This window comes from Nelumbo nucifera, chromosome 3 (assembly GCF_055504915.1).
Source record: "Nelumbo nucifera cultivar China Antique chromosome 3, China Antique-T2T, whole genome shotgun sequence".
NCBI classification, from domain to species: Eukaryota; Viridiplantae; Streptophyta; class Magnoliopsida; order Proteales; family Nelumbonaceae; genus Nelumbo; species Nelumbo nucifera.
Window position 1 is genome coordinate 64,693,169 of NC_142651.1, and position 72,089 is coordinate 64,765,257.

Consider the following 72,089-nt stretch of genomic DNA (forward strand, 5'->3'; position numbering starts at 1 on the left):
TTTTCACAGCGGTCCAATGTTCTTGTCTCGTGTTAGATTGGTATCTACTTACCACACTCACGGCCTGAGCAATATCTAGCCGAGTGCACATCATGACATACATGATGCTCCCTACAGTAGAGGCATAGGGAACTTCCTTCTTGCCCTCAATCTCCTCAGGTGTCTAGGGAGGCATTCCCTTGGAGAGAGTGACTCCATGCCTAAAAGGAACGTTTCCTTTCTTGGAATTCTCTATATTGTATCTCTTAACTATTTTGTCAATGTAAGTAGATTGGGATAATCCTATTATCCTCTTTGATCTATCTCTATAGAGTCGAAGTCCCAAGATATAAGAGGCTTCTCCAAGATCTTTCATGGAGAATTGCTGTGAAAGTCATACTTTCACCGTAGTCAACATTCCTACATCATTCCCAATGAGTAGAATATCATTTACATACAGAACCAAGAACATAACCTTATCCCCACTAGTCTTCCCGTACACACAGGGCTTATCCGGATTCTACTCAAAGTCAGACTGTTTGACAGTAGAGTCAAACCAGATGTTTTAGCTCCTAGACGCTTGCTTAAGTCCATATATGGATCGATTAAATTTACATACCATGTGTTCATGACTTACAGCTATGAAACCTTGTGGTTGCTACATATAGATATCTTTAGTAAGATCTCCATTCAGGAAAGCGGTTTTGACAACCATTTGCCAAATGTCGTAGTCATGGTATGCTGCTACAGCTAGTAGGATCCTAATGGATTAAAGCATGGCCACGGGCGAAAAGTTTTCCTCATAGTTGACTCCCTCTTTCTGAGTATACCCTTTTGCCATAAGACGAGCCTTGTAGTTCTCAACCTTACCATCGGGGTCCTTCTTCCTCTTATAGATCCATTTGCAACCAATTGCTTTTACCCCGGGGGGCGGATCTACTAGAGTCCAAACTCCATTGGTCTCCATTGAGTCCATCCCAGTTCTCATGGCATCTACCCACTTCAAGGAATCTATGTCCAACATAGCTTCTGTGTAAGTCACGGGATCCTCCTCACTGGTCATAGCTTCCAACAGGTAACTCTCCTGGTCATAGCCAAAACGAACTGGAGGCCTAGAAACCCGGGTAGATATTCTAGGTTGGTCACTACCTGGAACTTGTGGGACACCTCCCACTACTCCTGAGCTCTCCTCATCAAGAACAACTTCCTGACGGTGATTGTTCAGGATGTAATTATTTTCAAAGAAATGGGCATTTCGGCTACAGAACACCTTCTTCTCACTTGGGTCATAGAATAAGTAACCCATAGAGCCTTTTGGGTAGCCTACGAATAGGCAACGACTGGTCTTGGATTCCAATTTGTCCGCACTAGTTCTTTTAACGTGCGCTGGACAACCCCAAATCTTCAAGTGTCTCACACTTGGTTTTTTTCCTGTCCAAAGCTTGTAGGGAGTCTTCGAAACTGATATGGTTGGAACCTGGTTCAACACGTATGTCGCAGTCTCCAATGCGAAACCCCAAAAGTATGTGGGTAACTCTGAGTGCACGAGAAGTGACCGGACCATATCCAATAAGGTCCTATTCCTCCTCTCTAAAACACCGTTAAGTTGTGGTGTAGCAGGAGGAGCTAAATGTGATATTATCCTGTTGACCATTAAGTAGTCCCTGAATTCGTTAGAGAGATACTCGCCACCTCAATCCGATCGAAGGGTCTTAATTTCTCTCCCTAACTATTTCTTGACCTCTTGTCTGAACTCCTTGAACTTTTCAAAGGATTCAGACTTATGTCTCATTAGGTACATGTAACCATACCGAGAATAATCATCAGTGAATGTAATAAAATACATGTGGTGGTTACGAGTCCTAACACTCAGGGGATCACATACATCAGTATGTATAAGGTCAAGCGTGCCTGTACATCTTTCAGGCTTACCGTTAAATGGACGTTTCATTATCTTACCCTGAAGGCAAGGTTCACAAGTGGGAAGATCTTCTAAAGTTAGAAAATCCAAAGGACCATCCTTTACCAGCCTTGTGATACGATCAATACTGATATGGCCAAGTCGGTAATGCCACAGGCATGTGGGATTAACTGTATCACGAACTCTTTTCTTGGGGATATCATCCGACGTAGTTTTGGCTATATTAGTTTCCAAAGAAGGATGGAGAACATAAAGACCATTCTCAAGTTCTCTGTACATGATGAATTTGTTATTTCTTTTATTAGTAATCGTATTACCAAAAAGAATAGAATATCCATCCGCACACAATTTTGAAACAGAAATTAGATTTCTTCTCAAATTTTGTACATAAAGACACTCTTTCAGTACAACTATTCCTTCTCTGAAAATTAACTCTACAGTTCCTATAACCATAGCTACAACACTTGCAGAAGTCTCCAAGTAAAGCGTTTGATGAGACTAAAAGGTACCATATTTTTATCCCAAAATATTCATTTTTTTCCATTAATTTAGCACTTAATTGGACTCATTACTCTTGTATTTCGATTCAGGGCAAGTAAGAAGACAATTGGAAGAAAGCAAGGCAATTCGGATGATTTTGCACAGTTTCGGCACCATTCAGTAATCTGGGCATAACTCTCAATTCTGGACTCAGATTTGGATAATTCAAGAGGTATCAGAAAGCTAAAAGAGAGGCCCACAAATTTTATGTTTTGAGTTTTGACAGATTCGGTCCACATCGAAGACGAAACCGGGCCCTAAGTCGGAGCAAGTTTGCAGCAAGCCCATTTCACAGTTGAAGCCCAATTCACAGAAGAGCCTTATAGCAGCACAAGATATTAAAGCAGCCCAACTCGAATTCAAGAGTCTGGAGTCCCAATTTCGAATGTAACCTCTAGGAAGAGAGTCTTATTAGATTTAAATTTTGAATGTAATCCTATAAAGATAAGAAGATTGGATTAGATCACTAGATAAGAGATAGGATAGGATTAGTTCAAAATAGATCAGAACTTGAAGTTAATCTCCTAGAAGGAGTTGGAGAGAGCCCTCCTCCTAAAGCTATATAAAAGGGGGGGGGGACCAGCTTTAGGCATCACCCAATCAGTCCAGCAATCAAGCATCAAGCAATTCAAGTTACCAAGAAGATCAGTTCGGTCTACTAAGAAGCAAAGCCTGGAGGGTTCAAAAATCATGAGCAACTAAGCCTTTTCTTTTCTGGTTCAAGGGGGAGGTTCGATTGTGTCATCGTGAGGTTCTGTATTTAACTCAAGTCTTTGCTTTTTAATTCAAATATTCATTGGTTCTTGTGCATATTCTCATTGGATGTTAATGTTAATTAGTCTGACAAATTAATTAATGTTGATTTTCCTACTGCTATCCATGGTTTGGTGATCCATAATTGTCACAAATAGTGGTACAAGTAGCAATTAGGTTAATATCTTTCTGGGTCAATTGTTCATGACAGCCTTTGACCAATGTATTGACATGTTTTAACCTAAAGGGAATCAATGGAACAAGATGCGATAATTGCAGCTATCTCAATTGTTGTTATTTTGGTTTAACTGTTTTCACAAAGCTTAATGCTATCACTAATTGATATGGAACGCTATCGTACCCAGTCGATTAGTGATAAGTGTTGATCGAATGCTGGGTTTGGTCAGCTGATTTAGGAAAACACAAGGTTTATTATGGCTATCCTAATAAATCTAAGGTTAAATGCTTGAATTGCAAGACTGCCGAAGTCTACCTATGATCGATGGCCAATTGACAAACCCGAACCCTTGAATCAGAATTCGGTAAGACTGATTTCTCTTGTTTGATATTGCTATTGCTTTCTTGTTCTTTTAGAATTTTTAATTATTTAATTTTCCCACTCTATTATATTGCGCATTCGGCTAAGAAATTATTCCCTAGCTCCCTGTGGGATTCGACCTAGTACCACTATTACTACAAAAATTTTATTGTGGGACTAGCATTAATTTTGAGGGCTTCGACAACCCATCAGCGTTTGATAGCTATAATTATATAACCCTAGCAAGTGCACTAGTTATCAAGTAGTATAAAAATACCGTTCCCACAAGGATTTAACAAAATAAGTATTAGAACTATAGCCTTTCTCAATTATTTGGACAACCGAATTTCAAATCTAAGAATAAGAACTACTGAAAATTAAGAATAGAATAAAAATAAGGGCAATTAATGACAAAACTTGCAATGATCTAATTAGAAGCACTAGGATTGTTGGTCCACCTAACCATTCTAATGGATATCAATTTATTAGATTAACCAAGATAATTTATTATTTTCATTAGTTGATGTTTTTCCAAAATTATTTAATATTCCCTCTCAGGATATATCAAATCTACCTCTATCAAGTAACCCTTCGATCTCTCGACTAGAGTTCTCATGATAGAAATGCATTACGTTCTATGAAAAACTTATATCATCAGATGAATCATGTATATATATCTCTATATACCATTCAATTCACACTATGAATTATTCAGTCGATTATGTGAATTTCTCTCTTGATTCATTCACATAAACCAAATCAATTAAGGGGTGGCCAAGCTCTTAATCGCATTATGCATAATAACTCTTAGACAATATGAAAATAACAATCTTGGATAAATCAGAATAAAAATCAATTCATTGTCATGGTTAGGCTTCCCATAGTCCTAGCTACAAATAAATTAATTCATGATAAAGGAAATAAAACAAACAAGGGGTAAGAAAGAACTCATGATGTCGCCCTTGAAGCTGAGATCTTGTCTTCTCCTTGCCGCCACCTCCTTCTTGAAGCCTTCTTGCCTTGCTGATCTCCTTCTTGAAACTTTCTTGATTGTCTTTTTTTATTGCTTCAGAGAGAGAGCTTGAATGCTTGATGCCAAAAGCTAATCCCCCCCCTTTATATAGCTTTAGGAGGAGGGGTTGTGTCCAACTCCTCTCAGGAGTTCTTTCTAAAAAATAGAAAGTCCTAATTAGATCTAATCCTATCCTATCCTATCTAGTAATCTCAATCTTTTATCTTTCTAGAATTACAATTGAATTTTAAATTTGATAGGACTCTTTATTCTCGAATTCGAGTTGGGCTTCTTTAATAAATTGGGCTGCTACAAGGCTTTTATGCGAATTGGGCTTTAGTAGTGAACTGGGCTTTACTACGAATTTTCTTCAACTTCGTGCCCAATTTTAAACTCGATGAAAACCGAATCTGTCAAAATCCAAAACATGAAAGTTGTAGAGTTCTCCCTTATCTTTCCAATACATCTTGAATCATCCCAATCGGAGTCCAGATGGGAGAGTTATGCCCAAATCATCTCGCAGTGCTGAAACTATGCAAAATCATCCGATTAGCCTTGTTTCCCTCCTGTCACCTTATTGCTTGCCTTGAATCGAAATACAAGAATAATGAGTCCAATTAAGTACTAATTAAGTATAAAAGACTGAATATTTGGGGATAAAAATATGATAATTTTTATTCTCATCAGCGTTACTTCTCCTCAGTCTTCTGCTTATCCTGAACCCCTACAGTGAGTTACACGCATGAGTTGATGCCCCAGAGTCAATACACTAGGAAGCAGAAGTTATCAACAAATTGGTTTCTATGACCCAGAATTCGAAATTACCTTTTTTGGATTCCAGCTACTAAGGACAGTTCCTCTTCCAGTGGTCGATCTGTTTACAGAAGTGACAAGCACCCGATGCTCTGTCCATCTTCTACTTCTTGGGCTTGGTGGCTTTCTTCTAGGGCTTCTTCTTTGCCTTCCTATTTTTCTTGCCCGACTTGCTAGCTTCAACAAGCATAGCAATACGCTCATCCTTCTTAATCAGTTCCTTGGCCCTCTGCAACATATTGCTGAGTTCCTAATCACTAACATTCAGCTTATTCATGTTGTAATTCATGATGAACGGATTGAAGGAAGGAGGCAAAGAATTCAGGATGGCATCTATCTGGGTCGCATGATCCAGCCCGGATCGAAGATTCTTAAGCCCATTGATATAACCCATCATCTGAAGACAATGGTCATGAATTTGCTGCCCCTTGGACATCTGTGCGGTCATGAACTGCTTCAAGACCTTGTGCCGAGTAGAACGATTCTGCTCTTCATTGTCTTTAAATTATCCAATATGTCCTTGGAAAGTTGAATCTGATCAAACTGCCTCTGTATCGGATTGTCTAGGGAGGCAATGATATAGCACTAGGCCAGGGTGTTTTTCTCCTCCCAATCCTAATAGTCCCTCCTACGGGCCTCAGAAGCCCTATCACCTGGACGCTCCGGGGCAAGGTTTTTAGCCACCTTGTCCAACTTTTCAGAAGTTAGGACCAACATAAGGTTTCAGTACCAGTCAACATAGTTTGGTCCTTTAAGTTTGTTGTCGTCCAACAGCTTTGCAAATTGTCCATTTGCCATTTCTGGTAAAAGGCAAACATCAGTCCACAACCTAATTTGATTCATGTTATCTACATAGATATGGCTTTTAATTTATGTTCCATTTCCATTTATTCATCTACGAGATTTCCCTACCATCTCAGTGACGAAGACAATGACTTATGTCTCTGGAAATGTGGGAAATCACATAAGGTGCATGGAGACAACTATTTCAACTACATAACCCCACCACCTTTCTGTGAATGATCATATCCACTCATCATATGAGTTTTCCCTTTGGCCTCTGTCAGACAAGGTTCATTGTCATTTTAGGTTAAACCTTTTTGTCCAGTGAATGCTCACCCATCATATTTGTGAACACCAAGGTACCGTGAGAGAGTCTTCCATTTTAGGATAGGCCCCTCCCACATCGGTCTATGACGCCCCTATCATCTTATGAAACATTCCAACAGATCCAACAGCAAATGGATAGCCCAATTTTATACGCATTTCCTCATTACTGAAGGATCCATCTTCATGCTAATGATGAAAGGCCTTTAGAGAGTTCATCATATGAATCTCCCTATCACATGCACTCATATTTCAGGAGGGAACAAAAGTTACGCCCTAGTTTACTTTAGGTCAAACCAGAGTGGCTCCCACTGACTTTCATAAAGCCAGATTTAGGTGGGCCCTAAACGGCTAGGGTTCCACACGGATCCTCTTCCGGGAGGTGTGGGGCCCACCACAAAGGAAGATCATCCAATGATCTTTAGGGACACCATGACAATGATGTGAATTCAGCCATGGTGTGCGCAAGAGCCACTATCATATCTGCATGGGCCAAGTTCTTATGGCCCATGTACGTTGCACATCACACATCCATACATCACATGCAAGGATAGAATTGATCCAATCAATTAATTATCTATAAAGCCCATTATTAAAGCCCATTTTAATCCATAATATTATTGATTAATATTATCTAGGTATATGGGCTGAATGGCATTAAGCTGATCGGCCCATATAGCTTTTCTGTAGTAAGTGGGCTTTAGTAGTTTTAACTCTTTAAAACTGGGCCTTACAGGTGTGGGCCGAATTAAATCTCATAATTAAACATCAATCCCTTGAAACAAAAGTGGGAAACTAGGGCTGACATCAGCCCCCATCGAACCACAGATTTGGTCCAACCAATTTGGTCCAATCTGGTTCGAATGGGTCTAGGGTTTGATTTTCAATTCAAGAATTAATTCAAGAAAATGATCTGAAATTAACTACCGATCAAAGACAAACAAAAATCAGTAACATGGCTGTTTGCACATCTCAAACCTGCAAAACAAATGTTAGATCATAGTTTGCAGTTTCATAAACTACAAATCGCAAATAGTGATTTCTCCATTTGCGAAATCTCCTTCCTCTACTTATCCAACTTCGATCTTGAAATAAAATAAATAGAAAAACCCTAATTTTCTATTAATATTACATCTGATCGAATTCCTATACATTCAGTCTAAAAAATTAAAAAAAATAATAATTACAAACCAGAATGTATGAAACTGCAAAATTGCAGATTTTCTGTGCCATTAAAGATTTCGATCTCCTTTGTACGAACAACCCATAAATCAAGAAAATAATAAAGAGAAGTTCTAAATTTATTTCAGATTTATAAAGAATTAATTTCAAATCATTCGCCCTTGATCTGGGAAACAATTTCCCAGAAAAACCATAATTTGTGCAAATCGGGTAGAACGTCTTCTGCCCATTTGCGTAGGTTCAGATCTAATTTATTTTGGTTCAAGACTTGAACCTGGCTTTGATACCACTGAAGGGTTGAGAGATCCATCATATGGATCGCCGAACCCTGTAGGTAGGTAGGGCAAAATTTCAAAATTTCTCTCTCCCTATGGGAATCACATTCCCTGTTTTAGAAAATCTGCATTTTCAAGGGTCAATCTTGAACCAAGAACTGAACCAAATCTGAAACCAAAAGGTAGGAGAGGGATATACCTGATACGAAGAAACAATATCCTCCAATGAAGGTGTTCACGCCCAAAGAAATCTCCAAAGACTGCTACCACTGAAGATGACACAGTGTAGGTTGGAGCAGAATCAGCAATGTTCTTCCCAAGAATCGAATCATTCAGCAAGAATTCGATGGAGGTTATGAGCACGACTTCAGATCAGTCTTTCTCCAAAGACTAATATCAAGAACCTTTCTTGATCATTCCTATGGTGGAGATCGAACTGGCAATTGTGGTAGTAGGAGGAGAAGACTAGAGCAGAAGAAGGCGTAATCTTATTGCTGCTTTCTTTCTCTCTTGTATCTGAGATCAGATGAGTTGTTGTATAGAATGGTTCGCTCTCCTCCTTCTTTTATAGACTTAAAGAGAACTCCTAATCTCATTAGGAGTTTCTTGATCCAAATCTGTATTTGGATCAAGACTCTCCTAAAGAGATAAGGAAAACCCTTATCTTATCTGCAGATTAGATCAGCTCTCCTAATCTCATTAGGAGGTTTCCATATCCAAATCGCTATTTGGATCTAGACTCTCTGAGTGCATAGGGATAACTCTCTATCCTATCTGCTGATCCAAATCCTAGATCCGCCCCTTCTTTAACTAATCAAATTAGACTAGTTCGAAATGGGCTTTAGGCCCAATAAGTCCATGTGCGCATTAATCTTCCAAACTGCTGCCCAGTTGGGCATCTTTGTATGGCATGGGACCCAAACATTGATCTACACATCAGCCACATGGGTTCAGCCCAGCCTCTATTACAAGGCCTGGCCGAATACATTGTTATGAACAGTGAACCCCTGAGCCCATCACCATGGGCTCTTAATAGGCCCAACACTTACACTAAGTGGTCCTTGGGCCAATCCACCTTATAAAAACCCAAGGACTGTGAGCAGATGCAAGATTAGCCCATCAGGTATTACCCTCAATGGTCTTACACTTAACCTCTCAGCCGATAATGATCAAACACTGCCCGACAAGAGAGGACCTCTCCCTCGGCTACAAGGAACAGTGCTGCACTCTCTACTCACATGGATCCCAGGTTTTGACCCCCTCTAAGGATCTCACTGATTGGCATATCGAAGATAGTCAATCCGAAACCTAGTGCAGTATCATAATTTAGGGGTCAAGTGTAACATTCCAGTTTTTCCCATCTATCTCCAAGGTCCAGGGCAATACTGGAATTCTGGTCCGGTTCAGGGTTTGAAGTAAACCTACACTGCATGTACCTCGGGTCTCACCTTGACAGCTGAGACAAGCCACCCCAACCAACTTGGCGGCACATCAATGTCAGCCTTGGCAGGATAAATCTCCCCAAACTTATCCAACGGCTGTGAATATTCTAAACTAACACGAGTCTCATATGTGTTCAGTTTAAGGGTATTACACAGAAACACACCACAGTAACATGAATCAAATATGTACTTAAATGTCATAATGTACATAATCTGATTGGAGCTAAGCGCATACACTATCTAACACTACCCACTTCAATGAATCTATGTCCAACATAGCTTCCGTATAAGTCACAGGATCCACCTCACTGGTTATGGCTTCCACCAAGTAACTTTCTTGGTCATAGCCGTAACGAACTGGAGAATTGGATACCCAAGTAGATCTCCTAGGTTGGTCATTATCTAGAGCTTGTGGGACATCTCCTACTACCCCTAAGCTCTCCTCATCAAGAACAACTTCTTAACAATGATTGTTCAGGATGTAATCTTCCTCCAAGAAATGAGCATTTCAAATACAGAACACCTTCTACTCTCCTAGGACCTAGAATAAATACCCTATAGAGCCCTTAAGGTAACCTACAAAGTGGAAACGACTGATCTTAGATTCAAATTTGTCAGCACTTGTTCTTTTCACATGTGTTGGACAACCCCAAATCTTCAAGTGTCTTACACTTGGTTTCTTACTGGTTCAAAGCTTATAGGGAATCTTCGGAACGGATTTTGTTGGAACCAATTTCAGCACGTATATTGTAGTCTCTAATGCATAACCCCAAAAGGATGTAGGTAATTCCGAGTGTACAAGAAGTGATCAGACCATATCCAATAAAGTCTGGTTCATCCTCTCTGACACACTTTTTCACTGTGATGTAGTAGGAGGAGCTAGTTGTGATACTATCCCATTTTCCTTTTAGTCCCTGAATTTGTTAGAGAGATATTCGCCTCCTCGATCTGATTAAAGGGCCTTAATGTGTCTCCCAAACTGTTTCTCAACTTCTTGTTTGAACTCTTTGAACTTTTCAAAGGATTCAAACTTGTCTCATTATGTACATGCGATCATACCATGAATGATCATTGGTAAATGTTATGAAATAAACATGTTGGTTACGTGTCCTAACATTCATGGGACCACATATATCAGTATGTATAAGGTCAAGTGTGCCTGTTGACCTTTTAGGCTTACTGGTAAATGGTCGTTTCGTCATCTTACCCCAAAGGCAAGGTTCGTCATCTTACCCCAAAGGCAAGGTTCATAAGTTGGAAGATCTTCTACAGTTAGAAAATCCAAAGTTCCATCCTTTACCAACCTTGTGATATGATCTATGTTAATGTGGCCAAGTCGGTAATGCCACAGGCACGTGGGATTAACTGTATCATGAGTTCTTTGCTTAGAGATATTATCCGACATAGTTTCAGTTATATTTGTTTCCAGAGAAGGATGGAGAACATAGAGACCATTCTCAAGTTCTCTATATGTGAGGAATTTGTTATTCCTTTTGATAGTAATCACATTACTAAAAAGAACAAAATAACCATCCACACATAGTTTTGACACAAAAATCAATTTTTTTCTCAAATTGGGTACATAAAGATAATCTATTAATGTAATAATTCCTTCTCTGAAATACAACTCTACAGTTCCTATGGCTATAGCTGCAACACTCGCAGAAGTTCCCGAGTAAAGAATTACTTCTTCGTCACTCAGTCTTCTGCTTGTCCTGAACCCCTGCAATGTATTATATGCATGAGTAGAAGCCCCGAAGTCAATACACCAGGAAGCAGAAGTCCAACATATTGGTATCTATGACAAAGGATTTGAAATTACCTTGTTTCTTGGTCTCCAGGTACTGAGGACAATTCCTCTTGCAGTGGCCGGTTTGCTTGCAAAAGTGATAGGCATCTGATGCCTTGTCCTTCTGCTTTTTAGGCTTGCTAGTTTTCTTCTGAGGTTTCTTCTTTGTCTTCCTCTTCTTCTTGCCCGATTTACCACATTCAACAAGCATGGCTATGGGCTCATCCTTCTTTATCAGTTCTTTGGTCCTCTGCAACATATTGCTTAGTCACTGAAGGCTAACATTTAGCTTGTTCATATTATAGTTCATTATGAACTGATTGAAGGAAGGAGGCAAAGAGTTCAGGATGGCATCAATTTTGGTGACATGATCTAGCCCAGATCCAAGAGCCTCCAGTTCATTAATGTATCACATCATCTTAAGACAATGGTCATGAACTAGCTGGTTCTTGGACTTTTGTGCGGTCATAAATTGCTTTAGGACCATTTGATGAGTAGAACGATTCTCTACTTTTCATACATGGTCCTTAAACTATCCAAGATATCCCTGGACACTTCAATCTGATTAAACTGTCATTGTATCTGATTGTTTAAGGAGGCTATGATGTAGCATCGGGCAAGAGAGTTTTTCTCTTCCCATTCTTGATATTCCCTCTCGCGGGCCTCAGAAGCCCTATAACCCGGACGATCCGGAGTAGTGTTCTTAGAAACTTTGTCCAATTTCTCGAACGTCAGAACCAACATAAGGTTACAAAACCAATCAACGTAATTTGGGCCCTTAAGCTTATTATTGTCCAACAGTTTGGCAAATTGTCCATTTTCCATTTTTGATAAAAGGCAAAGTAAATATTAGTCCACAACCTGATTTGATTCATGTTATTTACATAGATATGGCTTTTAATCTATGTTCAATTTTCATTTGTTCATCTCTGAGATTTCCCTCCTAATGATGGAAGGGCTTTAGAGAGTTCATCATATGAATCTCCCTATCACATGCACTCATATTTACTGGAGGGAACAAGAATTACGCCCTAGTTTATTTTAGGTCAAACCAGAGTGGCTCTCACTGACTTTCATAAAGCCAGATTTCGGTGGGCCTAAATCAGCTAGGGTTCCACACGTAACCTCTTCAGGAGGTGTGGGGCCCACCATTGAGGGAGGTCATCAAATGACCAGTAGGGACACCATGGCAATGATGTGCATTCAGCCATGGTGTGCGCAAGAGCCACTATCGAATCTGCATGGGCCAAGCACTTATGGCCCATGGACGTAGCACATCACACACATCCATACATCACATGCAGGGAGGAATTGATCCAATCAATTAAATATCTGTAATAGCCCATTTGAAGCCCATTTTAATTCATAATATTAACAATTAATATCATCTAGGTATATGGGCTGAATCAGGGTTACCCAGTTCGGCCCATATAGCTTGTTCCTTTGAAGTGGGCTTTTGGCAGTTTTAACAGTTTAAAACTGGGCCTTACAGGTTGGGCCAAATTCACCATTTAATTAAACATCAATCCTTAGGCCCATTTGTGGGAAAATTAGGGCTGACTTTCAGCCTTGAATAAACCCTAGATTCGGTCCAAACAATTTGAACCAATCTTGGTTTGAATGGGTCTAGGGTTTGATCTTTAATTAAATCTTTAATTCAAGAAAATAATCTGAAATTAAAGAACTGATAAAAGATAACAAGAATCAGTTAATCCAGGGCTGTTCGTACAAACCATCCTGCAAAACAGAGGTTAGATCACAGAATGCAGTTTCATAAACTGCAAATTGCAGGTAGCGAATGTCCCATCTGCAAAATCTCCTTCCTTGCGCCGCCATCTTCGATCCAAAATAAATTAAATAGAAAACCTAATTTCTATTAAAATTACATCAGATCGAATACCTAATACATTGAGTCTAAAAAATAAAAAAAAAATTATTTACAGACCAAATGTAATGAATAAATCAAGAAACTGCAAATCGCAGGTTCCCTGCGCAAACCAATAATTTTGGGAACAAATTTCCCAAAACCCATATCTGCGCAAATCGGGTAGAACGCCTTCTACCCATTTACGCAGGTTCAGATCTGAATTAAATTGATTCAAGATTTGAACCTGGGCTCTGATACCACTGAAGGGATGGGATATCCATCTCATGGATGCCCAAATCTTGTAGAATGGATAGGGCGAATTTCAAAAATTTCTCCCATCTTTGCAGGGAATCGAATTCCCTATTTCAAAACATATTTTCAATGATCAATCTTGAATCAAGAACCAAATTAGATCTGAACCAAAAGAAGTAGGAGGGAGGATATACCTGATACAGAGAATCAATATCTCCCAATGGAGGTGTTCACGCCCAACGAAGGATCCAAAATCTGCTCCCACTGAAGATGGCGCAGTGCAGGATGGAGCAAAATCAGCAATGTTTTTCCAAAAGAACTTGACCCTTCGCAAGAATCAACTGGATGGCTTGTGAGTACAGCTCCAACCAATCTTTTCCCCAAAAGGTTAGAATCAAGATCAGATCTTGATTTCTCCCAAGAACTGGAGATCGAACCAAAGGCAATGGCGGCGGTAGGAAGGAGGCGACACGAGAGAAATTTCTCTTTCTGTGATTTTTCTTAGCTTTGAAGAGAATCAAATCTGTGTGTCTTTCTTAGGCTGCCGCCCCCTTCTTTTTTTAACCTAAAAGATCAACTCCTAATCCAATTAGGAGCTGCTTATCCAAATCATATTTGGATAAGATCTCTCTTTAGGTGATAGGGATAAACCCTTATCTTATCTGCAGATTAGATTAGCTTTCTCCTAATCTCATTAGGAGGTTTCTAAATCTGAATCACATTCAGATCTGGACTCTCTAAGTGGATAGGGTTAAGACCCTATCCTATCTGCTAATCTATCTCAGAATTCGCCCCATATAATTGACTGATCAAATCAGCCCAGTTCGAAATGGGCTGAAGGACCATTTAAGGTTATGTACTTAATTAGCCTTCCAAACTGCTGCCCAGTTGGGCTTCCTTGTATGGTGTGGGACCCAAACATTGATCTACACATCAGCCACATGGGTTCGGCCCAGCCTTTGTTACAAGGCCTAGCCGAATACACTGTTATGGACAGTGCACCCCCTGAATCCCATCTTATGGGCTCTATGGGCCCAACACTTACCCTAAGTGGTCCCTGGGCCAAGCCACCTTGTAACACCCAGGGACTGTGGGCAGATGCCAGATTAACCCATCAGGTATTATCTTCAATGGTCTTACACTTAACCTCTTAGCCCATAATGATCATACACTACCCGACAAGAGAGGACCTCTCCCTCGGCTGCAAAGAACTGTGTTGCACTCTCTACTTATATGGATCCCGGGAATTAAAACCTTTTGCAAACATTTTAGAAACCATAATATATACTTTTATATCTCATATAAAATATACTTTGCAAAAACAAATCTCAACGGTTGAAATTGGCTACCAGCAGTCTTGGTTTCCATCAGAGAGAGTACATCCCCGATCATTACCTTTGTATGACAAAGGGGCTGATCCTTTCACTATGATCACCCACTCAGATGAATTCTCGGATTGTCCCAACATATCCAGGTTTTGACCCTCGCTAAGGATCTCACTGATTGGTACATCAAAGACAGCCAATCCGACATTTAGTGTAGTATCATAATCGAGTCTAGGGGTTAGGTGTAACTTTCTAGTTTTGCCCATCTATCTCCAAGGTCCAGGGCAATACTGAAAATCTGGTCCGGTTCAAAGGTTCTATTAATCCTACACTGTGTGTGCCTAGGGTCTCACCCTGGTAGCTGAGACAGGCCACCCCAACCGACTTGGTGGCACGACAGTGTCTGCCTAGACCGATCCACTGGCTGTGAACATTCTAAACTAACACGAGTCTCATTGAGTGTCCAGTTTAAGGGTATTACACAGAAATATACCAAGGGAACATGAATCAAATATGTACATTTATTTATTTACAATAAATTCATAAAGTACATCATTCTTGATTGAAGCTAAGGGCATACAAAACTGTCTAACACATCTCCTCATTACTGAATGACCCATCTTCATGCTAATGATGAAAGGCCTTTAGAGAGTTCATCATATGAATCTCCTTATCACATGCACTTATATTTTAGTGGAGGGAACGAAATATTATGCCCTAGTTTTATTTAGGTCAAACCAAAGTGGCTCCCACTGACTTTCTCAAAGCCAGATTTAAATGGGCCCTAAACGAATAGGGTTCCGCACGGTTCCTCTTGGGGAGGAAGCTGATGTGGGGCCCATCAATCATGGAGATCATCCAATGATCTTGTGGACACCATGGCAATGATCTGCATTCAGCCATGGTGTGCAAAAGAGACATTATCGAATTAGCATGGTCCAAGTGTGTATGGCCCATATACATGCATGAAATAAATTGATCCAATCAGTTAAAGTGTCTGTAAAACCCTTAATTAATTAGATTAAATCAGTATCAGCCCAATAGAGCCCATAAAATTATCATATAACATTATCTAGGTATATGGGTTGTAGTACAAAAAGCAGTTCGACCCATATAGCTAAAATAGGGCTAATGCAATTTTAACATATTAAAACTAGGTTTTTATAGAGGTGGGCCGAATTAAAACTTGAAGTGGGCCATCAACCCTCTGGTCGAAATCAAATTTGGGTCAGAAACACCAACCCCATCGAACCAAAAATTTGGTCCAACTAGTTTGGACCAAATTTGGTACAAATCGGCCCAAGATTTGGTGTCTAGTTCAAGATTTTATTCAAGAATAGCGATTTTCTTGGACATCCTGCAAACTTGCAAAGAACAATTAATCGCATATTGCAGAATCGATATCTGCAAAATCATAGATCACAAAACCTCTTTCTGTGAAATCTTCTTCTCCTCTGTTGTGTACTTTGACAATCTCCAAATGGAAATAAAATAGAAAAACCTAAATTTTCAATTATTACATCACATCCAATTCTTATACAATTTGTCTAAAAAAAATTATTTACAAACCAAATTGAATAGAAAAGAAATAGCAAGGTGTGCCAATCTTGGCACTAGAAAGATTCAATCTCCATCACATGTGCAGCCCAAATATTCAAGAAACATTCACAGAACAGTTCTATAAATATAACAAAATAATAAAGATTTATTTTCCAGATCATTCGCCCATAATCTGGGAACCAATTCCTAAAAAAACGTTAACTGCGCAAATCGGGTAGAACGCCTTCTGCCCATTTGCGCAAATTCAGATCTGATCTAATTTGGTTCAAGACTTGAACCAGGCTCTGATACCACTGAAGGGACGGGAGATCCATCATATGGATGGCCAAATCCTGTAGGAAGGTTGGGCGGAATTTCAAAAATTTCTTTACTCCCATCTGAGAATCGTATTCCCAATTTAGAAAACTGCAATTTGAAGGTTCGTTCTTGTAACCAAATCGAACCAAATCTGAGACCAAGAGTAGGGAGGGATATACCTGATACGGAATCCATGCAAAAAGCTCCTCCTAATGTAGGTGTTCATTCCCAAAGAGTGTACCAAATCCTCCCTCCACTATAGATGAAATAGCTTAGGATGAGGCGGGATCAGCAGGTAGTTCTTCACCAAGAACCACTGATTCTTCAACAAGAATCGAATGGGGTAGTGAGCACAGCTTCAGAATTGTTTTTCCTAGCAAGAAACAATATCAAGATCAAATCTTGATCAGTTCCAAGAATTGGAGATCGAACAGGGTAGGGCGGCAATAGTAGGGAGAAAAAAAACTGAAGGTAGAAACAATCAAACTGAATTGTCTTTTGTGTTGTTTTTTTTTGTGTGTCTTTTTTCGATCGCCTTGCTCTCTTTTTATAGCCTCCCTTGATCCAAATCTTTATTTGGATCTGAACTTTTTAAGTAATAAGGATAATCCCTTATCTTATCTGTAGATAAAGATCAGCTATTTCTAGTCAAATTAGGAAGGGATATACCTGATACAGAATCCACACAAAAAGCCCCTCCCAACACAGGTGTTCACGCCCAAAGAGTGTACCAAATCCTCCCTCCATTGAAGATGACATAACTTAGGATGAGGTAGGATCAACAAGTATATCTTTAGCAAGAACCTCTGATTCTTCAGCAAGAATCGAATGGGGTAGTGAGCAAAGCTTCAGAATTGTTTCTTCTAGCAAGAAACAATATCAAGATCAAATCTTAATTAGTTCAAAGAATTGGAGATCAAACAGGGTAGGGCGGCAATAGCAGGGAGAAAAAGAACTGAAGGCAGAAACAATTAAATTGAGTTGTCTTCTGTGCTGTTTTTTTTTTGTGTCTTTTTCAGATCCGCCTTGCTCTCTATTTATAGCCTTAAAGAGATGACCTCCTAATCTGATTAGGAGTCTCTTGATCCAAATCTTTATTTGGATCTGAACTCTTTAAGTAATAAGGATAATCCCTTATCTTATATGTAGATAAAGATTAGCTATTCCTAATCAAATTAGGTGTTCCTTGATCCAAATCTCTATTTGGATCTAGACTCTTTAAGTGGATAAGAGTTAACCTCTTATCCTTATCTGCTGATCCATACCCAGATTTGCCCCTATTTAATTAATCCAATTAACCTAGTTTGACATGGGCTTTAGGCCCATTAAGCTTTCAGGCTCACTTCCTTTTAATGATGGCTAGCTTGGCTCTCTTTGTATGGTGTGGAACTCTATCATTGATCTCCACATCAGCCACATGCGTTCAGCCTAGCCTTTGTTACAAGGCCTGGCCGAATTCACTACTGAATACAGTGAACCCCTGAGTCCATCACTATGGGCTTTTAATGGGCCCAACATTTACAGAAAATGGTCCTTGGGTCCAACCATCTTAGGAAGGCCTAAGAACTGTGGGCAGATGCAAGATTAGCCTATCAGGTATAACCCTTAATGTTCTTATACTTAACCTCTCAGCCCTTTATGATCAAACACTGCCCAACAAGAGATGACCTCTCCCTCGACTACAAGGTACAGTTCTGCACTCTCTACCCACATGGATCCCAGGAATTAAAACCTTTTGCAAACAATTTGTGAAAAGATAATATATAAGTATATCTCTATATAAATACACTTTGCAAAACCAAATTTCAAACACATTTGAAATCCACTACCAGCAGTTTAGGTTTTCATCAGAGAGAATGCATTTCCTCGATCATTCACTTTGTCCGACAAAGGGGTTGATCCTATCACTATGATCACCCACTCAGATGAATTCTTGAAATGTCCCAATATACCTAGGTTTTGACCCCCTCTAAGGATCTCACTGATTGGCACATCAAAGACAGCCCAATCCGACACCTAGTGCAGTATCATAATCGAGTCTAGGGGTCAGGTGTAACATTCCAGTTTTGCCCATCTGTCTCCAAGGTCCAGGGCAATACTGGAATTTGGTCCGGCCCAGGGATTCAAGAAAACCGACACTGCATGTACCTTAGGTCTTACCTTGGCAGCTGAGACAAGCCACTCCAACCAACTTGGCGGCACATCAGTGGTAGCCTTGGCAGGATAAATCTCCCCAGATCTATCCAGCGGCTGTGAAGATTCTAAACTAACACTAGTCTCATATGTGTCTAGTTTAATGGTATTACTCAGAAACATACCACAATAACATCAATCGAATATGTATTTTATTCATTTACAATAAATGTTATAATGTACATCATGCTGATTGGAGCTAAGGGCATACACTGTCTAACACTAGACAGCCACACAAACGTTGTGGGTGAGATATTTCATTTCAAAAAGCCTTTTCAGAAGATCCAGGGATGCCTGCATACGACAATTCTTTTATCTACAGTTGAAGCGAGAAGAATCCATTTGGCACCCCTCCTTCATCTCTGGAATGCGTTAACAAGTTAGTATATGACATCTTAATTCTCATGCTGAAGCCTCGAAGTAGAAATGGTTTATTGTGTAACGTTCAGCTCACTTTTACAGTTCTATGTCTATGAAATCTTCCATTGCACTTATGACTGAAAGTTTTTAGATTTTATTATCATGAGCATGAAAATCTTTGGACTCAATTAAGTCGGTTTGTATCCTCTAGATTAATTCATCATTAATTGCATTAAAGAACCTCCATTACAATGATTTTGATTATCTCTCTCCTTGTGTCTACTTTAGAATTTCCTTTAGGTGCTTCATCTTAATTTGGTATTTGTCATAACTAATTTATTATAGGTAGATCTCCATACTCAAGTTTTTTTAGCATTCTTAAGTACCAATATCTTTCTTAGGGTCCGTTTGGTTCATAGTTGCCTCCAGAATCGAAATCAAAATCCTCTAGAATCGGAATGGAATGGTCCATTTCCATCGTCTCTGACATCCCCTCGCCAAGAAGAGAATGCAGAGGTGGACACAATGTCAGAAACTATGACGTTCGAAGAAGAACTTGTTTATGTGCGTGGAGAGCTTGAGTGGTATTGTGTTCTTCGCAAGGTGCATACGTTGGGTTATTCGACTGTCGACCCTATCGTCATTCAGGGCGCCTCTAAAGGAGACAAGTACGTTGTGTCTGACTCCGTGGCCAAGGCAGCCTCATACATCATGCAACAAGGCTAGCTACCCGACACAGAACTTCCACCAGTCATAATGTGGGCGCTGCCCTGAACACCATCGCGGGTATGATGAACTGCACCGTAAGTCAGCCTTTGGAGGAGTTCTCATGGTCGGTGTTCACTCGCTGGTTGAAGACGTGTGCATCGTTTTCGTCGATGGGTTTCTGACTGGAAAAAATCGAGCAGAAGGTAATTCGGATTGCCCACATTTTCTGAAAGGCAGGGTACAAGGAGTCCCGCCCGTTAACTGCAGATGCTACAAAGGAGATTATCCTCCACAAAAGGGTTATTGAGGCCAATTTCGAGAAGTCTCAGAACAAATTAAATGTCATGATTGGTGAGTGAACGCTGCAGCAGAAATTGGTCTGGCAATACGAGACGGAGGTCAAGGAGATCACAGAGATTGCAGCGGATCAGGCAAAATTGGACGAGATCACCCGTATGAGGGACGAGTGGTTTAGTGGGTAGTATAATTGTAAGACGCATCAATACTCAGATGAAAAGGAAGTGCTATTTTGTGTAATTTGAATATTTGTACTCTTCTTGTCTTTGCCTCAGTAACCTCCTTACATGATCTTATTAATCCCTTGGTGTAGCTCTAAAAAATATCGTACCAAGTGGTTAAAGTTTTATCCATGGTTTTCAAAACCGGACCGGACCAAACCGGACCGGAAAAACCAGTAATCGGTCAGACCCCTGGTCCGGTTACACTAAAAATCAAAAATCTTTAAAAAACGTTGAAAAAGTCAAAAAACCGTTAATTCGGGCGGTCGGACCGTTTGACCTGGGTAGCGGTTCGTGGGTTCTCTTTTTTATTTTTAATGTTTTAAATAAAATAAAAAACAAAAAATAAAATTCCTTTAATATCCCCATCCCAAATCAATTAATTGAATGTAGGGTTAGAACCCCATTTTTGTTCTTCCCTCCTCTCAGCCCTCACACCCAACCGGCCACCTGCGGCGGCCAGCACCTCTGGCGTTCGATGGCGATACACACCAATCGATGGTGATTAACAGCGATCGGCGACGGCGAATTTGCAGCGGTGGCCAATGTTTATTGCGATTTGCAGCACTTCCAAGCTTTGCGATGGGCGAGTTTGCAGCGGTGGCCATCCCTCACACCCAACCGACCACCTGTGGCAGCTAGCACCTCTGGCATTCGACGGTGACACACACTGACTGACTGCGACTAATGGCGATTGGCGACGACGAGTTTGCAGTGGCAACCAGTGTTTTTTGCGATTTGCATCACTTCCAAGTTTTGCGGCAGGCAAGTTTGCAGCGGTGGCCATCCCTCACACCTAACCGACCACCTGCGGTGGCCAGCACCTCCGCCATTTGACGGCAACACACACCGACCGACCACGATTAACGACGACCGGCGACGGCTAGCGTTTTTTGCAATTTGCAGCACTTCTAGGCTTTATGGCAAGCGAATTTGCAGCACTTCTAGGTAAAAATTAGTGTAATTTTTTTGATCAATTAGGTAAAATTAATGTGTATTCTTTTACAGATCAATCTTGGTTGCATAGCAATCTAACATTCTAGAGTGAATGCTCATATTTCTCCCCTTTTATTTTGGTGCCACTAAATCTATCTCTGTGAATCTTGATTTTAGGTTAAGGATTTTTGCATTTTAGGACTTAACATTGTAGAGTTTTTTTCGTATTTTTTGCAATTTTTCTGTTTTTTTCTGAATTTTTTTGAATTTTTTTTGTGTTTTTTCTGTATTTTATTTTTATATTTTTTATGTATTTTGTACTATATTATTTTTTATTTAGATAGTTTTATTTTCTGTATGTTTTTTGTTTTTATTTAAGTTTATACGATTTTTTATTATTTATAAATATTTTTTTTATTTTTAATTTATTTATGACATCACGGGTCGAACCATTCAAACCGAATGGTTGAACCGTTTAATCGGAAACCGGTCCCCTGACTGGTTCTGTTTCCGGTTCGTTTTTAAAAACAATGGTTTTATCGCATTCCAAAAAAAGTCTTATACGTAGATACCCCATGGTTTGTCGCGAAATCGATTATATTATAAGTACTCTAACCTTGCACGAAAAAGAGCAAAACACCGGAAATGTATCACAAATTGTATCCGGATCGTTCGAACGGTGCCGCTTATGCCAAAATGAAGTTTGCTAAAGTTTCAACATAAAAACACTTACAATCTAGGTGGCAAGATAAAGGTTATCCAAAACTTTGTGTTGGCCCAATGGGGTATATGGTGCGTGCGTACTCCTTAGTTCCGATATCATAGATTTTCCCCTTCTATTTTGGCGTTTTTGTATACAAAAGTCCCTTGCTATTGGAAATAGTGTACCTTAATCGCTGTTCCTGAATTTATATGAAAAAAAGTTTTGACCTTCATCGCATCCAATAGTGTAAGACCTCTTGGTGGTATGTATAAATTCTTTTATGTGAGAAGAACTTATACAAGTGAATAATATTGGAAGTGATCAGATTCAGCGCAAATACTTAAGGTCGGGTATCTTTTGAGGTAAGGCAGACTTCATCGCAAACGAGTATCGGTACAGATTGTGTTAATCAACGAAGGACAATCTTATTGCGAATAGCATATTAGCCGTGGGGTGGGTATTAAGGTTTGCCATCATATGAGAAGTGAGTTAAGTATCTTTTGAAAAATAAGGCTATGTCATTTATGCGAGACCGGCCCGAATGTCGTCGTGCCATGTGAAAACATGGTTCTTTGTGGGCAAGACAGTTAAGCCCCCAATCGTAGTGGGAGAGTTAGTGTAAGTTTCATCGCACACCCTTGTGTTTTGCCAGCCACATAGCTTATTCCGGAACAATAAAATTTCACCATTGGGAGGTCTTTTAGTGTGAACGAAACTTTTCTGTGCATCCATAAAGACAAAACATTCATGATCTTGTACCTGAATTTAGTATGCCTTGCTTAGGATAGTAGTTCATCGCAAGTTAAAATGCATTCCTCTTATTTTGTCATCACCTTTGGGGTCGCTAGGATATATAGGTAAGTGTCTAGGGTTGCCAGGTTTTTTCCATGGAGCATGTGGCATCATGTAGCTAGCCACAGCATCGTGGAACTGGCCATAACATTCTAGAACTGGCCAGGGAATAAGTGAGAGTGTGCTTGGAGTTGCCAAGGCCTTCGCATGGAGCATGCAACATCGTATAACTGGCCACAACATTGCGACACCGGCCATGGCATCTTGGAACCGACCAGGGTATGAGTAAGTGCACTTGGGGTTGCTAGGGCCTTCGCATGGAGCATACGGAATCATGGAACCAACCACAGCATCACGGAACCGGCCGCGACATCCTGGAACCAACCAGGGTATGAGTAAGTGCGCCTGGGGTTGCTAGGGCCTTCGCATGGAGCATGTGGCATCGTGGAACTGGCCGCAACATCCTACAACTAGCTAGGGTATGAGCAAGTGCATCTGGGGCCTTTGCATGGAGCATGTGGCACCGTGGAACCGACCACGACATCGCGAAATTGGCCATGGTAGCAAACAACACATTTATTCATAATAAATCATGATCACATGGCACTTTTCAGAATACACAAATATATCATATCTTCATCACAAAGTTTAAAGTACATTGCAAGACATCAACTTTTCATCGCAAACTTTAAGTCATTAATATACGTCTGAATCTCATCGCATAACATTTCCAAACAAACTATGCATATAAGACATTCCATGTTCCGAATACAACACACCTTTCATATGACAACTTATAAAAAAATTTATTTTCGAAACATGCAACACATTTATCTTCAAGAGTACATATAACACACATAACATATCTTTTACGATATTACTCAAAGTATGGATTCAACCAGTGACTATTCATGGTTTCATCTTCTTCCCCGGTATCTGCATTCCTCAGTACATAATATCCTGATGGATGAGCTTCCTGAATTACGTACGGTCTGACCTAGTTAGGAGCAAATTTTCCAACAGATCTTCCTTGCCTAACGTGGAGTGTTGTTTTAAGGACTTTGTCTCCCTCTTTGAATTTTCTGGGCTTCACTAATTTGTTAAAATTCGCAACTAAGGCCTGTTTGTACTTGATTTGTTTCTATAGCGCCCTTTCCCTTTCTTCATTGATATATTCTAGCCTATCACCTAGAAATTGATCCATATCTTCTATTTTGAACCGTTTTCCCATCACAAAGGCTACGAGGGCGGAGAACATTTGTATCTCTACCGGTAGCATTGCGTCTTGGCCATATACTAGGGAATAAAGTGTTTCTTGTGTACTTTTTCTAATTGTTGTTTGGTAGGCCCAGAGAGTTTCTGATAATTTTTCTGTCCAGTTCTTTTGGTTATCTGGCACCATCTTGCTCAACATTCTAAGCAAGGTTTTGTTTGTTGCCTTTGCTTGCCCATTCCCTTGTGGGTAATAGGTTGTGGACGTGCCCAATCTTCCCCCATTCTATCCTAATAAGTCTCAGACTTCTTGATTTTTAATAGAGAAGCCATTGTCTGTCAAAATTCTCATTGGGACTCCAAACCGATGGACTATGTGCTATCTGAGAAAATTTGCAATATTTTCTACACAGATTCTCTATAAAGGTATAGCCATTGCCCACTTGATGAAATAGTATATGGCCACTACGATGAAGCAATATCCCCTGGAAGGTGGATGGATTTTACCTATCAAATCTACCCCCCAGTTGTGGAAAGGCCAAGGCGTGATGACAAGGAGGAGGTCATTGGTAGGCCTATGTATCTTCTCAACGTGTACTTGGCACTTGTGGCACTTGCATGCATGCTTCTGTGTGTCTTCTACCATGGTAGGCCAGCAGAAATCTAGGTGCGGGATGTGATTGTATAGGGCCACTTTCCCTTGGTGTGGAGTGGGTTCAGAGTTGTGGGTTGCCTCTAAAATTTCTTCTATCTCATCACCGAACAAGCATCGTAGAGGTTTTCCAGTGTGGGATTTCCTGTACAACACTCTATCTTGAAGGTAAAATCTTTCGGCTTTTGCTAGGAGCTTTCTTCTTGTCGTTGGGTTGATTGGTATAGTTCTATTTTCCAGGTAGTCAATGTACAAGTTCCTCCAGTCTGCTTCTCCTATAGTGAGTTGTCTGCTTCTGGGGTGCATTTCTCGTAGTCACCTTGCACCTTGGTTGTGTCCGACTTCATCGCATGCCAATAATATCCCAACCTCTACAGTCTCATGTATAATGTGCCCGTTACATCCCCACAATAGGCTTTGTGGGCCTTGATAGCTATAAATATATAACCCTAGCAAGTGCACTAGTTATCAAGTAGTATAAAAATATCGTTCCCACGGGGATTTAACAAAATAAGTACTAGAACCACAGTCTTCCCTAATTATTTGGACAAACGAAATTCAGATTTGAGCAAGAACTACTGAAATTAAAAACTAGAAAAAAATAATAGAAACAAAGGTGATCACTAACCGAATATGCAATGGATGAAATCGCTAGGGCTTTTGGTCCACCTAACCAATATAATGAATATTGATGGGTTTGATTAACCAAGATTATTTGTCATTCCCATAAGCTGAGGTCTTTCCAATGTTATTTAATATTCTCTCTCGAGATATACTAAACCTACGCCCATCAGGTAGCCCTTCGATCTCTCGAGTAGAGCTCTCAAAATGGGAGTGCATTAAGTCCAAAAAAACCATTAAATTCAGATGAATCATGCATATATACTCTATATACCATTCAATTCACACTATGAATTATTCAGTCGATTATGTGAATTCCTCTCTTGATTCATTCACATAACTCAAATCAATTAAGAGGTGGCCAAGCTCTTAATTGCTTTAAGCACAATAATTCATAGACTATATGAAAATCACAATCTTGGATAAATCATAAAGACAAAAATATATTCATTAACATGATTAGGCTTTCCTCAGTGATGAGAATAAAATTTGTCATATCTTTATCCCTCAATATTCAGTATTTTACACTTAATTGGTACCTAATTGGACTCATTACTCTTGTATTTCGATTCAGGGCAAGCAAGAAGGTGATTGGAAGAAAACAAGGCTAATCAGATGATTTTGCACAGTTTCGGCACCGATCAGTGATCTGGGCATAACTCTCAATTCCAGACTCCAATTTGGACAATTCAGAAGCACTAGAAAGATGAGGAAAAAACCCACAACTTTTATGTTTTGGGTTTTGGCAAAATCGGTCCGCATCGAAGACGAATTCGGGTCCAAAGTCAGATTAATTTCGCAGCAGAGCCCATTTCATAAGCTGAAGCCCATTTCGCAGAAGAGTCTTGAGCAAACCCGAATTGTTAAAGAAGCCCAGTTCGAATTCAAAATCCAAGAGTCCCATTAGAATAGAAGTTGAATGTATTCTCAATAAAAGAGTTTTATCAGATTTAAATTCTCAAATTGTAATCCTAAAAAGATAAGAGATAAGAGTTAGATAGGATAAGTTCAAATTAGAATAGGACTTTCCAGTTTGAGGATAATCTCCTTAAGGGAGTTGGAGAGCAGCCCTCTCCCCAAACCTATATAAAGGGGGGCAGACCAGCACCCAACGCATCAATTCCTCCAAGAGAGCTTCAGTCTTCAGAGAGGGAAATCAGCAACCAAGGAGGAAGAAGCAAAAGTTCGCCCCCCTTTCTCATCTAGAAGTTGCGTTTTCATCATGAAGTGTTTGTAAGTTTTTACTTCTGGTTGAAGGGTTAGGGAAGCCTTGATTCTGTAATATTGTGAGATCTAATTGATTTTTATTTTAGTTCATTGTTTGTGGGTATTCATACGTTTTCTGCTAATTAACTGTGAGGATTATTTTTGTTGATTAAGCAAGAAGGGCCCCTTGCTCATTCAATGGAAATAATCTATGGCCGATTGAACCTCTAGTTTTGTATATGATTGGTACGTTCGATCATGGTGGCAACTAAAATAAATTGATTGCAAAAAAGTTTTCGATCTATGTTAGGAAAATATATGATCTGGTTTAAACGATCCGAGCTTGTGAGATCGCTGACCAGAATTGGGTCTCTCCCCTCTTAATGCTATTAATAGGTTAAATCCTAAGAGCTTGTTTAGGACTGCCTATTAATAAGGGAAGCAATCAAAGAGCTTGTTTTGGTTGTCGAATAATAAGAGTAGAGGCTGGCTGTTAGAGCTTGTTAATAGTTATAACCAATTTATTCATAAACATATGAATCTATCTTTGCATCAAGGATCAATGCTACGAATCAAAGCTAAACTTATCCCTTCAATTGGAAGTTTTCTCCCATCGATTTAATCTTTTGTTTTCTGTTATTTTCTGCTATTTACTCGTTTTCCTTAGCTTTACAAATCCCCCTTAATCCATCTACTTGGAAATAAATCCACCAAATCCTTGTGGAGAACGACCTTGCTCATCACTATCTGCAAATTATTAACCCAGAGCAAGAATATTTATCTTTGGTTGGGTTCGGCACCCACCACTCAGCCCTAGGAAGAAACAAATCAGTTCATGATAAAAGAATTAAAGCAAACAAAGGGAAAGAAAGAACTCTTGAATTCGCCCATGGTGCTGAGATATCCTCTTCTTGCCGCCACCTTCTTCTTGAAGTTTCTTGAATTCTTGATCACCTTGCCTCTGTTTCTTGACTTCTTTTCTCCTTTCTTGACTGATTGCTCCTTTGCTTCTTGATTCAATCCAAAGATTGAGTCATGCCTCTCTAGTCTGCCCCCTACCCCTTTATATAGGTTAAGGGGAGGGGGTGGTCTCCTATTCTTTCTTGAAGTTAATCTCTCAATATTAGAAAGTCCTAGTCTAATCCTACTCTTATCTCTTTATCTAATGAACTCAATCCCTTTATCTTTCTAAGATTACATCAAGAATTTAGATCTGGAAGGACTCCTCTCAGTTTCTTGTTCTTGCATTCGTATTAAACCTCCTCTGCGAATTGGGCTTCAGCCAGGCTTTTCTACAAGTTGGGCTTCAGCTGCGGATTGGGCCTTCCTACGAATTTGCCCCCACTTTGGGCCGGATTTGACTTTGATACAGGCCGAATCTGCGAAAGCCCAAAACATAAAAATTGTGGATTTTTCTCTTATCTTTCCAGTGGGTCTTGAATCAGCCCAATCGGAGTTCAGATACACAAGTTACGCTTAGATTACTGAATGATGTCGAAACTGTGAAAAATCATCCGATTTGTCTTTCCTTTGCTCCTGATGCCTTCTTTCATGCCCTGAACCGAAATACAAGAAATATGAGTCTAATTAAGTACTAAATCAGTATAAAAGACAGAATATTAGGGGATAAAATATGATAGATTTTATTCTCATCAGGCCTCATCCAGGACCATCTCTGCCTCCTTAGGCCCTAAACACCTCATCCTAACCCCGTTTGCTAGCCTATGGTACAACACCCCATTTACTAGTTGAAACCTTAAGGCTATCTTGTTGTCCTGCAATGCCACCATCAGGTTGCTTAGCATCTATATAATGTTGTGCCTCTAGTCATCTACTGTGATTTCATCTTCCTTCTCCACCTAGTGTCCCAGTTTGTTGGTTGAAGGTTCACACTGTGTCTGAATAGTGACGCTAATTGGGTCCTTATTGGGTTGGATTTTCAATCACAGGGTGACTAGTGTGTCAGCATACCTATTCTTGGCCCAATTTTGGTGTTCATATGTTACTTCCAAGTCACTGGTCAGTCTCTAAATCAGGGTCCTATAAGGTAGAATTGTCAACGATTTTACTGTAGTGCTACCGCCCCATTTTTCCGATCACTAGCTTTGAATCCCCCACTACTTTGACCTTTTTAGCTCTGGAATCTCTTGCTATAGTCAATCCCAACACTAGGGCTCGTACTCTACTATGTTGTGGGAGTAGAGAAAATGAAGCTTGAACAAGCGGCCTAAGTTATTACCGGCGAGTGAAGTTAATGTGACCCCAACCCTAGTTGAAGTGCTAGTGGTACTCCCATCAAAAGTCAACTTCCACTCTCCATCTTCAATTGCTGTAGTAATGGGTAAATCTCCTAGGACTTCTTTAGAAATAGGAAAGCTATTGTCGGAGGGGAAGGTGGCTAGAAGGTCTGTTGTTGCCTAACACTTGATGGCTCGAGGTTGGGTGTACTCTCTAAGATGCATCATTCACTTTACCAATCTTCTAGAGAGGGGAGGTCTATCTATGAAAAACCCGATTGGGTCGCTTAACGCGATTAGCTTCACCTTCTGACCTAAAATGTAGTGCCTGAACTTCTACGTAGCAAACACCAATGCCAAGCACTATTGTTCCATATGAGAATAATTCCTTTCGGTTGGTTTCAGGGTCCTACTAGCATAGTAAATCCGGCACTCAACACCTCCATCATTATCTTGGGCCAGCACATCCTACAGCCTCAAAGTTTGATGTGATGTACACCTTAAACTCTTGGACACTTTTGGGTGGTTACATTGTTGGGGCCTTAGCTAGGGTACCTTTCAATTGTTCAAATGCCTTTTGGTGGTCTACTAACCATTTAAACTCCAATGCCTTCTTGGTCAACTTCATCAGCGGTGTTGCCATGTGCACAAGGCTAGGAATGAAGCTCCTAAGATACGAAACTTTTCCTAGGAAGGTTTTCAATTAGAACTCATTGCTTGGAGGTGATAGACCTAGGACTGGTTTTACTTTATCTTCATTGGGATGAATTTTGGTTCAGTTCACTCTGTACCCTAGGAATTTTCCAGATTGTACTCCGAATGCACACTTTAAGGGGTTAAGCCATAGGTTGAAAGCTTTGCACCAGTTGAATACCTTTCTTAAAACCTCAAGGTGGTCTTCTTGCTTCTTCACCTTGACTACTATGTCATCCACGTAGCACTCAATTTCTCTATGAATCATTTCGTAGAAAACACTCGCCATCGCTCCCTAATACGTGGCCCCAGCATTCTTTTGGCCAAAAGGCATCACCTTGTAAAAAAAGTTCCCGATAGGTGTCCAAAAGGCTGTATAAGGTGCATTTGTAGGATCCATAAAGATCTGATTATTGATGGGTTGTCGTAGCCCTCAAAATTAATACTAATCCCACAATAAAATATTTGCAGTAAAAGTGGTTCTAGGTCGAATCCCACAGGGAGCAAATCAATAATCTCTTAGCCGAATGGGTAATTTAATTGAATGAGAGAATTTAAATACTGAAATTAAAAGAAAAGAAAATAAATAGCAACTTAAACAAGAGAAAATCAGTCTTACCGAATTCTGGTTCAAGGGTTCGGGTTGAATCGATTGGCCATCGACCCTAGGTACATTTCAACATTCTTGCAATTCAAGCATTTAACCTTATATTTATTAGGATAGCCATAATAAACCTTGTGTTTTCCTAATTCAGTTGACCAAACCCAGCATTCGATCAACACTTATCACCACTTAACTAGGTACGATACCGTCCATATTAAACAGTGATAGCATTAAGATTTGTGAAAACAGTTAAACCAAAATAACAATAATTGAGATAGCTGCAATTACTGAATCTTGTTCCATCAATTCCTTTAAGTTGAATCATGTTAAAACATTGGTCAAAGGCTGTCACGAACAATTGACCCAAAAAGATATCAACCTAATTGCTACTTGTACCATTATTCATGACAATTACGGATCACCGAAATCATGGATAGCAGTTGGAAAATCAACATTAATTCAGTTTGTCAAACTAATTAACATCAACATCCAATATAAATATGCACAAGAATCAATGAATACTTGAATTAAAAAGCAATAAAATAAAGTAACTACAAAACCTCACAATGACACAATCGAACCTCCCCCTTTGAACCAGAAAAAGAAGCTTAGCTACTCATGATCTGCGCAATCTCCATGCCTTTCTTCTCCATAGCCGAACTGCTTTCTTGAGCTTCTTGGCCTCTTGATGATCTCTTGGATCTTAGAATGAGTGATGCTAGAGCTAGCTCACCCCCCTCTTTATATAGCCAAAGGAGAGGGCAGTTTTCCAACTCCTTCTAGGAGATCATCTTATCTTTAGGGAGTCTTGATCTTCTTTGAACTAATCCTATCCTATCTCTTATCTAATCCCCAACCTTCTTATCCTTATAGGATTACATTCAAAGTTTAGATCTAATAAGACTCTCTCCCTCTTGGGAGATTACATTTGAATTAGGACTCTAGACTCTTGCATCCGAGTTGGGCTTCTCTGCTACTTGGGCTGCTTCCAGGTTCTTCTGCGAGTTGGGCTTCAGCTGTTAAATGGGCCTGGCTGCGAACTTACTCTGACTTTGGGCCCAGTTTCGTACTCAATGCGGACCGAATCAGTCAAAGCCCAAAACATAAAAGTTGTGGGCCTTTCTTTCTTCTTTCTAATGCTTCTTAAATTGCCCAATTCGGAGTCCGGAATTGTGAGTTAGGCCCAGATCACTGCCTGTCGCCGAAACTATGTAAAATCACCCGAATTGGCCTGTTTCCTTCCAATTGCCTTCTTTATTGCCCTGAATCGAAATACAAGAGTAATGAGTGAATTTAGTTGCTAAAGTAGTGTAAAAGGATGAAATTAAGGGGACAAAATAAGGTTCTTCTAAGTCTCATCAAATCCCCCCACACTTAAACTTTGCCCGTCCTCGGGCAAGGCAAAACTCAAGTAACACAAAAGAGACTAACTATTGATTTTTAATCTTTCTTTTTCTCTACATGAGGCCTGGTTCATTTCATGATTTAGTTCAGACTTGGTAACCTTTCCCTTTTCATCTCTTTCTCCCCTTTTTCTTGTCCAAGAGTGATCGCAAATCACCATTCCTCATGGTCCCAAGTTAAATCGATAGTCAAGGAGACAAGCCTTCTAGGGCTGAAACTCCTTGGACTGCACGGGTGCTCATTGCATTTAACAAACCAATTCAGCCAGATGCAATTACTTTTCTTTGAATCAAAACAAGGTATGATTATTGCCATAAGCTTGCTATGTATCACACCTCCACCACTTAGTGTGAATTCCTAGGATTTGAAGGTGAGAATGGGTTTGGGGTTCTAGGGTGAGTGCATTTTATGCTCCATCTCACCCTTGCCTTCATTTCAAGATGTGAGTGCATTTTATGCTCCATCTCACACTTGTTTTTGTTTCTAGATGTGAGTGCATTTTATGCTCCATCTCACATTAGTCACGATTTTATTTTCAATTTTATTTATTTATTTTTTTTGCACAAGAATCACAGGGTTTCACCGCCTGATCCATGAATTCATTGATCGTGGTCTCAATATTCCTAACACAACAAGTTCTAGAATAATCAACTCATGTTTGACAGATAATTATGTGAAAATCAATTATGCATCTTGCCTATTGATTGATTAAAATCATGAGGTACCATATGCAGCCAAGAAAGATTCAGTTAGTCATGCTTACATCCTATCTTATCTATTCAGCCTAAGCACATGATTCCTGATAAGTTGAAATCGTTCAAGGATAAGTTTCCAAGGAGCAGAAATTTCAAGAAGATAAGGTCAAGAAGTGATGATCGAAGCATGCTGGGGTTATTCAAATTTCCATCAGATTTCCCTAATCCCCCCCCACACTTAAGGTATACATTGTCCCCAATGTATGTGATTATGCATAAAGTAGAAGGATTTGGGAGTACTTCCCTGTTCGCCTTTTGAGATTTCTGCTAAACCAAACAAAATAACAAAATTAACTAAACATAATGGGTTGCCTCCCAGAAGCGCAATTGTTTAACGTCGTTATGCTCGACATCCTCCTTTTGCTCCTTTAATCCAATGAATACCGTGGAATGTCCAACGAGATGTCTACCGTAGAGGGGACATTTGCATCCTCGTGGAACAACTTCAATCGATGTCCATTCACCTTGAAGATCTTACCTGTGTCGAGACTTTTGATCTCTACTGCACCATGGGGAAAAACATTAGTCACAATAAACGGACCCATCCACCTGGAATGCAGCTTACCTGGCATGAGTTGAAGTCGAGAATTATACAATAAGACCTTTTGTCCAATTTTAAATTGTTTTCTTAAGAGTGCATTGTCATGGAACGATTTGGTCTTTTCTTTGTAGATTCTTGAATTCTCATATGCCTCTAACATCAATTCTTCCAGCTCTTGCAACTGGAGCTTCCTTTCCTTCCCTGCTTCTTCCATATTCATGTTGCATTGCTTGATTGCCCAATAGGCCCTATGTTCAATTTCCATTGGCAAGTGGCAAGATTTGCCAAAAATTAACCTGTAAGGGGACATACCTATTAGGGTCTTGTAAGCTGTCCAATATGCCCAGAGAGCATCATCTAGACGTAGGCTCCAATCCTTCCTTCCCGGATTCACCGTCTTTTTCATGATGGACTTTACCTCTCTATTGGAAATTTCAGCTTGCCCGTTAGTCTGGGGATGATAAGCAGTGGCAATTCGGTGATGTACCCCATATTTTCTCAACAAGGCTTCGACTGTTCTATTGCAAAAGTGGGTCCCTTGATCGCTTATGATGGCTCGAGGGATGCCAAACCTACTGAAGATGTTAGACTTTATAAACCCTACAACACATTTAGAATCATTAGTTTTGGTGGCTTTGGCTTCCACCCATTTTGAGACATAATCAACTGCCAAAAGTATGTAAGAAAAACCACAAGATGAGGGAAAGGGTCCCATGAAATCAATGCCCCAAACATCAAATATTTCACATATAAGAATGGGGTTTTGGGGCATCTCATTCCTGCGAGATAGTGTACCTGTTTGTTGACATATTTCACAGTTTTTACAAAACAAGTAGGCATCTCTAAATAGGGCGGCCTAATATAGCCCACTCTCCAAGACTTTTCGAGCAGTCCTCTTTGGCCCAAAATGGCCCCCACAAGCATAATTATGACAAAACCTTAGAATCGACATCTGCTCCTCCTCAGGGACACATCTCCTAATCATTTGGTTAGAACAAAATTTCCATAGGTAGGGTTCGTCCCATACATAATATTTCACCTCATACCTGATTTTATTCTTTATGGATCTGCTAAGGTCATTAGGCAAAATTCCAGTGACCAAGTAATTCACAATGTCAGCATACCATGGAGTCATACCTCTCATGTGGAACAACTGCTCATCAGGAAACAACTCACAGATGGGAGAGGAGTCCTCATCTTTCACCAACCTACTTAGGTGATCAGCCACCAAATTTTTAGCTCCCCTTCGATCCTTGATTTCTAGATTGAACTCTTGGAGCAACATTATCCACCTTATCAGCCTCGGTTTTGACTCCTTCTTTGCTAGTAGGTATCTCAAAGCTGCATGGTCAGAAAAAACAATCACTTTAGAGCCAAGCAAATATGACCTAAATTTGTCTAAAGCAAACACAATAGCTAATAGCTCTTTTTCAGTGGTTGTGTAATTGCTCTATGTAGCATTCAACGTTTTGGAAGCATAGTGAATGACATGGCTCTTCCCATTTATTCGCTACCCTAGAACAGCCCCTACTGCATAATTGGTTGCATCAATCATGATCTCAAAGGGCAAGTTCCAATCGGGTGGTTGAATGATGGGTGCAATGGTTAATAAATTTTTAAGCTTGTTAAATGCTTCCTTGCACTCATCATCAAAATCGAAAGGCACATCTTTTTGCAGCAAAGTGGACAAAGCAGGGCAATTTTTGAAAAATCTTTGATGAACTTGCAATAAAAGCCTGCATGTCAAAGAAAAGAACGAACCTCCCTAACATTTGTAGGGTAACGTAAACTCACAATCAAATCAATTTTTGCCTTGTCGACTTCTATTCCTCTGGCTGAAACTACATGTCCCAACACAATACCCTCCTTCACCATAAAATGATATTTTTCATAGTTTAAGACAAGATTTGTTTCCACAAACCTATTCAGAATTTTACTTAAACTATTCAAGCAGTCATCAAACGAATCACCATAAACCGTAAAATCATCCATGAACACTTCAATGCATTTTTCAATAAAATCAGAAAATATGCTCATCATGCATCTTTGAAAAGTGCCCAGAGCATTACACAAACCAAAGGGCATTCGTCTGTAGGCAAAAGTGCCGAATGGATAGGTAAATGTCGTTTTCTCTTGGTCCTCCTGTGCAATAACAATCTGATAATACCCAGAGAATCCATCGAGAAAACAGAAGAAAGCCTTACCTGCTAGCCTCTCTAGCATCTGATCAATGAAGGGTAGGGGCAAATGGTCCTTTCGAGTGGCTAAGTTGAGTTTTTGAAAATCTATTACCATTCGCCATCCACCTTGTACCCTCATGGGAATTAGTTCATTATTTTTATTTTTTACTACAGTCATCCCAGTTTTCTTAGGCACAACATGAATAGGACTTACCCATTTGCTGTCTGAAATTGGATAAATTATCCCTTCATCTAACAGTTTAAGCACCTCTTTCATTACTACCTCTTTCATTAACAGGTTGAGTATCCTTTGTGGTTCTCTAACCAATTTGGCATCATCTTCCAAAAGGATCCTATGCATGCAAATCGAGGGGCTGACCCCTTTTATGTCGGCTAGGGTCCAGCCAATCGCCTCCTTATGGTCCCTTAGGACTTTGATGAGCCTCTCCTCTTGCTCCTCAGTCAACCCTTTTGCAATGATCACAGGCAATGTCTCTTTTTCACCCAAGTAAGCATATTTTAGGTGATCAGGTAGGGTCTTTACTTCCAGCTTGGGAGCCTACAAAACAGAGGGCAGCAACCTTTTGTGAGAAACTTTCGATTGAACATCAGAAGTACTTACCTCCTGTTCAGGTTCCGGAGTATCATAGGATGCATCAATCTCCTCCTCCCTGTCCGATTGTGCCTTATATTCTAGCTCATCGTCCATGTCCTCCTCTCCAAAGACTTCCTACACAATCGAATCGGTAGTATCAATAGAGCAGATCGAATGACACTCACTAGGATATTTCATTGCATCAAAAATATTAAATTTTACAATCTCTTCGTCAAACTCGACGGAGAGGGTACCCTCATCCACATCTATTTTGGTCTTGGCCGTTTCCATGAATGGCTGACCTAATAGAAGTGGGGCTGAACTTGTGGCTGTGCCTTCTTCCATCTTCAGGAGGTAAAAATCAGCTAGAAAGATCAAATCGTTAACTTGCACTAATACATCCTCAACAATCCCTTCTGGGTATGCATTAGAACGATCAACCAATTGAATAACAACTCTAGTCTCTTTTAAAGGACCTAGTCTCGATGCACAGTAAATCAAGTATGGCATGACATTAATAGATGCACCTAAGTCCAGCATGGCACACTCGATTCGTTTATTGCCAATCACAAAGGGTACGGTAAACATACCTGGATCAGCACGCTTTTCTGGCAGGGTCCTCTTGATCACGGCTGAAACGTTCTCTCCCACTCTTACCTTCTCATCAATTCGCAGCCTCCTCTTGTTAGTGCATAACTCTTTCAAAAATTTTGCATATTTAGGGATTTGTTTTATTGCATCTAGCAAGGGAATGTTGATCTCCACCTTCCTGAAGGTTTCTAAAACTTCTTGTTCATATTCCTCTTTCTTTGAACTTGCCAACCTGCTAGGAAAAGGTGGTACAACATTAGTAACCTTAGGGAGAGGGGGGTCCAATTTTACCTCAATGGGGTTGTTGTTTGACCCTTGTCCTTCCTCTTCCTTGGCTGCCTTCGATGGTGAACTTGGTTGGGACTGCAACTCTCTTCCACTCCTCAACACCACGGCACTTGCATTCTCTTTCGGATTAACTACTGTTTCTGGGGGTAGTTTCCCGGAGTTCTGTGCCTCCAACTTGCTGATGGAAGTGGAAAGTTGGCTAATTTGGTTCCCCAAATTCTGAATGCTGGCTCTCGTTTCCTACTGAAATTGCTGAGTATTAGTAGCGAGAGCCTTAACTATATCATCCAAAGACATACCTGAATTCAGGGGTTGGCCTTGTGCTGTGATGGGTGTTGAAAACTGGGGCTGTCAACTGAAAAATTGGGGCTGATATTTTTGCTGTCTTCCTTGGGTCCCGTAGCTTATGTTTGGATGATCTCTCCACCCCGGATTGTAATGATTGGAGTAAGGATCATACTTTCGTTGGGGCTGGCCCAGGAATCCTCCCACGGCATTGACTTGCTGCATCGGGCCATCTTGTAGTGATGGACACATGTCCGTAGGATGTCCAGGGATCGAACAGATACCACACACCCTGGCAGTTTGTAACTGTCCTGCTGCGAGCTGCTTAACCAAAGCAGTTAAATCAGAAATCTGGTTTTCTAAATTTGCATGGCTTACCTCGTTAACCCTTCTAATGGTACCTTCTGTCCTTGTACCGAATTGCTGAGAATTTTTGGCCATATTGGAGATTAATTCCCTGGCTGCTTCAGGTGTCTTGTTCACTAGAGCTCCTCCACTGGCTACATCAACCATACTTCTATCCATGGGCTGAAGTCCTTTATAGAAGTATTGGATTAACAATTGTTCAGGAATTTGGTGGTGGGGACAACTAGCAACAAGTTGCTTAAACCTTTCCCAATATTCATATAATGTCTCCCCACCAAACTGCCAAACTCCACATATTTCTTTTCTTATATTTGCAGCCCGGGATGCAGGAAAATATTTATCTAAAAATATCCTATTCATTTCATCACATGTGCGTACTGAACCGGGAGGGAGAATACACAACCAATCCTTTGCTTTATCTCTTAAAGTAAATGGAAAGGCTATGAGTTTTACCTGGTCCTCGGTCATACCGTGGGGTTTCATTCTTGAACAGATGACATGAAATTCCTTTAGATGTTTGTGAGGGTCCTCACCTGGGAAACCATGAAACAGAGGCAATAATTGAATCAAACCAGATTTGAGTTCAAAGGCTACCTCAAGAGTGGGGTACGTGATGCATAACGGCTGTTGGTTCATAATCGGTGCAGACAACTCCCTTAATGTCCTCTCTCTGTCAGCCATTCTTTCTACTTCTTCGAAGATGGGAAAATCTCAAGTGGGTAGATCGAAATCTGAGTTCACCCTTTTTGGTGAACGATCCTTCCTTTGCTTCGCCTCCTTCCTTAAACGACGGGTGGTCCTCTCAATTTTGGGGTTGTACTGAAGTTCACCTCGTTGAGAAGCATGAGTCATAAACAAGAAGGTTAACAAAAGAAGGTAATAGCTAAGAAATTAACATTGCTCCCCGGCAACGGCACCAAAATTTTGATGGGTTGTCGAAGCCCTAAAAATTAATACTAGTCCCACAATAAAATATTTGCAGTAAAATTGGTTCTAGGTCAAATCCCACAGGGAGCAAATCAATAATCTCTTAGCCGAATGGGTAATGTAATTGAATGAGAGAATTTAAATACTGAAATTAAAAGAAAAGAAAATAAATAGCAACTTAAACAAGAGAAAATCAGTCTTACCGAATTCTGGTTCAAGGGTTCGGGTTGAATCGATTGGCCATCGACCCTAGGTACATTTCAACTGTTAGATAGTTTTGTATGCCCTTAGCTTCAATCATTTTGATGTACTTTTGTTATTTAGTAGAAATAAATAAAGTGCATGTTTGATTCATGTTGTTTGGTTTAATTCTGTGTAAAACCCTAAAACTGGACATTTGTAGAGACTCATGTTAGTTTTAAATGTTCACAGCCGTTGGATAAGTCTGGGGAGATTTATCCTGCCAAGGCTGATACTGGTGTGCCACCAAGTGTTGGGATGACAGTCTTGCAATTCAAGCATTTAACCTTAGATTTATTAGGATAGCCATAATAAACCTTGTGTTTTCCTAATTCAGTTGACCAAACCCAGCATTCGATCAACACTTATCACCACTTAACTAGGTACGATACCGTCCATATTAAACAGTGATAGCATTAAGATTTGTGAAAACAGTTAAACCAAAATAACAATAATTGAGATAGCTGCAATTACTGAATCTTGTTCCATCGATTCCTTTAGGTTGAATCATGTTAAAACATTGGTCAAAGGCTGTCACGAACAATTGACCCAAAAAGATATCAACCTAATAGCTACTTGTACCATTATTCGTGACAATTACAGATCACCGAAATCATGGATAGCAGTTGGAAAATCAACATTAATTCAGTTTGTCAAACTAATTAACATCAACATCCAATATAAATAAGCACAAGAATCAATGAATACTTGAATTAGAAAGCAATAAAATAAAGTAACTACAGAACCTCACAATGACACAATCAAACCTCCCCCCTTGAACCAGAAAAAGAAGCTTAGCTACTCATGATCTGCGCAATCTCCATGCCTTTCTTCTCCATAGCCGAACTGCTTTCTTGAGCTTCTTGGCCTCTTGATGATCTCTTGGATCTTGGAATGAGTGATGCTAGAGCTGGTTCGCCCCCCTCTTTATATAGCCAAAGGAGAGGGCTGTTTTCCAACTCCTTCTAAGAGATCATCTTATCTTTAGGGAGTCTTGATCTTCTTTGAACTAATCCTATCCTATCTCTTATCTAATCCCCAACCTTCTTATCCTTATAGGATTATATTCAAAGTTTAGATCTAATAAGACTCTCTCCCTCTTGGGAGATTACATTCGAATTATGACTCTAGACTCTTGCATCCGAGTTGGGCTTCTCTACTACTTGGGCTGCTTTGTAGGTTCTTCTGCGAGTTGGGCTTCAGCTATTAAATGGGCCTGGCTGCGAACTTGCTCTGACTTCGGGCCCAGTTTCGTACTCGATGCAGACCGAATCAGTCAAAGCCCAAAACATAAAAGTTGTGGGCCTTTCTTTCTTCTTTCTAATTCATCTTGAATTGCCCATTCGAAATCCGGAATTGTGAGTTAGGCCCAGATCACTGACTGTCGTCAAAACTATGCAAAATCACCCGAATTGGCCTGTTTCCTTCCAATTGCCTTCTTTATTGCCCTGAATCGAAATACAAGTGTAATGAGTGCATTTAAGTGCTAAAGTAGTGTAAAAGGATGAAATTAAGGGGACAAAATAAGGTTCTTCTAAGTCTCATCATTTATACCCGCTGTAGGCATCTAGGACGGAGAAGAGCCGATTCTCTGCTGTCAAGTCTGTCAGTATTTCAATGTTTAGTAGGGGAAACTCATCCTTGGGGTAGGCGCTATTCAAGTTCCTAAAATTGACGCAACAACTATGGCAAGGGTGAAGGGAGTTAGTTTACAACACTATCCTAAGAAATTAACTAGGCAGCTTAGCTTTAAATACTAACCTGAGTTGCCCGTTCTTCTTCTTGACTAGGGCTATGTTGGCCAACCACTACGATTGCGCTATGAGCTTGATGAACCCTACTTTTAGAAGTTGTTCGACCTCTTCCTTGATTTATAGGGCTACTTCTGGCTTGAAGATCCTCTGAGGATGCTTTACAGGCTTGAACTTTGGGTCTATACATAGGAAGTGTCTAACAAGGGCCAAGTCTAAACCTTGCATCTAGTTGTACGACCAAGCGAAGACATCTTGGAATTCTGTGAAAGTGCACACATATTGTTCTATTTTGTTTTAAACAAATCTTAATATTTTGCGATAAGGAAAGGTTTTTACCTTTCAGCAATGCGATCAAGTTTCTCTGTCTTCTGATCCTAATCTTGTTGATATGTACAATGACCTCTTTTCTATCCCTTTAGTGGCCATGTTGATTACTTCTAATGGTTTTGTTAGACAATTTTGTATGCCCTTAGCTTCAATCAGAATGATGTACTTTATGAGTTTATTGTAAATGAATAAAGATGCATATTTGATTCATGTTCCCTTGGTATGTTTCTGTGTAATACCCTTAAACTGGACACTTAATGAGACTCGTGTTAGTTTAGAATGTTCACAGCAGGTGGGTCGGTCTGGGGAGACCTATCCTGACAAGGCTGACACTGTAGTGCCACCAAGTCGGTTGGGGTGGCTTGTCTCAGCTGCCAGGGTGAGACCCTAGGCACATACAGTGTAGGATTAATTGAATCTTTGAACTAGACCAGATTTCCAGTATTGCCCTGGACCTTGGAGATTGATGGGCAAAACTGGAAAGTTACACCCGACCCCTAGACTCGATTATGATACTACACTAGGTGTCGGATTGAGCTGTCTTTGATGTACCAATCAGTGAGATCCTTAGCGGGGGTCAAAACCTGGGTATGATGGGACAGTCCGAGAATTCATCTGAGTGGGTGATCATAGTGACAGGATCAGCTCCTTTGTCGGACAAAGGTAATGATCGGGGATGCACTCTCACTGATGGAAACCAAGACTGCCGGCAGCCGATTTCAACCGTTGAGATTTGTTTTGCAAAATATATTTTATATAAGATATAAAAGTATTTATGTATGGTTTCTAAATTGTTTGCAAGAAGGTTTTAATTCCCGGGATCCATATAAGTGGAGAGTGCAACACTGTTCCTTGCAGCCGAGGGAGAGGTCCTCTCTTGTCGGGCAGTGTATGATCATTATGGGCTGAGAGGTTAAGTTTAAGACCATTGAGGATAACACCTGATGGGCTAATCTTGCATCTGCCCACAGTCCCTAGGTGTTACAAGGTGGCTTGGCCTAGGGACCACTTAGTGTAAGTGTTGGGCCCATAGAGCTCATTTGATGGGTTTCAGGGGGTGCACTGTCATTAACAGTGTATTCGGCCAGGCCTTGTAACAAAGGCTGGGCCGAACTCATGTGGCTGATGTGTAGATCAATGCTTGGGTCCCACGCCATACAAGGAATTCCAACTGGGCAGCAATTTGGAAGCCTTTTGAGTACATAACCTTAAATGGGCCTTAAGCCCATTTCGAACTGGGCTGATTTGATCAGTCATTTAAAGGGGGCGAATTCTAAAGAGGGTCAGCTGAAAGGATTGGGCTTAGACCCTATCCACTTAGAGAGTCCAAGATCTAAATGGGATTTAGATCTGGAAACCTCCTAATTAGATTAGGAGACAGCTGATCTTATCTGCAGATAAGATAAGGGTTATCCCATATCACTAAGGGACTTCTAACCCAAATATGATTTGGATTAGCAGCTCCTAATCTGATTAGGAGCTGATCCCTTTTGAGATTATAAAAGGGGAAGGGGGCGGCAGCTTACTACACAACAACATCCATAGCATTCTTCTCTTTGAAGAAAGATAGATTGAGAGATTTCCTGCATACTACGAATTCTCTCCTACCGCCACCTTCTTGCTTTTGCCATTCTTTCAGTTCGATCTCCAGTTCTTGGGAGCAATCAAGATTGGATCTTGATTTCAATCTTTTAGGGAAAAGATTGGTTGGAGCTGTACTCAAGTCGTCCAGTTGATCTTTAAGAAAGGTCAAGTTCTTTTAGAAGAACGTTGCTGATTCTGCTCCACCCTGCACTGCGCCATCTTCAGTGGGAGCAATCTTTGGATTCTTCCTTGGGCGTAAACACCTCCATTGGGAGATAGTATTTCTCCGTATCAGGTATAATCCTCTCCCACTCCTTTTGGTTCAGATCTGGTTCAGTTTATGGTTCAAGATTGATCCTTGAAAATATGATTTTCTAAATAGGGAATACGATTCCCAGTTGAAGGGAGAGATAAAATTTTTGAAATTCGCCCCTTATTCCGCAATCTTTGGGCGTCCATAGGATGGATCTCTCATCCCTTCATTGGAATCAGAGCCATGGTTCAAATCTTGAACCAGTTTGTTTCAGATCTGAACCTGCGCAAATGGGCAGAAGGTGTTCTACCCGATTTGCGCAGATATGGGTTTTGGGAAATTTTGTTCCCCAAATTAATGGGCGAATAATCTGAAATTAATTTTATAAATCTGATTATTATTTAGAATTGTTCTTTATGATTTTCTTGATTTATGGGCTATTCGTACAAGAGGAGATCGAAATCTTGGTTTGCGTAGGGAACCTGCAAGATTTGCAGTTTCTTGATTTATTTGTTACATTTGGTCTCTAAATAATTTTTTTTTATTTTCTAGACTCAATGTATAGGTATTCGATCTGCTGTAATTATTAATAGAAATAGGATTTCTATTTATTTTAATTATGGATCGAAGATGGCGGCGCAGAAAGGGAGATTTCGCAGAGAAGAAGATTTCGCAGATGGGAGAATCGCCATCTGCGATTTGCAGTTTGTCAAACTGCATTCTATGATCTAACCTCTGTTTTGCAGGATGGATTGTACGAACAGCCCTGATTGACTGATTGTTGTTTTTCTTTTATCAGTAATTAATTTCAGATTATTTTCTTGAATTAAAGATTTAATTAAAAATCAAACCCTAGACCCATTCGAACCAAGATTGGTTCAAACTGTTTGGACCAAATCTAGGGTTTAATCAAGGCCGAAAGTCAGCCCTAATTTTCCCACTATTGGGCCTAAGGATTGATATTTAATTGAATGGTTAATTCGGCCCAACCTGTAAAGGCCCAGTTTTAAACAGTTAAAACTGCTAAAAGCCCACTTAACCCTTAAAGCTATATGGGTTGAACCGTTCGGCCCATATACCTAGATAATGTTAATGGTTAATATTATGGATTTAAAATGGGCTTCAAATGGGCTTTACAGATAATTAATTGATTGGATCAATTTATCCCTGCATGTGATGTATGGATGTGTGATGTGCTACGTACATGGGCCATAAGTACTTGGCCCATGCTCAATCGACAGTGGCTCTTTCGTAAACCATGGCTGAATGCACATCATTGCCATGGTGTCCCTTTTGGTCATTGGATGACCTCCCTCAGTGGTGGGCCCCACACCTCATCATGAGGTCTCGTCCGGAACCCTAGCCGATTTAGGCCCACCAAAATCTGGCTTTATGAAAGTCAGTGGGAGCCACTTTGGTTTGACCTAAAGATAAAACTAGGGCGTAATTATCCGTTCCCTCTAGATAATATGAGTGCATGTGATAGGGAGATTCATATGATGAACTCTCTAAAGGCCTTCCATCATTAGCACGAGGATGGGTCCTTCAGTAATGAGGAATATGATGGGTAAGCACTCACTGGACAGAAAGGTTTACCTGAAAACGGCTCTGAACCTTGTTTGACAGAGGCCAAAGGGAAAACTCATATGATGAGTGGATATGATCCTTCACAGAAAGGTGGTGGGGTTATGCAGCTGAAACAGTTGGCCTCATGCACCCTATGTGATTTCCCACATTTCCAGAGACAACCCGTAGTCTCCGTCCCTGAGAAAGGAGGGAAATCTCAGAGATGAATAAATGGAAATGGATCGTAGATTAAAATCCATATCTATGAAATGAACATGAATCAAATTAGGTCATGGACTGATGTTTGCTCTTTTATCAGAAAATGGCAAACGGATCATTTGCAAAGCTACTTGATGATAACAAGTTGAAAGGCCCAAACTATGCTGACTGGTACAGGAACCTTATGTTGGTCTTGACCTCTGAGAGATTGGACAAGGTAGCCAAGAATCCTGCCCCGGACCGTCCGGGAGATAGGGCTTCTGAGGCCCGAAGAAGAGAATACCAAGAATGGGAGGAGAAAAACTCCCTTGCCCGTTGCTATATCATTGCCTCCTTGGACAATCCAAATCAGAGGCAATTCGATTAGATCGAACTTGCAAAAGACGTATTGGATAGTCTTAGGACAATGTACGAAGAGCAGAATCATTCTACTTGGCAGAAGGTCTTGAAACAGTTCATGACCGCGCAGATGACCAAGGGCCAACAAGTTCACGACCATTGTCTCCGGATGATGGGGTATATCAACAAACTAGAGGCTCTTGGATCCGGGCTGGATCTGGTGACTCAGATCAATGCTATTCTCAACTCTCTGCCTCCATCCTTTAATCCATTCATCATGAACTACAACATGAACAAGCTGAACGTCAGCTTGCAGGAACTCAGCAATATGTTAAAGAGGGCCGAAGAATTGATTAAAAAGGATGAGCCCATTGCCATGCTTGTTGAAACTGGCAAATCGGGCAAGAAAAGGAAGGCGAAGAGAAAGCCCCAGAAAAAGGCTGCCAAACCCAAGAAATAGAGGAAGGACAAGGCATCAGATGCCTGTCATTTTTGCAAGAAGACCGGCCACTGGAAAAGGAATTGTGCTGCCTACCTGGAATCCAAGAAAGGTAACTTCGAAACTTGTGTTATAGAAACCAATTTGTTGGTAGCTTCTGCGTCCTGGTGTATTGACTCCGGGGCTTCAACTCATGCGTGTAACTCACTGCAGGGGTTCAAGGTAAGAAGAAGGCTGAGTGAAGGAGAAGTCACACTCTACTTGGGGACAACTGCAACTGTTGCAGCCGCGGCCATAGGAACCGTGGAACTATTTTTTAGAGAAGGAATAATTGTACTGAAAGATTGTCTTTACGTACAAAATTTAAGAAGAAATTTGATTTCTGTCTCAAAACTGTGTGCAGATGGTTATTCTGTCTTCTTTAGTAATACGATTACTATTAAAAGAAATAACAGATTCATCGCATACGGGGAACTGGAGAACGGTCTCTATGTTCTACGTCCTTCTCTAGAAGCTAACATAACCGAAACTACGTCGGTTGAAAACCCCAAGAAGAGAGCCCGTGATACAGTTAATCCCACGTGTCCGTGGCATTACCGACTTGGCCACATCGGTGTTGACCGAATCACAAGGTTGGTAAAGGATGGTCCTTTGGATTTTCTAGCTGTAGAAGATCTTCCCACCTGTGAGCCTTGCCTACAAAGCAAGATGACGAGATGGCCATTTAGTGGTAAACCTGAAAGATGTACAGGCACACTTGACCTAATACATACTGATGTATGTGGTCCCCTGAGTGTTAGGACACGAAATCAACACGTGTATTTTATCACCTTCACAGATGATTTTTCACGATATGGTTACGTGTACCTAATGAGACACAAGTCTGAATCCTTTGAAAAGTTCAAAGAGTTTAGACAAGAGGTCGAGAAACAGTTAGGGAGAGAAATTAAAGCCCTTCGATCCGATCGAGGTGGCAAATATCTCTCTGACGAATTCAGGGACTACTTAAAGGACAATGGGATAGTATCACAATTAGCTCCTCCTGCTACACCACAACTTAACGGTGTTTCGGAGAGGAGGAATAGGACCTTATTAGATATGGTCCGGTCGCTTCTCATACACTCAGAGTTACCCACATCCTTTTGGGGTTACGCATTAGAGACTGCGATTTACGTGCTGAATCGGGTTCCAACCAAATCGGTTCCGAATACTCCATATGAACTTTGGACCGGAAAGAAACCAAGTGTCAGACACTTGAAGATTTGGGGTTGTCCAGCACACGTTAAAAGAACGAGTGCAGACAAGTTGGAATCTAAGACCAGCCGTTACCTATTTGTAGGCTACCCAAAAGGCCCTGTAGGTTACCTTTTCTATGACCCAAGTGAGCAGAAAGTGTTCTGTAGTCGAAATGCGCAATTCTTGGAAACCGACTATATCCTGGACACCCATCGTCAGGAAGTTGTTCTTGATGAGGAGAGCTCAGGAGCAGTGGGAGATGTCCCACAAGTTCCAGGTAGTGACCAACTTAGAAGATCCACTCGGGCATCCAGGCCACCAGTCCGTTATGGTTATGACCAGGATAGTTACCTGGTGGAAACCTTGACTAGTGAGGAGGATCCTGTGACTTACGCGGAAGCTATGTTGGACATAGATTCCCAAAAGTGGGTGGAGGCCATGAGGGCAGAGATGGACTCAATGGAGACCAATGGAGTCTGGACTCTAGTAGATCCGCCCTCCGGGGTAAAGGCAATCGGTTGCAAATGGATTTACAAGAGGAAGAAGGGCCCCGATGGTAAAGTTGAGACCTTCAAGGCTCGTTTGGTGGCGAAAGGGTACACTCAGAAAAAGGGCATCGATTATGAGGAAACCTTTTCGCCTGTGGCCATGCTTAAATCCATTAGGATCCTGCTAGCTGTAGCAGCATACCATGATTATAAGATTTGGCAGATGGATGTCAAAACTGCATTCCTGAATGGAGATCTTGCTGAAGATATCTATATGCAGCAGCCGCAAGGCTTCGTTGCTGCAGGTCAGGAAACCATGGTATGTAAACTTAACAGATCCATATATGGACTTAAGCAAGCTTCTAGAAGTTGGAACATCCGTTTTAACTCTGTTGTCAAAATGTTTGACTTCGAGCAGAATCCAGATGAACCCTATGTCTACAGGAAGTACAGTGGGGATAAGGTTACCTTTTTGGTTCTGTATGTAGATGACATTCTACTCATTGGGAATGATGTGGGAATGTTAACTACGGTGAAAGTATGGCTTTCGCAGCAATTCTCCATGAAAGATCTTGGAGAAGCCTCCTATATACTGGGTCTTCGACTCTATAGAGATAGATCGAAGCGGATAATAGGATTATCCCAATCTGCTTACATTGACAAAATAGTCAAAAGATACAGCATGGAAAACTCCAAGAAAGGAAATGTTCCTTTCAGGCACAGAGTCACTCTCTCCAAGAAGATGTCTCCCAAGACTTCTGAGGAGATTGATGGCATGAAAGACATTCCTTATGCCTCAGCCGTAGGGAGCATCATGTATGCCATGCTGTGCACTTGTCCCTGACATAGCTCAGGTAGTGAGTGTAGTAAGCAGATTTCAGGCCAACCCAGGGCAGGAGCATTGGACTGTTGTGCAAAACATACTTAAGTACCTTCGAAGGACAAAAGAGTTTTGTCTGGTGTTCGACGGTAGCTCACTACAGATCCAGGGGTTTACAGATGCCGATTTCCAGTCAGACCCAGATGATGGAAAGTCTACATCTGGATATGTTTTCACGATAGGATCGTGTGTTGTTTGCTGGAAAAGCAGCAAACAGGGGTCCACTGTAGCCTCCACGACCGAGGCCGAATACATTGCCGCAAGTGAGGCTGCCAAAGAAGCTGTGTGGATGAAGAAGTTCGTCATGAGTTGGGAGTTGTTCCGTCCAGCACATCACCCATCCCATTGTTGTGTGACAACAATGGAGCCATTGCTCAGGCTAAGGAGCCACGAGCCCACTCGAAGTCGAAGCACATCGAGAGGAAGTTCCACGTACTGCGGGAGATTGTTGGTAGAGGGGACATCCTGATTCAGAAGGTAGCATCAGCGGAAAATGTAGTAGACCCATTGACAAAGCCACTTTCACAGAAAGTGTTTGAAAAACACGTGGAAAGCATGGGACTCCGGCTAGTACCTGATTGGACCTAAGTGCAAGTGGGAGCTGTTAGACAGTTTTGTATGCCCTTAGCTTCAATCAGAATGATGTACTTTATGAGTTTATTGTAAATGAATAAAGATGCATATTTGATTCATGTTCCCTTTGTATGTTACTATGTAATACCCTTAAATTGGACACTTAATGAGACTCGTGTTAGTTTAGAATGTTCACAGCCGGTGGGTCGGTCTGGGGAGACCTATCCTGACAAAGCTAACACTGTAGTGCCACCAAGTCGGTTGGGGTGGCTTGTCTCAACTGCTAGGGTGAGACCCTAGGCACATACAGTGTAGGATTAATTGAATCTTTGAACTGGACCAGATTTCCAGTATTGCCCTGGACCTTGGAGATTGATGGGCAAAACTGGAAAGTTACACCCAACCCCTAGACTCGATTATGATACTACACTAGGTGTCGGATTGGGCTGTCTTTGATGTACCAATCAGTGAGATCCTTAGTGGGGGTTAAAACCTAGGTATGTTGGGACAGTCCGAGAATTCATCTGAGTGGGTGATCATAGTGACAGGATCAGCCCCTTTGTCGGACAAAGGTAATGATCGGGGATGCACTCTCACCGATGGAAACCAAGACTGCCAGCAGCCGATTTCAACCGTTGAGATTTGTTTTGCAAAATATATTTTATATAAGATATAAAAGTATATATGTATGGTTTCTAAATTGTTTGCAAGAAGGTTTTAATTCCCGGGATCCATATAAGTGTAGAGTGCAACACTGTTCCTTGCAGCCGAGGGAGAGGTCCTCTCTTGTCGGGCAGTGTATGATCATTATGGGCTGAGAGGTTAAGTGTAAGACCATTGAGGATAGAGCTCATTTGATGGGTTTACAAGGTGGCTTGTTCCAGGGACCACTTAGTGTAAGTGTTGGGCCCATAGAGCTCATTTGATGGGTTTCACGGGGTGCACTTTCATTAATAGTGTATTCGGCCAGGCCTTGTAACAAAGGCTGGGCCGAACTCATGTGGCTGATGTGTAGATCAATGCTTGGGTCCCACGCCATACAAGGAAGCCCAACTGGGCAGCAATTTGGAAGCCTTTTGAGTACATAACTTTAAATGGGCCTTAAGCCCATTTCGAACTGGGTTGATTTGATCAGTCATTTAAAGGGGGCGAATTCTAAAGAGGGTCAGCTGAAAGGATTGGGCTTAGACCCTATCCACTCAGAGAGTCCAAGATCTAAATGGGATTTAGATCTGGAAACCTCCTAATTAGATTAGGAGACAGCTGATCTTATCTGCAAATAAGATAAGGGTTATCCCTTATCACTTAGGGACTTCTAACCCAAATATGATTTGGATTAGCAGCTCCTAATCTGATTAGGAGCTGATCCCTTTTGAGATTATAAAAGGGGAAGGGGGCGGCAGCTTACTACACAACAACATCCATAGCATTCTTCTCTTTGAAGAAAGAGAGATTGAGAGATTTCCTGCATACTGCGAATTCTCTCCTGCCGCCACCTTCCTGCTTTTGCCATTCCTTCAGTTCGATCTCCAGTTCTTGGGAGCAATCAAGATTGGATCTTGATTTCAATCTTTTAGGGAAAAGATTGGTTGGAGCTGTACTCAAGTCGTCCAGTTGATCTTTAAGAAGGGTCAAGTTCTTTTGGAAGAACGTTGCTGATTCTGCTCCACCCTGCACTGCGCCATCTTCAGTGGGAGCAGTCTTTGGATTCTTCCTTGGGCGTGAACACCTCCATTGGGAGATAGTATTTCTCCGTATCAGGTATAATCCTCTCCCACTCCTTTTGGTTCAGATCTGGTTCAGTTTATGGTTCAAGATTGATCATTGAAAATATGATTTTCTAAATAGGGAATACGATTCCTAGTTGAAGGGAGAGATAAAATTTTTGAAATTCGCCCCTTATTCCGCAATCTTTGGGCGTCCATAGGATGGATCTCTCATCCCTTCAGGTTCTTCCACCGCATCGATGGAATCTTGGATACATTTGGGAGGTGCTTGGATTTCATCCCAGTACTCTAAAGTTTCTCTTGTTTGTTCCTGTTATTGTGAATAAGTCTTAATTCTTCCAGTTTTTTTATTATAAGTTATGTATTTAGTATATTCTAACATCATACCTTTAATGTTTGCGGTACTTGTTCAGGTTACGATGCATCTTTTTGCAATGAGACTACTGCAATGTCTTGTTACAGGAATGGCCCAGTGAAATTGTTCTGGTTAGAGCATTGTTTGCAGACACAATTTCATTAAGAGAAGGTTACAATCATTTCATTCGGAGTATGTGACTTGAGAACATATATATATATTTTTAGACAAAGCCGTTTGGTGATAACAATTACAACTTATGAAAAGACCATGTTTTCATTCTAGCACACATGACACAAATATCATAAGATGAATCATAACTTGTAGTTCAATTATAAAATCATACCTCAAGGATGGCCGTCTCAGTCACCGATGGTTCGCCGTTCTCATAGTTTGTGATGATGGTGTAATAGCTCTTTCTGTCGTTGCTAGTCATCCGTACACACCTGGTCCTCTTTTTTTCTTTGAAGCATGGTCGAGGGTTCATTTTGTGCAAGACTTGATAATTGTAGTCCCTCCAGTTTGGCTATCCTCATTTCTCCTTCATCAGCCAACTCGGTGTAGTAAATCGCGTCTTGTAGGTGGGCCTTTGATTTGTTGAAGGAAACTCTAGTCGCCGGGATTCTTATTACACACCCCTTATGTTTAGCTTTTATACATTGGTGGTATGTTGATGGGACCAAGAACAGGTCATGTATTAGCGGCAGCCCCAGCAAAGTATGATAAGCGGTCCTCCCCGAGATGACCTAGAACTCCTGCATGGTGGAAAATGGTCTGATTGCGACTTGTAGCTCAATGGATCCCTCTGTAATGGACGCATTACTGTTGAAGTCTATTACTTCCATTGGTAAGCCCTTGACCGTCTCTCTTTGAATGTTCATCAATATCAATGTGTGAACGGATGTTAGGTTTATGGAGCTCCTTGGGTCAACCATAGACCTTCTCATCTCGAAGCTCTCCACCTTTGCTATAACGTACAAAGGCCGATTGTGGTGGGGGTCAGTAGCCAGCATGTTGTCTTGCATAAATTCCACGCTGGTTCGGTTAGGGTGGTGTGGCTCCAGCGGCCTTCTAAATGCTTTCACCAATGCTCTAATGGCTAGCCTCCTCGTCGAGGCACTAGATCCCTGCCTGCTGAAAAATTGTTGGAGCTTTAGGCTTTATTCGAACCTTTCTATCAGCATGCCAGGCTAATACTGGCCTGGTTCTCTAACTATGTTGATACTTCCTCTTTAAGCGTGAGCCAGGAGGGGTCCATCTCTACCTGCGCTAGGTTTCTTTCTACAAAGTCATCTAACTTTACTTTTTGTACAAATAATCTTCTTAGAGAGAAGCAGTCCATCAAATCATGATATGGTGACTGGTGGAAGTTGCACCATCTTCCTCTATGCCTTTCTTTTTCCAAGTCGACTCCCGATGGTGGTGGCAGCAAGTTAATCACCCTTTCTTCGACCAACTTGTTCATGATCATGACTACCTCCTCCTTGGTGCAAGGAAAAGGAGAAGGGATTGGTAAGTTATTTCTCTTACCTTGGGGGTTATTCCAGTAATAGGGCCCTTGCCTGGGCCTTGCATTGTTATGGGGCCTCTAATCAACTGCATAAGCCTCATTTTTTCCATATTGCCCTAGTATCAATGTAGACTAGGCTGAAGTGTTCTTGACTGTGGGCGCTGTCCTTTTTGTGCACCTCCACAACTGACTGAATGTGTCAATTTCCATGTTTACAATGCCTATTCTATAGGCAGGCAACATCCCTTGTATACACTGTTCGACATAGCTTATCTCCATGGTGTGCTCGTTGAAGACGAAATGGGTCAACTTTTGAAATTTCATGACATATGTCAAGAGGTCTTCCCCTATGCGTTGCTCCATGTTACGTAGGTCATCCATCGTCAGCTTTCGCTCCAAGGTAAACCACTTCAACAAGAATTTCTTGGCCAACTCGGCCCACGAATCGATGCTTCCAGTGGTAAGGTTGACAAACCAAGTGTATGTTGGTCCCATCAAGGACATAGAAAACACTTGGACTTTCAGATCCCCATCGAGAGCAAAGGATTGTAAGACGTCTTCGAACTTACTTACATTCTCTTGCAGGCTCCCATTTTGTTCGCCATATTGTGGTCACTGATGGAGAGGAGAGTAGCCGGTGGGGTAGGGTTTATACAAGATCCAATTGGAGTAAGGCTTTTGTAAAATGATTGAAGCTTGGGCTTGGTTCCGGCTTTCACCCACCACCGCTGGACATACTCTCTCAATTCATCCTAGTTGAGCGGGACTTCTGTAACTGGGTATGCCTGGGGGAGGACCCTGGATTGTCCTACGGTGGGTTGGCTGACCTACACAAGTACTGGTACGGTGGGATTAGGGTTGGAAGTGTGATGACTGGTAGGGTTGGATGTAGAAGCGGTGGTCAGGGTGAATGGCGAGTGCTAAGTCTGGGTGGACTGCTGAAGAAGAATTTGCAGGGTGGCCCTTGTCTCGGCATGCATCTATTCAATCCAATTGAAGCGAGCCTCGAACTGGGCTTCGAACTCATACACCTTATTCGAAAGGATTTCAATATCGACCTGGTCGGCTGTCTCTATCTCATATTGGTTTCCAATCTCTAGGTTGGAGTCTTCTGGGATGCTACCATGCTCTTCAGGGATAGGCAAGAGGTTGATTCTACAAGCGGCCATCCTTCATGATCAAGGAATAAACTAGAGATTCTAATGTAAGTGGCATGGCTAGGCTACGTTTGGGGTCTCCTTGAAGGACGAAGGAAGACCAAGTGCAGGAGGTAGGTTTGGAGTTTAGGGTTAATGAGAGAGCTAAAGTAGTAGAGTAAGGGGCTCAATCAATGAGTTGTGATCAAATGATGATCTTGTTATGGGATGGAGCCTCATTTATAATCAGGAATCTCGAGATCCCAAAAGGAAAGAGTCAAAAGCATTTGATTCCCATTAGGAAAGGGAATATCAGATTCATTGTCAGTCATTAAGGAGCACTGCTAGCGTTTCGTCACGTGTCTTATGAGATCCCTTAGGGACTTTCCTTTCATCTGAGAATTCTCATAATCCATGTGTATTGCTTCCTTCATGACCTAATTAACCGACGTAGTGCTGTTGACATCATTATTTAGCAGGTGCATTTTCACTAAACCTACATGGCACCTTATCACACACGTAACTTAAAGTTGCATGTGTGGTTGATATTTAAGTCCAATTCACAGTGATTCGTGGTTCTATAATGGTCTTAGTTTCATTGCAAAATTGTATGCGACAAAAGTTAATAGCAGAACTACGCACATCCAAGGTTTATCCCAAAACCGCGCACATCCAAGGTTTATCGCAGAACCGTGCATGCCTAAACTTCATCTCAGGTTCACATTAGCCAAAGTTTATCCCGGCTTGTATAAAGTACAAGTTTACCGCAGACATTCAATGAGTTATAAGCTCATTGCAAATAACAGATGAGTTATGAACTCATCTTGAGCGTCCATGTGGTATCAATTTGGTATCTTCTGTACTTTGATGGTCTAAGCGAGTACTATGTACCTACAATTGGACTTAACCTTCTAGGAGATGCTCCGATCCTCTTCTGTCTTTGAAAGGACTTAACCTTCTAAGTCAATTGGTTCAGAATGCTAATTGGACAATGATAATATTATAGTATTGTAGTATTAGACTTAACAATATGAAAGAGGTCCACAACTAATCGATCAATCATAGGAGAGAGAGAGGTATGAGAGTCATCCCAACATATTAAAGAGTCACCTTCAAACACTAATGCAAAAGTAGGAAGCCACATCACACATCTTTAATGCATAAATCCTTGATACGAGTCAATAATTTACACATATTTTATGCGTAAATCCTTCATCCAATGTTTCCCTAGATGACCTTTCATTGATTTTGAAAAGTCCTAACCCATCATCTGCTTTCATGGCTACACTATCCACTTGTGTTACCCATGAAAAGAATTTACAGCCACCTGCATCCTACAAAAATAATTGAAGTTTCATAAGTCACTGAACAAAACAATTATGGATTAACACATTTTTTTCTTACCTGAAGCTTTGTGCACACCCAGAACCATTTGCCTTGGCTGCTAAGCTTTTTCGATGTGAACTCTCGACATAGCCCAATGCCATAGGGACACATCCTTTCTTAATCTTTCCATAAGAAGAAGTTGCATCGTTTATTAGGAGCAAACTACAATAAATACACGTCGGTTATTTAACATAGAACATGTATGTAAAAACTTACATAACTGCTAACCTACATAGTAGTGGCACCCATAGAACTGTCGGAGAATGTTCTTAGACTTTCCATGCCTCGCCACGATAGTGATGCACTCTCCACCGCATGGACACACCACATTCATGGTGACAAGTGACAATTGGTGTACCTAAAATCATTAGAAGAACAAATTTAATGTCACTAAAGAGTGACTGGACATATGGGGTGGAGGGGGTGGGGGATGGGGAGGGAGTGGGGGCTAAGTGTGTATATGTGTGTGTGTGGGGGGGGGGGGCTGGGCATGTAGGGTGGGGGAGCTATGTGCGGCATGGGAATCACATTCCCTGTTTTAGAAAATCTGCATTTTCAATGATCAATCTTGAACCATAAACCGAACTAGATCTAAAACCAGAAGCAGGAGAGGGATATACTTGATACGGAGAAACAATATCTCCTAACGAAGGTGTTCACGCTGAAAGAAAGACTCCAAAGACTGCTCCCACTGAAGATGACATAGTGAATGTTGGAGCAGAATCCGCAGTGTTTGTCCAACGAACCGAACCCTTCGCAAGAATTCGCTGGAGGTTGTGAGCACAACTTCAAATCAGCCTTTCCCCAAAGGCTGATATCAAGATCTGATCTTGATCATCTCTGCTTGAAAGGAGATTGAACTGGCAGTATGGCAGCAACGGCAAGAAGGAGGCGGCAGGGAGAAAATAGCGCAAGTCTTACTAGATGCTATGTTCTCTCTTTTGTAACTCTTGCTCTAAGAGTGAGAATGTGTACAAGAGGCTGCCGCCCCCTCCTCCTTTTATAATCTTAAAGGGATCAGCTCCTAATCCCATTAGGAGTTTCTGATCCAAATCATATTTGGATTTGAATTCCCTTTAAGTGATAAGGATAGACCCTTATCTTATCTGTAGATTAAATCAGCCATCTCCTAATCTTATTAGGAAGTTTCCAGATCTAAATCTTATTTAGATCTAGACTGTCTGAGTGGATAGGGTTAAAACCCTATCCTATCTGCTAATCTAATCTTAGATTCGTCCCTTTATTTAACTGATCAAATCAGCCTAGTTCGAAATGGGCTTTAGGCCCACGAAGTCTTTAGTGCTCAATATGCTTCCAAACTGCTGCCCAGTTGGGCTTCTTTGTATGGTGTGGGACCCAAACATTGATCTACACATTAGCCACATGGGTTCAGCTCAGCCTTTGTTATAAGGCCTGGCCGAATACACTGTTATGGACAGTGCACCCCCAGAGCCCATCACATGTGCTCCTAATGGGCCCAACACTTACACTAAGTGGTCCCTAGGCCAAGCCACCTTATAAAAACCCAGGGACTATGGGCAGATGCAAGATTAGCCCATCAAGTATTACCCTCAATGGTCTTACACTTAACCTCTCAGCCCATAATGATGAAACATTGCCCGACAAGATAGGACCTCTCCCTTAGCTGCAAGGAACAGTGTTGCACTCTCTACTCACATGGATCTTGGGAATTAAAACCTTTTGCAAACATTTTGAAACCGTAACATATATATGTATATCCATATATAAATATATTTTGCAAAACAAATTTCAATAATTGAAATCAACTGCCGGCAGTTTGGTTTCCAATAGAGAGAGTGCATCCCTGATCATTACCTTTGTCCGACAAAGGGGCTGGTTCTGTCACTATGATCACCCACTCAGATGAATTCTCAGACTGTCCCAACATACCCAGGTTTGTTAGATAGTTTTGTATGCCCTTAGCTTCAATGAAGAATGATGTACTTTATGAATTTATTGTAAATGGATAAAAGTGCATATTTGATTCATGTTCCCTTGGTATGTTTCTGTGTAATACCCTTAAACTGGACACTTAATGAGACTCGTGTTAGTTTAGAATGTTCACAGCCAGTGGATCGGTCTGGGGAGACCTATCCTGACAAGGCTGACACTATAGTGCCACCAAGTCGGTTGGGGTGGCCTGTCTCAGCTACCAGGGTGAGACCCTAGGCCCATATAGTGTAGGATTAATAGAACCTTTGAACCGGACTAGATTTCCAGTATTGCCCTGGACCTTGGAGATAGATGGGCAAAACTGGAAAGTTACACCTAACCCCTAGACTCGATTATGATACTACACTAGATGTCGGATTGTGCTGTCTTTGATGTACCAATCAGTGAGATCCTTAGCAAGGGTCAAAACCTCGGTATGTTGGGACAATCCGAGAATTCATCTGAGTGGGTGATCATAGTGAAAGGATCAGCCCCTTTGTCAGGCAAAGGTAATGATCGGGGATGCACTCTCTCTAATGGAAACCAAGACTGCCGGCAGCCGATTTCAACCATTGAGATTTGTTTTTGCAAAGTATATTTTATATGAGATATAAAAGTATATATTATTGTTTCTAAAATGTTTGCAAAAGGTTTTAATTCCCGAGATCCATATAAGTAGAGAGTGCAACACTGTTCCTTGCAGCCGAGGGAGAGGTCCTCTCTTGTCGGGCAGTGTATGATCATTATGGGCTGAGAGGCGAAATGTAAGACCATTGAGGATAATACCTAATGGGCTAATCTTGCATCTGCCCACAGTCCCTGGGTGTTACAAGGTGGCTTGGCACAGGGGCCACTTAGGGTAAGTGTTGGGCCCATAGAGCCCATAAGATGGGATTCAGGGGGTGCACTGTCCATAACAGTGTATTTGGCCAAGCCTTGTAACAAAGGCTAGGCTGAACCCAAGTGGCTGATATGTAGATCAATGTTTGGGTCCCACGCCATACAAGGAAGCCCAACTGGGCAGCACTTCAGAAGGCTAATTGAGTACATAACCTTAAATGGGCCTTAAGCCCTTTTCGAACTGGGCTGATTTGATCAGTCAATTAAAAGGGGGGCGAATTCTAAAGTGGATCAGCTGATGGGATTGGGCTTAGACCCTATCCACTTAGAGAGTCCAAGATCTAAATGTGATTTAGATCTGGAAACCTCCTAATTAGATTAGGAGATGGTTGATCTGATCTGCAGATAAGATAAGGATTATCCCTTATCACTTAAAGGGACTTCTAACCTAAATATGATTTGGATTAGCAACTCCTAATCTGATTAGGAGCTGATCCCTTTAAGATTATGAAAGAAGAAAGGGGCGAATATAGTTTTGTGTGATTGAAGTTCAATTCTCTTCAGAGCAAAGAAATCACAGAAAGAGGGAATTTTCCTGCATACTACGAATTCTCTCCTGCCGCCTCCTTCCTGTCATTGCCATTCCCTTTAGTTCGATCTCCAGTTCTTGGGAAAAATCAAGATTTGATCTTGATTCCAATCTTTTGGGAAAAGATTGGCTGGAGCTGTACCCACAAGCCATCCAGTTGATTCTTGCGAAGGGTCAAGTTCTTTTGGAAGAACGTTGCTGATTCTGCTCCATCCTTCATTGCACCATCTTCAGTGGGAGTAGATTTTGGATCCTTCCTTAGGCATGAACACCTCCATTGGGAGATATTGATTCTCTGTATCAAGTATATCCTCCCTCCTACTTCTTTTGGTTCAGATCTGATTTGGTTCTTGATTCAAGATTGATCCTTGAAAATATGTTTTCTGAAATAGGGAATTCGATTCCCTGCAAAGATGGGAGAAAATTTTTGAAATTCGCCCTATCTATTCTGCAAGATTTGGGCATCCATGTGATGGATATCCCATCCCTTCAGTGGTATCAGAGCCATGGTTCAAATCTTGAATCAATTTAATTCAGATCTGAACCTACGCAAATGGGCAAAAGGTGTTCTACCCGATTTGCACAGATATGGGTTTTGGGAAATTTATTCCCAAAATTATTGGGCGAATAATCTGAAATTAATTTTATATAAATCTGATTATTGTTTAGAATAGTTCTTTATGATTTTCTTGATTTATGGGTTGTTCGTACAAGAGGAGATCGAATTCTGTGTTTGCGCAGGGAACCTGCAAGATTTGTAGTTTCTTGATTTATTCATTACATTTGGTCTGTAAATAATTTTTTTTTTTTATTTTTAGACTCAATGTATTAGGTATTCGATCTGATGTAATTATAATAGAAATTAGGTTTTCTATTTAATTTATTTTTGGATCGAAGATGGCGGCATAAGGAAGGAGATTTCGCAGATGGGACATTCGCTACCTGCGATTTGCAGTTTATGAAACTGCATTCTGTGATCTAACCTCTGTTTTGCAGGATGGATTGTACGGACAACCCTGGATTAACTGATTCTTGTTTTCTTTTATCAGTTCTTTAATTTCAGATTATTTTCTTGAATTAAAGATTTAATTAAAGATCAAACCCTAGACCCATTCGAACCAAGATTGGTTCAAATTGTTTGGACCGAATCTAGGGTGTATTCAAGGCTGAAAGGCAGCCCTAATTTTCCCACAAATGGGCCTAAGGATTGATGTTTAATTAAATGGTTAATTCGGCCCAACCAGTAAGGTCCAGTTTTAAACTGTTAAAACTGCCAAAAGCCCACTTTAAAGGAACAAGCTATATGGGCCGAACTGGGTAACCCTGATTCAGCCCATATACCTAGATGATGTTAACTGTTAATTTTATGAATTAAAATGGGCTTCAAATGGGCTATTACAGATAATTAATTGATTGGATCAATTCCTCCCTGCATGGATGTGTGTGATGTGCTACGTTCATGGACCATAAGTGCTTGGCCCATGTAGATTCGATAGTGGCTCTTAAACACACCATGGCTGAATGCACATCATTGCCATGGTGTCCCTACTGGTCATTTGATGACCTCCCTCAATGGTGGGCCCCACACCTCCTGAAGAGGTTACGTGCGGAAACCTAGCCGATTTAGGCCCAGCAAAATCTGGCTTTATAAAAGTCAGTGGGAGCCACTCTAGTTTGACCTAAAATAAACTAGGGCGTAATTCTTGTTCCCTCCAGTAAAATGAGTGCATGTGATAGGGAGATTCATATGATGAACTTTCTAAAGGCCTTCCATCATTAGCATGAGGATGGGTCTTTTAGTAATGAGGAAATGCACCAGAAAATGGGCTATCCATTTGCTATTGGGCTTGTCTAAGTGTTTCATAAGATGATAGGGGCGTCATAGACCGATGTTGGAGGGGCTTCACCAGAAAATGGGAACTCTCTCACGGTACCTTGGCGTTCACGAATATGATGGGTAAGCACTCACTGGACAGAAAGGTTTACCTAAAAACAGCTCTGAACCTTGTCTGGCAGAGGCCAAAGGGAAAACTCATATGATGAGTGGATGTGATCCTTCAAAGAAAGGTGGTGGGGTTTTGCAGCTGAAACAGTTGGCTCCATGCACCCTATGTGGTTTCCCACATTTCCAGAGACAAGTCACTGTCTTCATCCCTGAGCAGGAGGGAAACTCAGAGATGAAAAAATGGGAATAGAACATAGATTAAAATCCATATCTATGACTTGAACATGAATCAAATAAGGTTGTTGACTGATATTTGCTGTTTTATCAGAAAATGGCAAACGGACAATTTGCAAAGCTTCTTGACGACAACAAGCTTAAGGGCCCAAACTATGCCGACCGGTACCATAACCTAATGCTGGTTTTAACATCTAAAAAACTAGACAAGGTAGTCAAGTCTCCTACCCCGGAACGTCCGGGTGATAGGGCTTTTGAAGCCCGTAGGAGAGAATTCCAAGAATGGGAGGATAAAAACTCCCTAGCCCGCTGCTATGTCGTTGCTTCTTTGGACAACTCAATACAGAGGTGTTAGACAGCTTTGTATGCCCTTAGCTTCAATCAGAATGATGAACTTTATGAGTTTATTGTAAATGAATAAAGATACATATTTGATTCATGTTCCCTTGGTATGTTTTTGTGTAATACCCTTAAACTGGACACTTAATGAGACTCGAGTTAGTTTAGAATGTTCACAGCCGGTGGGTCGGTCTGGGGAGACCTATCCTGACAAGACTGACAGTGTGGTGCCACCAAGTCGGTTGGGGTGGCCTGTCTCAGCTGCCAGGGTGAGACCCTAGGCACATACAGTGTAGGATTAATGGAATCTTTGAACTGGACCAGATTTCCAGTATTGCCCTGGACCTTGGAGATTGATGGGCAAAACTAGAAAGTTACACCCGACCCCTATACTCGATTATGATACTGCACTAGGTGTCGGATTGGGCTATCTTTGATGTACCAATCAGGGAGATCCTTAGCGGGGATCAAAACCTGGGTATGTTAGGACAGTCCGAGAATTCATCTGAGTGGGTGATCATAGGGACAGGATCAGCCCCTTTGTCGGACAAAGGTAATGATCGGGGATGCACTCTCACTGATGGAAACCAAGACTGCTGGCAGTCGATTTGAACCGTTGAGATTTGGTTTGCAAAATATATTTTATATAAAAGTATATATATGGTTTCTAAAATGTTTGCAAGAAGGTTTTAATTCCCGGGATACATATGAGTGGAGAGTGCAACACTGTTCCTTGCAGCCGAGGGAGAGGTCCTCTCTTGTCAGGCAGTGTATGATCATTCTGGGCTGAGAGGTTAAGTGTAAGACCATTGAGGATAACACTTGATGGGCTAATCTTGCATCTGCCCACAGTCCCTGGGTGTTACAAGGTGGCTTGGCCCAAGGACCACTTAGTGTAAGTGTTGGGCCCATAGAGCTCATTTGATGGGTTTCAAGGGGTACACTGTCTTCAACAGTGCATTCGGCCAGGCCTTGTAACAAATGCTGGGCTGAACCCATGTGGCTGATGTGTAGATCAATGCTTGGGTCCCACGCCATACAAGGAAGCCCAACTGGGCAGCAATTTGGAAGGTTTTTGAGTACATAACCTTAAATGGGCCTTAAGCCCATTTCGAACTGGGCTGATTTGATCAGTCATCTAAAGGGGGCGAATTCTGAAGTGGGTCAGCTAAAAGGATTGGGCTTAGACCCTATCCACTCAGAGAGTCCAAGATCTAAGTAAGATTTAGATCTGGAAACCTCCTAATTAGATTAGGAGACAGCTGATCTGATCTGCAGATAAGATAAGGATTATCCCTTATCACTAAGGGACTTCTAACCCAAATATGATTTGGATTAGCAACTCCTAATCTGATTAGGAGCTGATCCCTTTAAGATTTTAAAAGGGGAAGGGGGGCGGCAGCCTTGAAAAACACAAGAACATCAATAGCATTCTTCTCTTTAAGAAAGAGAGAATTAGAGATTTCCTGCATACTGCGAATTCTCTTCTGTCGCCACCTTCCTGCCATTGCCATTCCTTCAGTTCGATCTCCAGTTCTTGGGAGCAATCAAGATTGGATATTGATTTCAATCTTTTGGGAATAGATTGATTGGAGCTGTACTCACAAGCCGTCCAGTTGATTCTTGCGAAGGGTCAAGTTCTTTTGAAGAACATTGCTGATTCTGATCCATCCTTCACTGCGCCATCTTCATTGGGAGCAGATTTTGGAGCCTTCCTTGGGCGTGAACACCTCCATTGGGAGATAGTATTTCTCCGTATCAGGTATAATCCTCTCCCACTCCTTTTGGTTCAGATCTGGTTCAGTTTATGGTTCAAGATTGATCCTTGAAAATATGATTTTCTAAATAGGGAATACGATTCCCAGTTGAAGGGAGAGATAAAATTTTTGAAATTCGCCTCTTATTCCACAATCTTTGGGCGTCCATAGGATGGATTTCTCATCCCTTCAGTGGTATCAGAGCCATGGTTCAAATCTTGAACCAGTTTGTTTCAGATCTGAACCTGCGCAAATGGGCAGATGGTGTTCTACCCGATTTGCGCAGATATGGGTTTTGGGAAATTTGTTCCCAAAATTAATGGGCGAATAATCTAAAATTAATTATATATAAATCTGATTATTATTTAGAATTGTTCTTTATGATTTTCTTGATTTATGGGCTATTCGTACAAGAGGAGATCGAAATCTTGGTTTGCGCAGGGAACCTACAAGATTTGCAGTTTCTTGATTTATTTATTACATTTGGTCTGTAAATAATTTTTTTTTATTTTCTAGACTCAATGTATAGGTATTCGATCTGATGTAATTATTAATAGAAATAGGATTTCTATTTATTTTAATTTTGGATCGAAGAAGGCGGCGCGGAAAGGGAGATTTTGCAGAGAAGAAGATTTCGCAGATGGGAGAATCGCTATCTGCGATTTGCAATTTGTGAAACTGCATTCTGTGATCTAACCTCTGTTTTGCAGGATGGATTGTGCGAACAGCCCTGATTTACTGATTGTTGTTTTTCTTTTATCAGTAATTAATTTTAGATTATTTTCTTGAATTAAAGATTTAATTAAAAATCAAACCCTAGACCCATTCGAACCAAGATTGGTTCAAACTGTTTGGACCAAATCTAGGGTTTAATCAAGGCTGAAAGTCAGCCCTAATTTTCCCACTGATGGGCCTAAGGATTGATATTTAATTAAATGGTTAATTCGGCCCAACCTGTAAAAGCCTAGTTTTAAATAGTTAAAACTGCTATAAGGCCACTTAACCCTTAAAGCTATATGGGTTGAACCGTTCGGCCCATATACCTAGATAAAGTTAATGGTTAATATTATGGATTTAAAATGGGCTTCAAATGGGCTTTACAGATAATTAATTGATTGGATCAATTTATCCCTGCATGTGATGTATGGATGTGTGATGTGCTACGTACATGGGCCATAAGTACTTGGCCCATGCTCAATCGACAGTGGCTCTTTCGCACACCATGGCTGAATGCACATCATTGCCATGGTGTCCCTTTTGGTCATTAGATGACCTACCTCAGTGGTGGGCCCCACACCTCATCATGAGGTCTCGTGCGGAACCCTAGCCGATTTAGGCCCACCAAAATCTGGCTTTATAAAAGTCAGTGAGAGCCACTTTGGTTTGACCTAAAGTTAGAACTAGGGCGTAATTATCTGTTCCCTCCAGATAATATGAGTGCATGTGATAGGGAGATTCATATGATGAACTCTCTAAAGGCCCTCCATCATTAGCACGAAGATGGGTCCTTCAGTAATGAGGAAACGCACCAGAAACTGGGTTATCCATTTGCTGTTGGGCTTATCTAAGTGTTTCATAAGATGATAGGGGCGTCATAGACCGATGTGGTAGGGGCTTCACCAGAAAATGGGAACTCTCTCATGGTACCTTGGCATTCACAAATATGATGGGTAAGCACTCACTAGACAGAAAGGTTTACCTGAAAACGGCTCTGAACCTTGTCTGACAGAGGCCAAAGGGAAAACTCATATGATGAGTGGATATGATCCTTCACAGAAAGGTGGTGGGGTTATGCAGCTGAAACAGTTGGCTTCATGCACCCTATGTGATTTCCCACATTTCCAGAGACAACCCGTAGTCTCCGTCACTGAGAAAGGAGGGAAATCTCAGAGATGAATAAATGGAAATGGATCATAGATTAAAATCCATATCTATGAAATGAACATGAATCAAATTAGGTCGTGGACTGATGTTTGCTTTTTTATCAGAAATTGGCAAACGGATCATTTGCAAAGCTACTTGATGACAACAAGTTGAAGGGCCCAAACTATGCTAACTGGTATAGGAACCTTATGTTGGTCTTAACCTCTGAGAAATTGGACAAGGTAGCAAAGAATCCTGCCCCGGATCGTCCGGGAGATAGGGCTTCTGAGGCCCGAAGAATAGAATACCAAGAATGGGAGGAGAAAAACTCCCTTGCCCGCTGCTATATCATTGCCTCCTTGGACAATCCAATTCAGAGGCAGTTCGATGAGATCGAACTTGCTAAAGACGTATTGGACAGTCTTAGGACAATGTACGAAGAGCAGAATCGTTCTACTCGGTAGAAGGTCTTGAAACAGTTCATGACCGCGTAGATGTCCAAGGGCCAACAAGTTCACGACCATTGTCTTCGGATGATGGGCTATATCAACGAACTAGAGGCTCTTGGATCCGGGCTGGATCTGGTAACTCAGATCGATGCTATTCTCAACTCTCTGCCACCATCCTTTAATCCATTCATCATGAACTACAACATGAACAAGCTGAACGTCAGCTTGCAGGAACTCAGCAATATGTTGCAGAGGGCTGAAGAATTGATTAAAAAGGATGAGCCCATTGCCATGCTCGTTGAAACTAGCAAATCGGGCAAGAAAAGGAAGGCAAAGAGAAAGCCCTAGAAGAAGGCTGCCAAACCCAAGAAACAGAGGAAGGACAGGGCATCAGATGCCTACCACTTCTGCAAGAAGACCGGCCACTCGAAAAGGAACTGTCCTGCCTACCTGGAATCCAAGAAAGGTAATTTCAAAACTTGTGTAATGGAAACCAATTTATTGGTAGCTTCTGCGTCCTGGTGTATTGACTCCGGGGCTTCAATTCATGCGTGTAACTCACTGCAGGGGTTCAAAGTAAGCAAAAGGCTGAGTGAAGGAGAAGTCACACTCTACTTGGGGACTAATGCAACTGTTGCAGCCGCGGCCATAGGAACCGTGGAGTTATTTTTTAGAGAATGAACAATTGTACTGAAAGATTGTCTTTATGTACAAAATTTAAGGAGAAATTTGATTTCTGTTTCAAAACTGTGTGCAGATGGTTATTTTGTCTTCTTTAGTAATACGATTACTATTAAAAGAAACAACAGATTCATCGCATATGGGGAACTGGAGAACGGTCTCTATGTTCTACATCCTTCTCTAGAAACTAACATAACCGAAACTACGTCGGCTGAAATCCCCAAGAAGAGAGCCCGTGATACAGTTAATCCCACGTGTCTGTGGCATTATCGACTTGGCCACATCGGTGTTGACCGAATCACAAGGTTGGTAAAGGATGGTCGTTTGGATTTTCTAACTGTAGAAGATCTTCCCACTTGTGAGCCTTGCCTACAAGGCAAGATGACGAAACAGCCATTTAACGGTAAGCCTAAAAGTTGTACAGGCACACTTGACCTAATCCATACTGATGTATGTGGTCCCCTGAGTGTTAGGAAACAAAATCAACATGTGTATTTCATCACCTTCACAGATGATTTTTCACGATATGGTTACGTGTACCTAATGAGACACAAGTCTGAATCCTTTGAAAAGTTCAAAGAGTTTAGACAAGAGGTCGAGAAACAGTTAGGGAGAGAAATTAAAGCCCTTCAATCCGATCAAGGTGGCGAATATCTCTCTGACGAATTCAGGGACTACTTAAAGGACAACGGGATAGTATCACAATTAGCTCCTCCTGCTACACCACAACTTAACGGTGTTTCAGAGAGGAGGAATAGGACCTTATTAGATATCGTCTGGTCGCTTCTCATACACTCAGAGTTACCCACATCCTTTTGGGGTTACGCATTAGAGACTACGATTTACGTGCTGAATCGGGTTCCAACCAAATCGGTTCCGAATACTCCATATGAACTTTGGACCGGAAAGAAACCAAGTGTCAGACACTTGAAGATTTGGGGTTGTCCAGCACACGTTAAATGAATGAGTGCAGACAAGTTGGAATCTAAGACCAGTTGTTGCCTATTTGTAGGCTACCCAAAAGGCTCCGTCGGTTACCTTTCCTACGACCCAAGTGAGCAGAAAGTGTTCTGCAGTCGAAATGCGCAATTCTTGGAAACCGACTATATCCTGGACACCCATCGTCGAGAAGTTGTTCTTGATGAGGAGAGCTCAGGAGCAGCGGGAGATGTCCCACAAGTTCTAGGTAGTGACCAACTTAGAAGATCCACTCGGGCATCCAGGCCACCAGTCCGTTATGGTTATGACCAGGATAGTTACCTGGTGGAAACCTTGACTAGTGAGGAGGATCCCGTGACTTACGCGGAAGCTATGTTGGACATAGATTCCCAGAAGTGGGTGGAGGCCATGAGGGCAGAGATGGACTCAATGGAGACCAATGGAGTCTGGACTCTAGTAGATCCGCCCTCCGGGGTAAAGGCAATCGGTTGCAAATGGATTTACAAGAGGAAGAAGGGCCCCGATGGTAAAGTTGAGACCTTCAAGGCTCGTCTGGTTGCGAAAGGGTACACTCAGAAAGAGGGCATCGATTATGAGGAAACCTTTTCACCTGTGGCCCTGCTTAAATCCATTAGGATCCTACTAGCTGTAGCAGCATACCATGATTATGAGATTTGGCAGATGGATGTCAAAACTGCATTCCTGAATGAAGATCTTACTGAAGATATCTATATGCAGCAGCCGCAAGGCTTCATTGCTGCAGGTCAGGAAAACATGGTATGTAAACTTAACAGATCCATTTATGGGCTTAAGCAAGCTTCTAGAAGATGGAACATCCGTTTTAACTCTGCTGTCAAATCGTTTGACTTCGAGCAGAATCCGGATGAACCCTGTGTCTACAGGAAGTACAGTGGGGATAAGGTTACCTTCTTGGTTCTGTATGTAGATGACATTCTACTCATTGGGAATGATGTAGGAATGTTAACTACGGTGAAAGTATGGCTTTCGCAGCAATTCTCCATGAAAGATCTTGGAGAAGCCTCCTATATACTAGGTCTTCGACTCTATAGAGATCGATCAAAGCGGATAATAGGATTATCCCAATCTGCTTACATTGACAAAATAGTCAAAAGATACAGCATGGAAAACTCCAAGAAAGGAAATGTTCCTTTCAGGCACGGAGTCACTCTCTCCAAGAAGATGTCTCCCAAGACTTCTGAGGAGATTGATGGCATGAAAGACGTTCCCTATGCCTCTACCGTAGGGAGCATCATGTATGCCTTGCGGTGCACTCGTCCTGACATTGCTCAGGCAGTGAGTGTAGTAAGCAGATTTCAGGCCAACCCAGGGCAGGAGCATTGGACTGCTGTGAAAAACATACTTAAGTACCTTCGAAGGACAAAAGAGTTTTGTTTGGTGTTCGATGGTAGCTCACTACAGATCCAAGGGTATACAGATGCCGATTTCCAGTCAGACCTAGATGATAGAAAGTCTACATCTGGATATGTTTTCACGATAGGATCGTGTGCTGTTTGCTGGAAAAGCAACAAACAGGGGTCCACTGCAGACTCCACGACCGAGGCCGAATACATTGCCGCAAGTGAGGCTGCCAAAGAAGCTGTGTGGATGAAGATGTTCATTCACGAGTTGGGAGTTGTTCTGTCCAGCACATCACCCATCCTATTGTTGTGTGACAACAATGGAGCCATTGCTCAGGCTAAGGAGCCACGAGCCCACTCGAAGTCGAAGCACATCGAGAGGAAGTACCACGCACTGCGGGAGATTGTTGGTAGAGGGGACGTCCTGATTCAGAAGGTAGCGTCAGCAGAAAATGTAGCAGACCCATTGACAAAGCCACTATCACAGAAAGTGTTTGAGAAACACGTGGAAAGCATGGGACTCCGGTTAGTACCTGATTGGACCTAAGTGCAAGTGGGAGCTGTTAGACAGTTTTGTATGCCCTTAGCTTCAATCAGAATGATGTACTTTATGAGTTTATTGTAAATGAATAAAGATACATATTTGATTCATGTTCCCTTGGTATGTTTCTGTGTAACACCCTTAAACTGGACACTTAATGAGACTCGTGTTAGTTTAGAATGTTCACAGCCGGTGGGTCGGTCTAGGGAGACCTATCCTGACAAGGCTGACACTGTGGTGCCACCAAGTCGGTTGGGGTGGCCTGTCTCAGCTGCCAGGGTGAGACCCTAGGCACATATAGTGTAGGATTAATTGAATCTTTGAACTGGACCAGATTTCCAGTATTGCCCTGGACCTTGGAGATTGATGGGCAAAACTGGAAAGTTACACCCGTCCCTTAGACTCGATTATGATACTGCACTAGGTGTCAGATTGGGCTATCTTTGATGTACCAATCAGTGAGATCCTTAGCTGGGATCAAAACCTAGGTATGTTGGGATAGTCCGAGAATTCATCTGAGTGGGTGATCATAGTGACAGGATCAGCCCCTTTGTCGACAAAGGTAATGATCGGGGATGCACTCTCACTGATGGAAACCAAGACTGCCGGCAGCCAATTTCAACCATTGAGATTTGTTTTGCAAAATATATTTTATATAAAAGTATATATATGGTTTCTAAAATGTTTGCAAGAAGGTTTTAATTCCCGGGATCCATATGAGTGGAGAGTTCAACACTGTTCCTTTCAGCCGAGGGAGAGGTCCTCTCTTGTCGGGCAGTGTATGATCATTATGGGCTGAGAGGTTAAGTGTAAGACCATTGAGAATAACACTCGATGGGCTAATCTTGCATCTGCCCACAGTCCCTAGGTGTTACAAGGTGGCTTGGCCCAGGGACCACTTAGTGTAAGTGTTGGGCCCATAGAGCTCATTTAATGGGTTTCAAGGTGTACACTGTCTTCAGCAGTGCATTCGGCCAGGCCTTGTAACAAAGGCTGGGCTGAACCCATGTGGCTGATGTGTAGATCAATGCTTGGGTCCCACACCATACAAGGAAGCCCAACTGGGCAGCAATTTGGAAGGTTTTTGAGTACATAACCTTAAATGGGCCTTAAGCCCATTTCGAACTGGGCTGATTTGATCAGTCATCTAAAGGGGGCGAATTCTGAAGTGGGTCAGCTAAAAGGATTGGGCTAAAAGATTGGATCTTGATTTCAATCTTTTGGGAAAAGATTGATTGGAGCTGTACTCACAAGCCATCCAGTTGATTCTTGCGAAGGGTCAAGTTCTTTTCAAGAACATTGCTGATTCTGCTCCATCCTTCACTGCGCCATATTCAGTGGGAGCAGATTTTGGATCCTTCCTTGGGCGTGAACACCTCCATTGGGAGATAGTATTTCTCCGTATCAGGTATAATCCTCTCCCACTCCTTTTGGTTCAGATCTGGTTCAGTTTATGGTTTAAGATTGATCCTTGAAAATATGATTTTCTAAATAGGGAATACGATTCCCAGTTGAAGGAAGAGATAAAATTTTTGAAATTCGCCCCTTATTCCGCAATCTTTGGGCGTCCATAAGATGGATCTCTCATCCCTTCAAGAGGCAGTTCGATCAGATCGAACTCGCTAAGGACATATTGGATAGTCTGAAAACAATGTATGAAGAGCAGAACTGTTCTACACGGCAGAAGGTCTTGAAAATGTTCATGACCGCTCAGATGTCCAAGGGGCAGAAAGTTCACAACCATTGTCTTCGGATGATGGGTTACATTAACGAGCAGGAAGCCCTTGGATCCGGGCTGGATCTTGGAACTCAAGTAGATGCCATTCTGAACTCCTTGCCCTCTTCCTTCAATGGGTTCATATTAAACTACAATATGAACAAGCTGAATGTCAGCATCCAAGAGCTAAGCAATATGTTGCAAAGGGCCGAGGACTTACTTAAGAAGGATGAGCCTGTGGTGATGCTTGTTGAAGCTAACAAAACAGGCAAGAAAAAGAGGAAGGCAAAGAAGCCTCAGAAGAAGACTACCAAGCCCAAGAAGTAGAAGAAGGACAGGACAACAGATGCATGTCACTTCTGCAAACAAACCGGCCACTGGAAGAGGAACTGTCCTCAGTACCTGGAATCCAAGAAAAGTAATTTCAAATCTTGTGTCATAGAAACCAACTTATTGGTGACTTCTGCATCCTGGTGTATTGACTCTGGGCTTCAACTCATGTGTGTAACTCACTGTAGGGGTTCAAGGTAAGCAGAAGGCTAAATGATGGATAAGTGATGCTCTACTTGGGGACTTCTGCAAGCGTTGCAGCTACGACAATAGGCACCGTAGAATTAAAATTTAGAGAAGGAAATATTGTACTTAAAGATTGTCTTTTTGTGCAAAATCTAAGAAGAAATTTGATTTCTGTCTCAAAACTATGTGCGGATGGATATTCTGTCTTTTTTAGTAATACGACTACTATTAAAAGAAACAATAAGTTCATCGCATATGGGGAACTGGAGAACGGTCTCTATGTTCTACATCCTTCTCTAGAAACAAACATAGCCGAAACTACGTCGGCTGAAACCCCCAAGAAAAGAGCACGTGATACTGTTAATCCCACGTGCCTGTGGCATTACCGACTTGGCCATATTGGTATTGACCAAATCACAAGACTGGTAAAGGATGGTCCTTTGGATTTTCTAATTGTAGAAGATCTTCCCACTTGTGAGCATTGCCTTTAGGGTAAGATGACAAAGAGGCCATTTAACGGTAAGCCTGAAAGATGTACAGGCACGCTTGACCATATACATACTAATGTATGTGGTCCCCTGAGTGTTAGGACCCGTAACCAACACGTGTATTTCATTACATTCACCGATGATTTTTCACGATATGGTTACGTATACCTAATGAGACACAAGTCTGAATCTTTTGAAAAGTTCAAAGAGTTCAGGCAAGAGGTCGAGAAACCGTTAGGGAGAGAAATTAAGGCCCTTCGATCAAATCGAGGTGGCGAGTATCTCTCTGATGAATTCAGGGACTCTAGTGGATCTGCCCTCCGGGGTAAAAGCAATTGGTTACAAATGGATCTACAAGAGGAAGAAGGGCCCCGATGGTAGGGTTGAGACCTACAAAGCTCGTCTGGTGGCAAAAGGATACACTCAGAAAGAAGGCATCGATTAAAAGGAAACCTTTTCGCCCGTGGCTATGCTTAAATCCATTAGGATCCTGCTAGCTGTAGCAGCTTACTATGACTATGAGATTTGGCAGATGGATGTCAAAACTACGTTCTTGAATGGAGATCTTACTGAAGATATCTATATGCAGCAACCGCAAGGTTTTGTAGCTGCGGGTCAAGAACACATGGTCTATAAGTTGAATAGATCTATATATGGATTGAAGCAAGCTTCTAGAAGTTGGAACATCTGATTTGACTCTACTGTCAAAAAGTTTGATTTTGAGCAAAACCCGGATGAACCATGTGTTTACAGAAAGACCAGTAGTGACAAGGTTACATTTCGGGTTCTGTATGTAGATGACATTCTACTCATTGGGAATGATGTAGGAATGTTAACTACGATAAAAGTGTGGCTATCACAGCAATTCTCCATGAAAGACCTTGGAGAAGCCTCCTATATACTGGGTCTTCGACTCTATAGAGATAGATCAAAGCGGATAATAGGATTATCCAATCTGCTTATATTGACAAAATAGTCGAGAGATATAGCATGGAAAACTCCAAAAAAGGAAATGTTCATTTCAGGCATGGAGTCAATCTCTCCAAGAAGATGTCTCCAAAGACCTCTGAGGAGATCGAGAGCATGAAAGACGTTCCCTATGCCTCAGCCATAGGGATCATCATGTAAGCCATGCTATGCACTCGTCCTGACATCGCCCAGGCAGTGAGTGTAGTAAGCAGATTCCAGGCCAACCCAGGGTAGGAGCATTGGACTGCTGTGAAATGCATACTTAAGTACCTTCGAAGGACAAAAGAGTTTTGTCAGGTATTCGATGGTAGTTCACTACAGATCGAAAGGTTTACAGATGCGGGTTTCCAGTCAGATCCGGATGATAGAAAGTCTACATCTGGATATGTTTTCACGATAGGATCGTGTGCTATTTGCTGGAAAAGCAGCAAACAGGGGTCCACGGCAGACTCCACAATCGAGGCCGAATACATTGCCGCAAGTGAGGCTGCCAAAGAAGCCGTATGGATGAAGAAGTTCATTCATGAGTTGGGAGTAGTTCCGTCCAGCACATCACCCATTCCATTGTTGTGGCACAACAATGGAGCCATTGCTCAGGCTAAGGAGCCATGAGCCCACTCGAAGTCGAAGCACATCTAGAGGAAGTACCACATACTGCGGAAGATTGTTGGTAGAGGGGACATCCTGATTCAGAAGGTAGCGTCAGCGGAAAATGTAGCAGACCAATTGACGAAGCCAGTATCACAGAAAGTGTTTGAGAAACACGTGGAAAGCATGGGACTCCGGCTAGTCCTTGATTGGAGCTAAGTGCAAGTGGGAGCTGTTAAACAGTTTTGTATGCCCTTAGCTATAATCAAGA